Source organism: Abrus precatorius, unplaced genomic scaffold, assembly GCF_003935025.1.
Source record: "Abrus precatorius isolate BTA unplaced genomic scaffold, Abrus_2018 Scaffold8, whole genome shotgun sequence".
Classification (NCBI taxonomy): Eukaryota; Viridiplantae; Streptophyta; class Magnoliopsida; order Fabales; family Fabaceae; genus Abrus; species Abrus precatorius.
This window is the reverse complement of record NW_020874428.1, coordinates 18,251,473-18,323,561: the sequence shown is the minus strand read 5'-3', so window position 1 is coordinate 18,323,561 and position 72,089 is coordinate 18,251,473. Positions and strand designations below refer to the sequence as shown.

At 30.8% G+C, this 72,089-nt stretch overlaps 6 protein-coding genes across 11 annotated transcripts; 5 read left to right on the top strand and 1 right to left on the bottom strand.

The window, feature by feature from the left end:
- The first annotated feature begins 1,756 nt into the window (after window positions 1–1,756).
- Window positions 1,757–3,247, top strand: LOC113847390 (probable polyamine transporter At3g13620). The gene has a single exon (XM_027476475.1). It carries the CDS (start codon window positions 1,774–1,776, stop codon window positions 3,193–3,195), a length of 1,422 nt encoding a protein of 473 aa, XP_027332276.1. The 5' UTR covers window positions 1,757–1,773; the 3' UTR covers window positions 3,196–3,247.
- Window positions 3,248–14,940: 11,693 nt separating this feature from the next.
- Window positions 14,941–15,480, top strand: LOC113848396. The gene has a single exon (XM_027477882.1). The coding sequence runs from the start codon at window positions 14,941–14,943 to the stop codon at window positions 15,478–15,480; it is 540 nt and encodes a 179-aa protein (XP_027333683.1).
- Window positions 15,481–36,892: 21,412 nt separating this feature from the next.
- LOC113846624 (O-fucosyltransferase 7-like) lies at window positions 36,893–46,386 on the top strand. Of its 4 annotated transcripts, none has more exons than XM_027475099.1 (13): window positions 36,893–37,028; window positions 37,132–37,333; window positions 37,778–37,852; window positions 38,268–38,370; window positions 38,451–38,518; window positions 38,671–38,759; window positions 38,857–39,037; window positions 39,147–39,275; window positions 39,393–39,526; window positions 39,616–39,829; window positions 44,257–44,441; window positions 44,568–44,663; window positions 45,676–46,386. In XM_027475099.1, exons 2-13 carry the CDS (start codon window positions 37,184–37,186, stop codon window positions 45,827–45,829), a joined length of 1,578 nt encoding a protein of 525 aa, XP_027330900.1. In that variant the 5' UTR covers window positions 36,893–37,028; window positions 37,132–37,183; the 3' UTR covers window positions 45,830–46,386. The 4 variants fall into 4 exon arrangements, with proteins under 4 accessions (XP_027330900.1, XP_027330901.1, XP_027330902.1 ...); XM_027475100.1 differs by having other exon boundaries at window positions 36,909–37,028; window positions 37,144–37,333; window positions 45,676–46,175; XM_027475101.1 differs by lacking the exon at window positions 45,676–46,386 and adding an exon at window positions 45,146–45,288 and having other exon boundaries at window positions 36,915–37,333.
- Window positions 46,387–47,169: 783 nt separating this feature from the next.
- Window positions 47,170–53,763, top strand: LOC113846832 (thylakoid lumenal 29 kDa protein, chloroplastic). 3 transcript variants are annotated; one of them, XM_027475510.1, is made up of 12 exons: window positions 47,170–47,361; window positions 47,582–47,686; window positions 48,126–48,173; window positions 50,479–50,563; window positions 50,662–50,696; window positions 50,844–50,909; window positions 51,001–51,041; window positions 51,448–51,578; window positions 51,757–51,863; window positions 52,282–52,419; window positions 53,204–53,338; window positions 53,460–53,737. In XM_027475510.1, the coding sequence occupies exons 1-12, from the start codon at window positions 47,272–47,274 to the stop codon at window positions 53,568–53,570; spliced, it is 1,092 nt and encodes a 363-aa protein (XP_027331311.1). In that variant the 5' UTR covers window positions 47,170–47,271; the 3' UTR covers window positions 53,571–53,737. The 3 variants fall into 3 exon arrangements, with proteins under 3 accessions (XP_027331311.1, XP_027331312.1, XP_027331313.1); XM_027475511.1 differs by lacking the exon at window positions 48,126–48,173 and having other exon boundaries at window positions 53,460–53,763; XM_027475512.1 differs by lacking the exons at window positions 47,170–47,361; window positions 48,126–48,173 and having other exon boundaries at window positions 50,463–50,563; window positions 53,460–53,727.
- Window positions 53,764–54,518: 755 nt separating this feature from the next.
- Window positions 54,519–57,809, bottom strand: LOC113848430 (cytochrome c oxidase subunit 6b-1-like). The gene is made up of 5 exons (XM_027477937.1): window positions 57,639–57,809; window positions 56,404–56,676; window positions 56,217–56,299; window positions 56,046–56,127; window positions 54,519–54,784 (listed from the first exon to the last, which is right to left on the bottom strand). Exons 1-5 carry the CDS (start codon window positions 57,672–57,674, stop codon window positions 54,731–54,733), a joined length of 528 nt encoding a protein of 175 aa, XP_027333738.1. The 5' UTR covers window positions 57,675–57,809; the 3' UTR covers window positions 54,519–54,730.
- Window positions 57,810–68,285: 10,476 nt separating this feature from the next.
- LOC113874368 (VQ motif-containing protein 9-like) lies at window positions 68,286–68,864 on the top strand. Its single transcript, XM_027512590.1, has one exon. The coding sequence runs from the start codon at window positions 68,289–68,291 to the stop codon at window positions 68,862–68,864; it is 576 nt and encodes a 191-aa protein (XP_027368391.1). The 5' UTR covers window positions 68,286–68,288.
- Window positions 68,865–72,089: the final 3,225 nt, after the last annotated feature.

Genomic DNA, 72,089 nt, shown 5'->3' with positions numbered 1-72,089 from the left:
TTGTTAATTTATTAAACTTTTTTACCAAATTAGAATAATTAAATTTTTTGAAAGCTCTAACCAAAAATCATACATAAATAAAAAAGGAAAAAACATTGATCATACTGTAAGATAAAAAAAAACGTTAATCATGTTAGACTAAACAAAGTTTTGTACCTTATATGGGCACAATTTATGATGCTGCTTTTTTTCTTCCTTTAAGGAAGGGAGTGGGGATTGAAACAAAATTGAGCAAATAAATGCCAACCATCTCCAATCTTTCATGTTCATGCCGATAGACCAATTGCTAAAGAAAGCATTTAATAATTTAAAACATGACAAGTTGGGGGGAAAAGTCACGATATCTTAATTTATTTTAATTTGTAATTCTTTCAGTTGACAGTCAAATTTTAATGATTCCCTTTGTTTTTACAACTTTCATCATCGTTCTTTGCACGGTTTAATCGCCCTGTGGAGATGTGAACATTTTAAAGAAAAGCTTAAAAATAATAATATTTATAACAAAAACTATTAAGGAATATAATTCAAAAATATTATATTAAAATTTAGAATTATATTTGTATTCACGAGAGAGAGTCGTAATTGTACTTTCTTTGGTTAACCAAACTTCCGTATTGATTATTACCACAAGCATGACAGGATATAACAAGTAAGCTAAAGTTTTTCATATTGTTTTATAACCCTTAATCTATTTTAATTAAGCTTCTTGTATAGTGTAAACATTGCTAAAAAGATCTCAAAAATAAACCAGAAAGAAAAAAAAATGAGAAAAAGGTTAATATTTGTATTATTTATAATAAATATTTTCTTATATTAAATAGGAATAAATTAAATAAATTAATTTTTATATAAAAATAGACTGTTATACATAATAACAAAATATAAAAAGTTAAAAAAAAAATTCTATATTCTCACGTTAAAAAGTAAATTGCACTCTTTACATAGATAGAATATATTATATAAAAGAAAGTAAATTTAAAAAGTGCTTTATTCTCAAAAATTAGGTTTAACGAATATATAATAGAGATAGATTTAATATTCTATGCGGCTTTTTTAAGCACATCTATTTAAAATACTCAAACATCGTTCGTTTTGATTTCTTTTGTTCTTGACCATCCAAAAAAGTTTATTTTATATATATATATATATATATATATATATATTTTAATCACTGGAATAGAAGTTGGTAAATGACAAATTGATTCAAAAGAATGACATTTGATTCGAAAACTGTATTTAAATTTAAAAGTTTATATATCAACATTACGCACCTGATACTGCGATTCATGTATCAAAATAAATTAATATATATATGCTCTTGATCTCTATGTCGAACTAAGCCCTTCCGCGATCAATTTTGTCCTTAACTATTGTTTTGAACGTTTATTTAACCCCTATTTTTATCCTTTTTAAATTAATTTTTTCTTTTGAATTTTTTTTTAAGATAAAAAGAAAATTAAGCAGAAAGAAACTTTTAATCAGTAATATATAATTTTTTTAATGTTATTCATAGCTAATTTTTATAATTAAAAATGAATATAAAAATATTTGAAATCAATCAAAATTTAAAAACTAAATATATTATTACACCTAAAGCTTATTAAATGCGTTTAATTTTTTCCGTACTCGCATTTAAAATTCAAGAGCTTATTGATAATTGAGTTAGGGTCCGCACGCCAAGCACGTGTTAAGCGTTGATAAAAGAGAATCGTTTTAAAAGAATGCACACTTGTTATTCGAGCCATCTTCTTCTCGCTTTTGCAGTAACCTGCCATGGGTGAAGAAGAAGACCATTCTGTAGCTACCAGAACCGCCACAACCACAACCACAAACACAAAATCAAACTCAAAGAAACTTACCCTAATCCCATTAATATTTCTCATCTATTTCGAAGTTGCGGGTGGTCCTTATGGCGAAGAACCAGCGGTTCAAGCTGCGGGTCCCCTTTTAGCCCTTCTTGGATTCCTCATATTCCCTTTCATATGGAGTATCCCTGAAGCTCTCATAACCGCCGAGTTAACTACCGCTTTTCCCGGTAACGGTGGTTTCGTCATATGGGCCGAACGGGCTTTCGGTCCAATCTGGGGCTCTCTTATGGGCACGTGGAAATTCCTCAGCGGTGTCATCAACATTGCTTCTTTTCCCGTTCTCTGCATCGACTATGTCAAGAAAATCTTCCCCGTTTTTGATTCTGGTTGGCCTCGTTACGTGGCAATTCTTGGGTCAACGCTTGCTCTCTCTTTTCTGAATTACACTGGTCTTACAATTGTTGGGTATGTTGCTGTTTTGCTTGCAATTGTTTCTCTTTCTCCTTTTGTGTTAATGTCTCTTATTGCCATTCCAAAGATTAAACCGCGTAGATGGGTTAGTTTGGGCCAGAAGGGTGTCAAGAAAGATTGGAACTTGTTCTTCAATACCCTTTTTTGGAACTTGAATTTTTGGGACAATGTTAGTACTTTAGCAGGGGAAGTTGATAGACCCCAGAAGACTTTTCCTTTGGCTCTTCTTGTTGCTGTGATCTTCACTTGTGTTTCTTACTTGATTCCACTCTTTGCTGTTACTGGGTCTGTTTCTGTGGACCAGAGTGAGTGGGAAACTGGGTTCCATGCACAAGCTGCAGAGATTATTGCTGGGAAATGGTTGAAAATTTGGATTGAAGTTGGGGCAGTGTTGTCTGCAATTGGATTATTTGAAGCACAATTAAGTAGCAGTGCTTACCAGATTCTGGGCATGGCTGAGATAGGGATTTTGCCTAAATTTTTTGGGGTTCGGTCCAAATGGTTCAATACACCTTGGTTAGGTATTTTGGTGTCTACTTTGATAACAATTGGAGTTTCTTACATGAACTTCACAGATATCATTTCCTCTGCGAATTTTTTGTACAGTTTGGGCATGCTGTTGGAATTTGCTTCATTTCTTTGGTTGAGATGGAAGTCACCCACTAGAAACAGGCCTTATCGGATTCCTTTGAAGCTCCCATTGCTTGTGATAATGTGTTTGATACCATCTGGGTTTCTGATTTTGATAATGGTTATAGCTACAAAAACTGTTTATCTGGTTAGTGGTGTGATGACCGTAGCTGGGATAGGCCTTTTCTTCTTCATAAAATTCTGCAAGACAAAGAAATGGGTTGAGTTCGGCATTGTTAATGAGGAAGCAGCAAAAGATGACGACTTTGAAAGGGATATGTTATGACTTTCAGTAATATCTGTAGTATACACTATAGTAGTTTCGGAGTTATCTGTTATGGGAAAAACAATCCTATTATACTGTCAAATAACACTATTTTTAATGCATTCATGTTGTATCTAGTTGATCAAAATAATACGTTTTATCTTAATTATTTATTTATTTATTTATTTATTGTTCGTGTATTCGTTATAAAAATTGACATATTTTAATTATGGAAAAGTTTCCCAAAATAGCGTGTTCTTGCATGCATAGAAATCAATTCCATTGGAGCCATTAGTCAGAAATTGTACAAGGATGTAAATTACAGCTAAGCAGCTAGTCTTTTGTTTAATGTCATTCTCAAATAGTGTGTCTACATATAAATCTGTCATGGTCTCAATGTATAATGTATCTAAAGGAAATCTTCAATTGTACCAACTAAAATGGGTCCATTGATAATCTAAACAATATTAAACATTGGTTTAATAATTAAAATAATATGTGATACACATTGAACTTGGGGATCTACTATCCAGGTAAACAGGGTCAAAGTTTTAAAATTTGTAGCTTGATTCTTGATAGAAAGTTATGACGAATTAGTTCTTGAGAGAATATAATAATACAACAGTAAGAAATTTATATTTTAGAAATGTAATTTTGTTGTAATAACAAATGGTAGTTAGATATATCATTAAGTAAATAAACGAACTATTGCAAAGAATTTTAGCATTTATATTTGAATTTTCTTTTCGTTTATTCCCTTGTGATTACAGTTAAAGCTATTACCTGCGTTGTTTCTAATAATAAAAATATTTATTGTGTTTGATCATTATTGTTACTTATTTATAAAACAAATGTGTGTGTGTGTGTGTGTGTGTGTGGTCATTGGTCCGAGAAAACTGAAAATATGTGAAGAAGAAATTAAAACGTATTTTATCCGAAAAGCAGTGAAGCCCAAAATCAGTTATCTAAATACATTGGGCCAAGCTCGTATACAATAGTGTAAAAGATCGATCCAATAGGAAAAGGCTTTCTCTCCCATCTGCGAAAGCTGAGGGAGGCCGAAACAAAAATATCATCGTAAAAAAAAAGTAAAACGTTAATCATATTGTCATACCCAAAAATATAAAGCATTAATTATATCGAGCCAAACAATCTTTTGTATTTCATGCATATAACTCATGGTTTTTTTGGTGTAAGATATCTAATAAAACCGTTCTAGAATTGAAATCTCATTTAAAGAAAAAATATCATATATTTAGAGTTGTATATCACATGAAAATACCATTGTAGTTAATAGTAACTTTCATTGCTTGAAAAAGTTGTTATAACAATTGCACATTAGTCTCTTTAGTTCTATTTGCAAAAATAGTAATACTGAATACACACGACTAATTGTGATGATTGACATCCAAAATATTTTACTAAAAAAAATTGTCTTATTTTTCTCATATATAACAGTAAATACTACGACATTATTAAATAATTAATAATTCAACTAACCACCTACAACAGAAATAAAATTAGCGCACCAACAAGGGATAAATTGTTTGATTATTTTTATGACTATACGTCACATTTGTTCCTACTCTTGTAGATAGTTCATATTAAACTTAATTTATACATATTTATTATGAAATTTTGCATTAGATACCAGGTCTGATAAATGTTTTGAAAAAATATTGAAATAACAAGTTAAATTCATTCTATCGTAATATAAAAAATATAAAAAAGAACGTTGACAAATTTTAGTGGATTTATTTACATTAACTTCTAAGAAGATCAATAAATAATTTATTCTAAGAAGATCAATAAATAATTTATTTATTAATTTTAATACTTTTAAATCAATGTGTGAAATAAAAGGGATGAAGTAAACACACCTTCAACTAAATAAGTCTTATTTAATCTCTCTCCATAAATTTTCACAAATATGTAAATAATCTAACTAAAAAAAAAATACAAAAATGAAAATAAAGAGTTTTTTTAGTTCATCATGATCCATTTAAGGCGAAAAAGAAATATAAAGCAGATTATATGACTCTCTTTTAAATGATGGAAGAAATATAATATTAGCATGGTTAATTTTTTTATCTTATTATAATGTCGTGATAGTGAAAAATTTTAAAAATAATAAATAACCACTTAAAATTTTGAAAGAGGGTTTGAATTTAAAATTCAATGATTTTTAGAATTTAAAAATTAAAAATAAACAAGATAGAAGAACTAAATGCAAAAAAATTAAGAAAAATTTAATGACAACTTATTCAATACTAACACACATTGTATTGAGTACATGTCACTAAAATTAATTTTAGAAACTTTTAATGGTTTATAGAATCAAATTATTTTCTTCCTTTCTTTTATTAAAACAATTATGGTAAAATAAATTGTGAATAAAATTATTTTCTCATAGCATATTCTTTAATAATATAAATATCAATATATCAAAATTCAATTTCTCTATCATAAATATAATAACGTGCACTTGTTTAAGTCAAATGAGTTGAGCTAAACAAACTTTGAATCAAGATAAATAGGATAAATTTGTAATTCAGTCACAATATTTATTTTTATTAATCAAAAAGTAAGACAATAATTACAATTTTAAAAGAACAACTTTTATGGTTTATAAACTAGAGGAGGAGACTCAATTGTTAAAGAGTAAGATGTTAATGATGAAAATAATCATTAGCGTAAGATCCTTGTTTAACTATCCAATCAACACAACTATTTTCTTCACATAACATATGAGAGAAAGATAATGTTCAATATCTGTCAATCAATTATTTAATAACATGAACTACATGAGTCAAATGATAAAACCAATTAACTCTTTCTTAGATCAAAGTAATAGCATAAAGAACATCTATTTTGGTCCTTGAGATAGTAAAAGTCAAACATTTTATTTCTTAAAATTTTAAAAATGTCACATTAGTTTTTAACTTCCATCTCTATCAAGCGTTTTAGTTCCTAAGCTCAAACATTATCAATACACAATAATAAAATGTTGACATATCATGTTAAGTGATAAATGTAAAAGTTGAGTTAACCAAGAAAAATGTTTAGTTTGTTCAAATCAATTAATATGGCCAAAACACTATTATTTGTAACTTTCTCCTTTTCTTTGAGTAAAAGAATTCTAACATAGTAGACAAATCATTCATTGCTAAGCCAACCACATCAATATCTTACAAGTTATCATCTTCAATGTTCAACCAAGTATCTAGATCTTGATGTCTATTAAGTTCACTAGCTACAGCTAGTTCTAAGGAGTCTAATTCATGCTAGTTTGTAAAGGTAATGGGTGCCTCATGACTATAATAATAATGATTTGTTCATTAGAATAAAGGTGATGATAACATTGTAACTGTAATAATCATGCTTCTTGGGGACACTTGCACATGTTGGATGTAGATTTTGTGCTATTAAGACTAGTAGAAACCCATCCCCTATTTATCTAAATAAACATAAATTTTCTTGTATAAAGTTTGCTTATGTATTGTGATGGTTCGAGCCAAATAATTATTGTGTGGTAAGGAGTGTTATAGATATATTATTCATATTCCTCAACCTTAATTAATTTCAAGGATGAATGATATTTGACTCCTTGGTACAAAACATGATCTTTATATGTGCTTGTATATGAACTTGAAGATGAGGGCATAATTATTTGAATAATGAAATGATGTTGTTCTTGACTAACTCAACTTTCACTTGTTATAACTTTTTAAAATTGCAGAAACTAAAATGTTCAATACTTACTATCTTAGGAAGCAAAATAAGGGTTTAATATATAAATAATTCACTACTAACCATCTATCATATCATAGAAAAACAATCTTATCACTAATACAAATGTGAAATCCATCTTTCAAGGAAGAAACAACTTTTAACATTGATCTCCACATGTAAGAAGACCCATTAAAAATTATTGTATTCAATAACTTATTGCTATGAAAATATTTATTGTGAAGTAGATGAACTCAAAGCTTGTTAGTATTGTGAATTAGCTCCCAAACATGTTTCTTTATAAGAGAAGTATTTTTTTCTTAAGCTCTATAGACACTCAATTCGTCATTTCTTTAAGACTTTGATATGATATCCCACTTAACTAAACTCTAAGAGGAATTTAATTTAAAATTTTCTTACCAAATAAATTTTCGAATGAAAGCATCAATTTTGTCACTTATAGCTCCCTGTAGCCACAAATTTTGTATAGTGCAAATGTGTATAAAAGATAATACTTAATTAGCAAGAGTGACATGACTAGCCTTGTTTAAGATATGCTTTTTTAGCATAGAGTTAATTTTATCAATAATGAATTGGAAATCCCTTTTAATATCCTAGCTAGCCAATAAGAAAAATCTTAGGTATTTTTTCAAGGTCATATTAACTCAATAATAGAAGCAAACATCAAATACTTTTGTCAAAGGATGTTCTTAAAAGAAAGAAACCTTGATTTTTCAGCATTAATTTTTAAACCAAAAGCTTGACAAAAAAATATGGAGGACTTCTTGAACCAATCTGACCTAAAAGCAAGAAGTTTTGTAAAAAAATAAACAATCGCTAATAAACAATAAATGTGAAATTGTTAGTCCATTCGTAGAACTGTTAATAGGTTGATACAAAAATTTCTTAAACTTTCTCTTGAATCAATAAGGCTAGTTTCTCCATACATAACACAAATATATAAGGTGATAGAAGGTCACCTTGTCTTAAGCAACATGTAGGAGAAAAATTATCAAGCTTCTCCCTATTCTATTTTAACGATAAATTGAAAAATACACAACTTAAATTACACTTAATAATATATATCAGAAAGTCAAATTTAGAGAGTTAACCATAAAAAAAATCCTGATTAACACAATTATAAACTTTTTCTAAATCAATTCTAAACAAAAGATAACTTAATTTACCTTTCTTCTTGTATATATGATGAATATTTTTTTGGACTATAAGAGCATTATCAAAGTTTAGGAATAAAACTACTTTGAATAATTTCAATAAAAGTGTTTAGTGAGGTCTTATTCTTCACACCAAGACTTTAGATATCACTTTACGAAGGAGATTGCATAGGTTCATTAGGTTAAAGTCCTTAAGTTTTGTAGGAGAGTCAACTTTAAGTATAGAACAATAAGAGTCTCTACTAGAGAGTGATTAATAATTATTATAGCGAAAGAATTAGCTATTACTTGCTAAATATCATGACTGACAATGTGCTAATATTTTAAAAAATTGCACACTAAAACCCATTCGGAGTAAGAGCCTTATATGAATTTATAGCAAAAAAGAATTTTGACTTCCTAAATGGTCAAATAAAAATCATTACTGATATATGAATTTTTTTTATAGGAAGACTAGAACGAGAAAATTGAAAGATATACAAAACAAATTATTAAAAAAATATAGGGTCTCCTTCTAAATTGTTTCACTATGTAAACACTAAATTTTATTTAAAAAACAGTTCACTCACCTTATTATACTTTTGACAAATAATGATTTAGATATAAAAAATTGATATTTTTGTTACTAAATTTGAACCAATTTTCTCTTGATTTTTGGCATTACATCTCTATTTCTAGAAGTTATTTAGTACATATCACTTTAAATATATTTCTTTTTCAAATAGGTGTTTGTGATGAGTTGGATCTTGCTGGCATTCTTATTTTTTTATTGTTTAAATCAAATATAAAATAATAAAATATTCATATTTTAAATTTAAGAGGGTCCACACAATTTTGTTTAAAACTATTATTTGAGAATGAAACGCGAAAGCTTTCAATAGCTTTGACCTTTTAATACATATATTAAAGAGTGGTATCATCAAAACCTATTTCAAAGAAGAGAAATGGTGTAAGAGTAGGTAATAAAGAAAGATATGGAAAGAGAGAGATAGTCACAATCGAATCCAAATAGAGAACATGCAGAAGAGTCAAAAAGGGAAGGATCATTACCATTACTCTCATCAATGTATACTGCAATTCACACCAGGTATAATTTTATGTTCCTTTTATTCATCTTAATAATTTTTTGTATTTTAATTTTTCTTTAACATTAGCATCGACATTTCATGTTATTGATAAGAATGGTGAACTAGATTTTTTAATAAATATGATTTGTTTTATTAGTTTTCACTCACACTAATAGATTTTCATAAATTAACTTTTAAATATTTTTGCATAATAAATTTTTGGGATCATATTTTTGTTTTTGATTCTTTTTCTTCTATTTTATTTTCAATTTACTTTTTCAAAAGTTATCATTGAAAGTGATTCCACTGTGAGAGTAGGTTTCAATCAATAAGAAAACTTTTATATATTTTCAAAAGAATTGATATATTGTAAGTAGATGTTAATTAATTGTATAGGTATGACTTATATATGTTGTTAGATAACAAAATTAGTTTGTTGATTCCTTGGCCAAAGTTAGGGCATTATGCGATAATGATTTATGGTGCACTTATTATATGGATCTTATATGTGTGTGTGCATTTGTTATATGGATCTTATATGTGTTTGTGTAGGGTTTAACCCATTATTTCATTTTCTAATTGGTAAAATGTGTAAGTAAATTTGTATTGATATTTTCTTTAAATTAAGTGATTGATCAATAACATCTCTTAAATATTTATTTATTTTTTATTCATATAAACATTGAACAATTGATATGGGAAATAGAAAGTCAATGGAACTGGTGATAATCAAAAGGAGTTGCCAGAACTTACAAGTGAACTACTCGAGTTAATTGCTAAACAACTAGATGTTGTAAGCTTTTGTACATTTGGCACTATTTACAATAGCTAGTGAAAAATTTATATTAAATCTAAAGAAAATTTCTTAGAATCCCAAGCACCAATGGTGGTGCTCATGTCATCACATGCCAAACGTGCATATTATTTATATGACATGGCCAATGGTAATACAAAAAAAGTTATGGTATCTAACCTTGTTGGCAAATACTTTGTTGGATGCTCTCCAGGATATATAATTCTTGAAGATATGAAGTGCAATCTTATAAATCCTATAAATGGACATGAATTGAATTTTCAAGCACCACTTTTTACCCTTAAAGGTAAATCTCTCCATGATCTTATCATCCTTTTTTCAGTTTTGTCCTCTCAAAGTTATTTTATCCTTGCCATCTCTAATAATAAGCATAAAATTCATATCTTTCACTTTAGAAGTAAGAAATGGTTTATTGGGATAGTTTGTGGGCAACCATGGGTGGACATAACTATTTTTAAGCACCAAGTATATTTTGTTATAACGAAAGGTCAACTTGGAGAATTAAGGATAAAAAGACTACAGTCAAAGGTTAATTGGTTGGAGGTAAAAAATACCCCTAATGTAAATTCCCAAAATTTGAAGTTGGTAGTTTCAAATAATCAACTTTTCATGGTTGATTTTGTTCTTGAGAAGCATTTAAGTATTTTCAAAATGGATTTTGATTTAATGAAGTAGATTACATTAGATAAGTTAAATGATCAAGCTCTATTCTTTGGAGGAAAATAGGGTTCTGCAATAAGAAAATCAAGCAAGTGGGGAGGTTAAAGCAATTGTGTGTATTGTTTGGAAGCTCTATCTACCATATGTTGCATATATTCAATGGAGGCAGAATTAATTGACAAGTTTTCACTCGTGGAAAATCTTGCTACTTCTAAGTTGTACTCACATGGTTGGTATTATCCACACCAATATATGAAAGTAGATTATCTTTTGAATGATTAAAAAAAAAATGAGACGAAGTGTGCATGATCTAGTTCAAAAGAATTGCACAATGTATTATTTAGTTTTATTTTCTAGTTCTTTTTAATGAGACTTTGTTTGTATTTGTTTAGAACTTTAATTTAATCATGCTATGGTAATAATATGATTATTTAATTTTTTTTTCATTCATAATATGATAAAACTTGCCAGAAAGAATTATAAAAATATGCTTTATTTTATAGTTTTTTTTTATTAAGAAAAGGTATATTTCTTTTCTTTTTCCTTGAATCTTTTATTTAAAATAAAAAGATTAGATTAAAAATTTATTTCTTACTCTTAAGTTATTTTCATTTTTATGAAAATATTTTTAAATTAATTTTTACCATTTGTTAAAATTAAAGTTTTTTTATATAGAAACTAAAAAAGTGTAAAATTCTTTTGTTTAAAGATTAAAATGAAAAGCATTAAATATAATGATATAATATCAGCAAATGACAAGTATAACTATGCATGAATTTTATCTCATATACTTAAATGTGAAAGATATAATATCACGATATACAATAAATTATTTTGGAACTTTTATCGTTATCTTTGCAATACATGCAATATAAATTCATTGTTAAAAATAACCCATAAAGCTTATACTAGTTTAATATTATTGTCTTATTAATTAGTTATATATTCAAAGTTTACGCATTTTTAACTCAATTTAAATGACACTTTAACAACATTTCTACATCATGGTGCTACTTAACCTAATTGAAGGTTAATTATGCTTAATTTTGATGTTTCTATTAAATTTTGCATTACTGGCCTTATTAAACCTAAATTGCTAAATATAAGTTTTTTGAATGTGATGTTTAGAAACCTTTACTTATTATGCAAGTCATATTTTGGACTATATTTACGTTGTTAGAGTGATTTTTTGTGAATTTGGAAAGTCAAGACATGGTCCTTAATGTACATAGAAGTCTTAAGAGCTATTTGAAAATTAAATCAAAGAAATTTGAGCTAAAACTCAACTTACGTAATCTATCTTGATAATCTAAATAAATATAAGTAAATTAAGCATAAGTTAGGCTAGAGATGTAATTTTAAAATGAAACAAGTGGCAATATTTTGAAGGCTTGAATAGATACAACTTTCATTTACATTTAGAATAGTTGCTTTAGCTTCTAGAAATCCCCAAAAATATAAAAAGAATAGATTCACACTAATAAGATTTTAGTTTTTGCCAATTCAACTCTAATGTGTGAAAAATATAGTGGAGTATTATTATCAAAAGAGAAAACAGAGATATAGGAGTGAGATTTAAAAGTTAAGCTCCAAAAACTTACTTAAATCTGAGTAGAAAAGATATTTCAAGCTCAGATCTGGAAGAGGTTCGGTATTGGAAGAGTTTTCTCTAGGAAGGGGAAGTGAAAGAATAAAGAGAATGAGATGGAAGGTTGTTTAGTTCTAAATGAAAGGTTTTAGAATGAAAATTTCTTAAATATTCCTCAAACTTGCAACTTTCTCGCCATAGAGAACAACTCTTGCCATAGCAAAAAAGCAGAAAATGGTTTTTCTCTATTTTTTGTCATTCTAGCTATAGTGAAAATTTCTCTCTCGCTACAATGAAAATCTCTCATTATAGCTAACAAGAATCTATTGCTTCAGCGAGAAGGTTGTTGAATTATCCTTATTGAAATTTTCACTACAACGAGGATTTCTCGCTACAGTTAGGGAGAATCTCTTATTACAGCGAAAGGATTATTGAGTCATCCTTATTCACTTCTTGCTACAACGAGAATATTTTAGAAAACTTGATTATGGATGATCTGTCTCACTATAATGAGAGATATCTCGTTAATGTGAGACATCCTATAGTTTACACTAATCGAACTCTCCTTATTTTAATCAACATGCAAACTCACTTAACATAAAATGCAATAACAACAATAATAATAATAACAAAATAAGGATGTTACATTTGTAAAGGCAAAAAGAAAGACCAATGCACCTACAAAATACTTAAAATTTATTTCAAACATGAAGACAGAAGAAATAAAATCCACTGATGCTGACTTTAATTGCATACCTTTTCTTCTATTCACTTGCAAAAGTTTGTAATTGTAGGAAGAAATAAAATTCAATACACTATCAAAACTGCAGAGCACATAAAATTGATTTCAAATTTTTAAAAAACTATTTAGTGGTAGATTTTATTTATGTTTTTGGGTATTTATTGAGTTTTCTTTCCTCTAAAATTTTTTTGGAATGAATTCCAATACAATATATCAAAATAACATGCTAGTATAAAAAATGATAAATAATAAATAATTTTGTGAAAATGTAATTATTAATTTTTTATAATTTAAAATCTAAAATAAAATAAAGTTTTTTAAAATAGAAAAAGATAAATAAAAGTACTAAAAAAAATTATATGACGGTGACACTTCACTAAATTTTTTACAAAATGAACTTTTAACATGCATGTATTATAGATATAGTGAAAATTTACTCTCTTGTTGCTAGTGATGAAAGTCAATAGATTGAGCCTATGGGCTCAAATTGCCGTTACTTTCTTGACATATAGTTAAGTGCATTTCCATGAAATTTGCGTATGCTGGCATAGAAAGAAGACCTCTCTGTAACTCTAAAATAAAAAAATAAAAACTATATTGCCCTTCCAGCTTAACTTGGTACGTCTATAAAGAGTGTAGAATAATTAAAAAATGAAAAAGTACTAAAGAAACATCAACGATTGCCCAGCCAACCATAAACATGAAGGCATAAACTGGCTTTGCGGCAATAGCAAAAGACAAAGCAGAATGGGGAATGCGTTTTTGGCATGGCACTCGCATACGGAAAATCAGTAGTCTTTAATGCCATTGTCCCAGATTCGTATACAACATACAGTTGTCTCCACCAATACTTTTGACTTTTTCCTTTCATTTCATATTTTGCATTTGCTCTTCAAAGCTCACACTTGCACCGCTGCAAAAATAGTTTACTATAATAGATTCTTCCCTCCATTGATCTAACCCTTTTTTCTTTATCTGTTAGTATGTTTTGATTCGTATCTAAATATCCATAAATTTACGTTTACTTTAACGATATTATAAATTATAATCCTTTTCAACCTCCAAAACTATAGAGTTCTTTTCTGGTTCTTTTGCACGTGTCCCTTCGCTAAATTTAAATTCCACTCACATGTATGAAAAAAGTGTATTGTAGAACCATTTACAAAGGGGTATTTAAAAATGATAACACGAAAATGTATATTCACAAGGTTATATTATTATACTCTACCGATGTCTTGTTATGGAAGTTAATTAACTACAGACGACCCAAACAAGTAGCTTTCCTAAATCTTTCCATACGTATACAAAACGGCACCGCTTCACATCTTGGTTGATTCCATTGTCATCGCCTCGCCTGTACTTTATAAAATTTCTGTTTTTCCACGCCGCCACGCAGAAAGCTTTGGCCTTTTCCACAACACTGTCGATGGAAATTACTTAACGGTACCCAACAAAATTATGACGAAATGCGATTAAAAAAGTATAAGATCAAAGCTAGTTTTCTTAAGCTCTCGTCTAATCTTAAGAAAATAATTGAATTGAAATATTATGTTAAAAATTGTATCAATATTTTATAATAAAATCTCATTAATTTACGTAACATGAAAATGTTTATCACAAAAAATAATTTATAGAAAACTATGATATTTAACTTAATATTGAACCAATTAAACTCGTCGACTTTAGTTTGGAAAGATTTCTTCGTACTAAATGGTTTAGATTGCGACCCTCACAAGCATGACAACCACCGACTCCATCAGTGGGCCCTTCTTGCCTCCATCACACCCGTCCACTTAACCCTCAACAATTCTCACTTTGTAAAATTAAAAGCATCAAAAAGACCATTTTGAGAAGAACACAAGGAAGCACCCAAGAACTATCAAGGAAATTAGTGGAAACACACCCACACGACACACCCTAACCTCATTTTCTCTCTTTGCCTCCTCTATATATACATCTGAACCAACTTAGCCTGCATTCCACGATGCAAAATGGAAAACCTACGAAGACATTTCACAAAGGAAAAGGACAATGTTATTGGCCGGGTCAAGCAAAATGGTCGTTGCAAGAAGCACCCCAAACACCGCCAATCACCAGGCGTGTGTTCTCTTTGCTTGAGGGAAAAGCTTACTCAATTATCTTCTTCTAATAACCCACGTAGAAGAACCTCTTCTATTATCATTGCTAATTCTTCTTCTTCATCATCTTCTTTGTCTTCATCCTATTACTCTTCATCATCTTCCGGTTCTTCTTGTGCTTCCCCAATACATTGTTTTTGTTTCACAAATGAGGGAAAGAGCAGCTCTTCTGTGTCGATCTTTCTATTGAGTGATAACCATGGAATCGTAAAGAGTAGATCATTGGCAATTGTTCCAAGGAGAGATTGTGAACGGGGTGTGCATCATCATGGTCATGATAAGAGTGCCAACAAAAGTGGATTTTGGTTCAAGTTGCTTCATCCTAAAAGCAAGAGAATGGAGGATGATCACAAGGACTCTAATCCGGTTCGTTCCATGTCAATAAAAATATGAGAAACAGTGGTTTAGTTCTTTTTTTTATTAAAAAAAAAAGTGATACAATTCTTTGGGGCTTGACTGCTAGTTCTTATTTCCGTTTTACGTTCAAAAAATGGAAAGAAAAATATAGATCTTGTATACATGCATGTTTATTTTGTATATAAATTTATGCACAGTTTTAATTTTGAAAACTTGAAACGAAGCGTTAAAAAGAACATTATTATTATTATTATTCAGTTTCATTATTTAAATTAATAAATTAATATCATATACAAAATTGTAGATTGTTATTTTATTGTTTTATATTATTCTATACATTCTAAAAATACACCTTTAAAATAAAAAATATTACCTAAAAGTTATCTCAGTACTAAAAACAACATTGTCCTTAAATTTTTGCTTTCAGATTTGATTCATCTTCTTTTATTTTTTAAAAGTCTTGCAAATATTTGTAATTTACTCTGGCTGTTCTACTCTACTCGTAAATAGGAGGAAATGACACTAATTTAAGACTAAAAAGAAGTATAAAATGGGCTCTTGGCTGTTCAAATTTTATTCTTTAATTCATTTTTAATTTACTCACAAAAAACTTAAATAATACTACTTATTTTATTTATAAAAAATCAATTTTAATTCATCAAAATTAATAAAAAATAATTATATGAGTAACTTAGTACCACAAATCTTATAATAAATAAAGATACAAAATTAATCTAGCAATTAATGAATTTAAAAATGAGTTTTTGTTTCTTATATTTTAAAATTTAAAAATATTAGTAGTTTATCGTAAAGTAACATTTTAATTCATTTTTCTTGCTCATCAGTAGCTGGGTAGGCACAGGCGACAATTACTGGCATGATGACTTGGCTGTATGGATGGGCTATAAGAATGTTTTCATAAATAAATTTCGAATCAAATCTGCAACACCAAATAAAATTTTCTGAGTCTCAAAGTTCATGGTGACTTTACAGTAGAGTTGGTGGCTTTATTTATTATTTATTCAAGTAAATTCTTGAAATTAATTTTTAAAATTATATGAATTTAGTATTTCATTTTGAAATTTTATAATTTTTCAGTTAATTCTTAAGTTTGCAAAAATAACATTGACTTTAGTCTTTTTGTAATATAAAATGAGAGTATAAAAGGGAAAAAAGATTAAAATAAATAGTTTTTACAAAATAAAATATTAAATATTTTTAAGATTTTATAAATTAAAATATTCAATATATATAATCTTGAAAATTAATTTAAAGATTTACCTTTTATTTATTTAGCCATGAATATGTTATAGCACTTTGAATATTTTTAAGGGGATCATATAATGTATGTTTAGTTTTTTCGCTGAAATAAAGAGTAACAAATGTTTGAACCAATACAATTTTTCTTCTAAGTTTCTTTCCTGATAATGTATGTAACCAATTAAAAATAGATAACTCAGAGCAAAATAATAATAAACAGATAAGTATATAAACGCAGAGGCTGTAGCTTCTACATAGTACGGGACAGCTTGTATTTACGACCAGATGGTTCATATTTGTTTCTCCTCGCAAATAGCAATTTGCTTCCATGCGTTGTAAAGGTCAAGGTGTTGAGTTGGCACCACAAAAATTGAAAATTAATGCCTTCCCCGTAGGACGCACGCCAATTAACTTGGAAATACAAATTATGAATAAAATATTGAAATGATTCATCTGTTTAAAAAATTAAAATAGAAGAAAATGAAAACGAAAAAACTAAAGTAAAGTTAAAATGAAATAAACTATTTAAGTGAATACACACACATATATTATATGTATAAATTTTTATTGAAATTTTTTTCTAAAAATTAACAACCATTGGATAAAAATTTATATCATAAATAGATTTTATTTGTAAAATTTAGACGAATTTAAAATTATTAAATCCATATAAGTTAAAACTAATATAATGTATACTTTTAAAAAAGTATAAAAAGGACTATATTATTACAGTTATTAAACTTTTATAAATTTTGACACAAATAATTTAAACAGTATTATTATAATTCAATTAAATTTACAAAAATCACATCGTCATATTTTTTTTAAAAAAAATTAATTATAAAATGAAAGAGTAGAGTTATTTGTCTATAAATTTTTATGAATTAATATCATATGTATTTTAAATTTAATAAATAATTTTTTATTTTTTATTTTACAAACAAACTCTTCTTAAAGATGTCTTATTTTCCTTTTCTTTTTCTTTATCTCCCTTTCTCACTTTCCTCTTCCAATCATGGCACTCTGTGAGAAGAAAGTAGAAAGAAGGCTCGGATCAACAACTCCGCAAGCAGAGTAGATTATAAATTATTGGAAATTAAAATTAAAATCATATTTATATTAATTATTTTATTATAATTTCTTATAGATAATTATTTTAAAATTATTCATAATAAAATAAAATATTTTATTTTTATTCTCTAGTTTATTTTCAGATAATAATGTTTAAATTATTATTCTAAATTAATGAAATTATAAATAAAAATTATGTATACTTATATATTTCAAGATATAAAAAAATTGGTAAAGAATAAATTTTAAATTTAAATTAAAGATAAAAAATTAATTTAATTAAATATTAGAATTTTAGTAGACTTTACACTAAACTAACTTTATATAGTATTGCTTTTGCATTGTTATTATGTTAATACATCGACTAATTGGTTAAAATGTTATCTAATAAATTTTTTTATTATAAAAATTTTATCTTTTCATCTGGACTTGTTTAATATAATAAAATATGTATTTCTTGTAAATTTTATAAAAAAAATACTCATAAAATATGTTTTTTATTTTAACATTATTTTAATTTAATAATACATAGGTTGTAAAATTTACTTATATGACAACAAATTATACATTAGCAAAAAAAAAAAATCTATCTTTATATATTAAAATTAAACCTTTATTCTCATATGGAGAGATTTTTAAAAGGTATATTAATTATTCTTTTTCTCATTTCATCACGTGACTTCTTTCATATTTATTCTTAACTTTTTTTTTATTTTTTATTTTAAATTTAATTAAAATTTTAAAATTTAATACACTATCAAATTATAGATATTTTAACTTCAAGAAAAAGATAAATTGTGAAGAACTTTAATGTATACAGTCATGGATTATAGATAAATTATTATTATTTTTTATTTTTTTTAGTAGTCACATAACGTAAAAATGTTATTAAAGCCTTATTTAAATAAAGAAAAAATATATATGCTTTAATATGTAATTAATTAATAAGATAATATTATTAAACTACTTGGTATATATTTTATGGGTCATCGCAAATAATGAAATTATTTTGCATGTATAATTAGGAAGATAAAATGTCTGTTACATATTGTAAGATCATATCTTTCACATTTAGAAAAATTTTTAGGTAAAGAAGAAAATAAAAAATAAAAAAATAAACTGTAAAACATGTAAATTGTCTAGAACTAGAAGTCAAGAAACTATATTTGAAGGATCATCTAGAGAATGAAAGGGATCATGAAACAAGAGTGTTAAATGAGTTAGTTTGCCAATTACACCAAATTAACCTCACAAACAACAAGACATGTAAATACATGATAGAAACTTTGTATAAGATGATGAATATCCTATATAATAGAACACATTTCAAGATAGATCAATCTTAAGTTCTTCAAAACAAGGCTCACTACTTTTAAACAATCATATCACAAAATAGGAATACTCATTACCATCAAAAGAAGTAAATATTGCTAATCATTTACCATTGTAATCTCGTATAACACCACCACATTCCATATGATTCATCCTACAACTACTGTCATGTTAACTTTATAGTACTTAAAAGATGGTAGATCTCATGGTATCTCTTTTCATTTCTTCTTATCAAAGTGCATATTATTCCTCCAATGCCAAAGTTACCAAAGAATAGATATATAGGAAATACAATTCCTATGTTGAATTAAGGTAGCAATCTAAGTTGTAGTAGGTCATGATAATTATAATTGGTAAAGGACACCCTAAGCAAAATCAAACTTATTTAAAATAAGGACAATCTCTAATACAATGATTAATGTCTTCAAGCTCATGATAACACTTAGGATAAGAACTTGAGGAAGTAAACTTATAGTGATGAGGGAAAGCATTAGTGGACAAAGATTCATGACAAAAGAAGTCAAATGAAAAATCTAATTTTCTCCATTACTGACAACTTTCAAACACAATCAAGATATGAATTCAGTAACGGGTTGGATCACAAATTGTTAAGTCAAATATAAGTTGCTTTTGTAGAATAAGTCTCTTTTATACGTCCTTAATATCACTGATCTTCAATATTTCTATTTGTTGGCCCAAGAAGTTGGTATGTGTGGACTTTAATGCATTGCAAAATGTTGTGAATTTTTATACTCTTAAAAAGTTTTTAGCCGACAGGTAAGTGCACTAGTTAATTGTAATAAAAAGGAACGTTTTATACCCTCATAGTATCGTTTCCACAAAGACTATAATCACAATCACCTATTACTAATATTTCCTGAGTGTTAAGCAAAAAATTGATGAAAGTATTTAGATTGAAAATGAATTAAAAGAACTTAAAATGAAAATAAAAAAGTAAAGAAATTACGTAGTAGATTTATATAGAATTAAGTTTGGGGCTTCAACTTCCCTTGTGATTCCCTAGATATATTCTTATTCAACTTCAATAAATTATGCTAATCTTATTTACCAATCATCTCATCAATTATGGCCACAACCCAATGATCATACAATAATAATATTCTTTTCATCAAAATGTTATCCTAATGATAAAAGACAATAACAATCAAATAATAACATTAAGATTTATTAGATTTGCTAAACTTTTTCAACCAATTAGAAGTGTAGGTAATAGATTAATCCTTTTGCCGCTTAAGCTCAAGTTATCTCTTAATTTCATTAGCCTATTAATAATACAATTATTTATTAATTGATTAATTATAATTAATCTTTAAGTGGCAATTCCATAATTGTAGTAACAACACACACACAATTTTAATAAACGACTAATATAAAATATCATGAAATCAAATTAAAGTTGAAACAGAGTTACATTACAAGTATCCACCTTAGCTCCATGGCAATAAGTGTTTCGTTACTCATAATTATACCTTTGAAAGCAAAAGAAATTAAAGAAAGATCATCCATAGTTTTGAGATGAAGGATGTCACCACTTGGAGATGTCATGGAGATGACTATTTAAATGCGGAAACAGAGACGACGTGAATGTCAATGTTATTGGAGTTATGGGGTGGATCTGTCGAATATGTGTGTGTGTAGCATGTTAGATGAATTGTTAAAAGTGGCAAAGCGTATTTTAATTCAATAGCCACATTTCTTCTTTAATCCCTATAATTTCTTTATATATGGCCTTAAGTGTAACACCCTTTTTTTATTTATTTATTAATTGATGAATTGGTTGATATTAGAGAATGTTACGATGTATTTGGAAATGATTTATGGATGTTTTGGTAGAAGTCTAATGCAGGGAGTCTCGCTCAAGCGAGACTAAGTGCCCAAAACCATAAGATTTCAGGGCATTCTCGCTCAAGCTAAATGAGTCTCACTCAAGCAAGAATAGGATAAACTCAGCCCAACTGTTACCTCGTCCAGGTGAAAGTGATCTCACTCAAGTGAGAAGAGATCTTGCTCAGGCGAGATGAGTCGCTCAAGCGAAGACGCATAAGAAAAACATCCAACTCTTTAGACGTCTAAGCGAGAAGAACTCTCGCTCAAGCGAGAATAATAGAAAAAGCTTAGGAAACCACTATCTGGTATTCTTACCCAGGTGAGCATAGTCTTGGTCAAGCGAGAACTTGCTCGCTCAAGTGAGAGCACGTGAGAATTCAAAGATATTTAAAGAAGCTCAGCTAAAAAACTTGCATTACAATCTAAGAAACACTTCCTAACTCTTTTTCTTTGAACTCTCTCTTTCTTTCTCTAGAGAAAAACCTTAGAAACTCTAGAATTACTTCAAATCCAAACTTAAACCTTGACTCTATGAAATCGTTGATGAGTATCTCAGAGCTTGGCTCTTTATTCTCACCTCTATTTTTTCTCTATTTTCTTCCTTCTTAAAGAATATTCTTCTCTATGATATGTAGGATGACCTCAGCCTTTTGAATAGCCTTTTCCACTATTTTTCTTCACTAAACTTGTCCATTGAGGTAAGAAGAATTTTGTCTCATTGCTAAAACCATGACATATTTGTACTCATTAAAATGTTGTGGTGTGATGTATGATTGTGAATATATACTGAATTGAAATATGTTTTCCTATGTTTTGATAACCTGAATGATATATATTTTGAGAATATTTGTATGTATATTATGGATTGAGTTTGGTGATGACTAACTTCTAGCAATGATTGTTTTATATAGTTAATGGACTTGAATAAAATAGAACAAGGAAAGGATGAATAAAATATTAATACGAAAATGTCAAGTTAGATTATGATGAGAAATGTGAAAAAAGAAGTGGAATGAGAAAGAAAAATGGAATGAGAAAGGAAAATGATAAGGACAAGTGTGGTTAGTTTAGAGATACACTGGGAGTATAGAAGATGGAGGCGATTTGAAAAATCTTAGGAAAATGAGAGTGATAGATGCTCTTCTTTAATTGCGTATAACAACTGAGAGTAAGAGCACCAGAGGGCTCACACTTATTTCTTGACCTAAACTCCTAACCATGCTTTTGCTAAAAGGAGTTGGGTCGGCACACATTATATCCGTGTAGCTGTGACTATCTAACAATTATCTATGCTAAGAAAGACCTCAAGAGATCGTAGGGTCAGTGAAAGTTTAAAATAAGAATTTTAAGAATTAGTAGAAAGGAAATGTGATAAATTGAATAATTGATAATTATTGTATGCATTGAACATGAATTGTATGGTCTGATTGATTAATGTATTATGCTTGTTTGTATTGCTTGACATTGTTGTGAATTCATGTTTGATAATGAGAAGAGAGACTCATCCTTATGAAATATTTTAGGGAATAAAGATGACGAAACCCCAGAGACTTGTTAGTTTGTCAGAGCTACTTATTAGCAGTAGATTAGATCATGTAGTTAGGGAGTGGTAGCGATTGTGCCATTGTAGTTTTATTATATATAGTAATGATGGCTCTGATATTATATTTACCTTTGAAATGACCATAGGATACGATGTACCTTTTGATTACCCTAACAATGGTAGGATCCACCATATTGTATGTTTGTTTATATTTAGAGGTTTAACCAGATTGCCATATATGTGAAATTACGTGTATACTTTTTTGGGTCATGACCAATATAGAAGGCCAAGTTATTTTACTGCAAAGTGAATCATGGGTATTGAATTGGTAGCTGATACAAGCGATCTTACTGAAAATGAAGACTTATCCCCAAAGGAAATAATAGAGATAGAGGGATGGTTTAGGGATGAGGACTAGTATCATCTTTAGTCTTTTGGTGGATAAACTACTCATTAGGACTTGTCATATTTTGTATTTTATAAATGATGTAGATGAGTCTGAATGTATTTTGAAATTATGCCTTATAAATATTTAAATTTTTGTATATTAATAAGATCAATGTACATAATGTTATTTCAACTTTTTACTTAAATTTATTTATATTTCATTGCTATATTACAGAAAAATTTTAAAATTTTGAGTGGTTTAAATGAAAGTTCTTCATTTCTGCATTTTTAAAATTTTGAGTATTGTACCAGATAAGACACTACTCGATCTTACTGATAAAAAAAAGAAATCGAGTACCTGATAAGTCTGTAATTAGGCCTTCTTTTACAACCCATATATTCATATTTGACCTTTATTTTATTTGGATTTTACACTAATTTATATATTAATTGTGCAGTTTGGTATAAAGAGGCCGCAAGTGGATTTTGGGTGCATTCTGGGCCTAAATTGCTGGAAGATTAGAGTTTCGCAGCAGTCAGCATGCCCAGACCTATTCAATAAGCACGAGGGGTGCTTCGAGCCCATGCACGGTCGTGCTCATCTGCGGGAAGCTCAATTATAAAGAGTTTTTAGGGTTTTCAAACCCTATTAAAGGAAAGACCTGAGGCACCATTGGGGAACGTTTTGACATCTTGGCTTTGACTCTAGAATACATCTAATCTCGTTTCTCTTGCACGGGACCCTTGGCACATGTTTGACGACACTTAGAGCTTCAAGCGATTGTACTTGAAGACTGGGAACACATCTCACACTCTAGTTTGCTATTTCTTTTGATTATGGCTTTGTTTATGATTGTTTTAGTTCTTTTCTTTAGCATGAGTAACTAAGTTCATAACTAGGGCTATGGGAACTATTGTTCATGAATTTATGAAATTTTGATGTTTGAATCTAAATTTGATTTCCGTTTTGTGGTTAGATTTTATCCTATTGCGCTTCTTTCTTAATCCTAATTAATTATATCAGGCGACCGTACCTCGGTTAATTAATAGATCTATAGGGTAAAACGAGATAAAGGATTAGGTTGACCAAACCAATCTTTCTCTTCTAATCGTTATTAAATTAACAAGTTCATAGACTCGTAAAACTTTCTTAAATTAATATCTTGCATGACCATTGGGGATGTTAATTTAGAGAAAAGAATATTAATATTGCATGACCATTGGGTATTAACAGTATTCGTATGAATGATTGGTAATCACAAGGAAATCGAATTTAGAGTTAAATAGAGAAATAACATAAAAGATTGAATGAGAAAACGCATATGCCCTAGGTTCATCTCCGATAAGTTTAACCACGACGTGCATTGTATTCCTTACTCTTAGTTTTATAATTGATTTTATAAATTCTTGTTTTTAATTAATCTCGTATCTTTGAAGCTTAAACAATTGAATTAGGAAATTTTTAGTAATTGGAAATCAATTCTTGTGGAACGATATTTCGGGAACTTAATTTAAGAACCCTTTATTACTTCTCGATGGGTACACTTGCCGATACCACCGGAATAGAGGACATACCACATAAGAGTGCACAGCCCTAAAAAATTGTATCGAGGATTTGATTAAAAAAGGGCATCTGCAAGGGTTTTTACAAACAAACCCCCTCGATCATGCTGAAAGGGGTAGAGACCGTTACCCTAAACCCTCAAGAAGATACCATGACAAAAACTTTGAACGACAATGTAGCCGGTCAAGAGAGCCCCCTGTCAAACGTTATGATTAGCGTGAAAAATATCCTAAGCAAGTTATTAACACCATAGCTGGTGGGTTTGCAGGTGGAGGACCCACTAACTCAGCCAGAAGGAGGCACTTAAGACAAGTCTGCTTCGTCAATAACATATCATTGGGTAGTAGAATTAGAATCCCCCCATTACATTCACTAACGAAGACTTTTAAGGAGTGGATCTGGTTTTGAACGATCCTATGGTCATAAGTGTAGATATCCTTAATTGCATAGTCCGAAAAACTTTAATTGACCAAGGGAGCTCGGTCAACATCCTGTACTGGAATACCTTCAAGCAACTTGGAATACCAGAGGAGGAATTGAAAGAGTACCATGAGCCATTTGTCGGTTTTTTCGGAGAACGAGTAGAGACGTGTGGCTGTATCGACCTATATACATCCTTTGGTCTTGAACACGAAGGAAAACACATTAAGGTCACTTATCTGGTAATTCATGCAAATACTTCGCACAATATACTACTTGGCCGACCATTCCTCAATAAGTTGAAAGTCATAGTGTCCACTCCTCACTTGGCTATGAAATTTTCATCTGAGAAAGGCCGAATCATTACTGTTCATACCGATCAGAAGACAGCTAGAGAATGCTACATCGCAAGCCTGCATCTAAAGCCATTCTAAGGATACAGACGAGATGTTAACATTGTATCCTCCAATCAGGAGTGGAGTTGGATATCATACTGGATCCAAGAATTGATGAGGGATTTCAGGTTGAACCCAGTGAAAATAAGCAATTTTTTCAACTAGGAAAACAACTCGAACGGGTCACTTACCTGGGAACCAGTTTGTCCAGGGAGGAGCAACAAAACCTTCAAAATGTGTTAAAACGAAATGCCGACCTATTTTCCTGGTCGGTCTCTAACATGCCCGGCATCGATCCTGAATTTCTTTGTCATCATTTGTCGATTTATAGGGGGGCCAAGCCGATGGCACAGAAAAAGAGAAAGATAGGAGGAGATAGAGCACAAGAAGTAAAAGAGGAGACAAGTAAGCTTTTGAAAGTCGGTTTCATTTGAGAAGTTCAATACCTTACCTGGTTGGCTAATGTGGTCATGGTAAGAAAGGCCAATGGAGTGGAGAATATGCACCGACTTTACAGATTTAAACAAAGCGTGTCCCAAGGACGCCTACCCCCTTCCAAACATTGACACCTAAGGACGTATACTTTGGATATAACCAGATTCATATGTATCCCCCAGATGACGAGAAGACGACATTTATCACAAATTCAGCCAATTTTTGTTACAAAGTAATGCCCTTCTGTCTTAAAAACACAGGGGTGACATATCAGATATTTATGAATAAAATCTTCAAAAAATAGATTGGGAAGTGCATGGAAGTCTACATGGACGATATGGTGGTCAAGTCCGTCTCCATTGATAAGCATATCGCTCATTTAAAAAAGGTGTTCAGCGAGGCAAGACGCCATGGAATGAGATTCAACCCAAAGATATGTACCTTTGGAGTAGCCAGGGAAAAATTATTGGGGTTCATGCTTTCTGAAATGGGGATTCAAGCAAACCCAGACAAATGTCATGCCATTATTGAAATGACTAGTCCTCAAAATATAAAGGAAGTCCAGAGATTAGCTGGCCGGATTGCTGCCCTTGCCAGGTTCTTACCCACAATGGCGGAAAGATCTCAGCCTTTCATTAATCTACTCAGAAAATTACATAAATTCAAGTGGACAGATGAATGTGAGACCGCTTTTCTTCAATATAAAAATATGTTGACAGCTCCTCCTGTTTTGGCAAAGCCAAAATCGGGACATGATATGATTGTCTACTTGGCTATATCAAAAACTGCTATAAGCTCGGTACTACTACATGAAACACTGAACCGACACCGGTATATTTCATTAGCCGAATGTTTCAAAGTACTAAAACTCGATACCAGTTAATAGAGAAGTCGATATTGGCACTAGTTCACATAGCTTGCCGGTTAAGACATTATTTCCAAAGCCATCGGTTCATAGTACGTACTGATTGCCCAACTGCCAAAATTTTGAGAAAACCAGAGCTAGCAGGTTGGTTAATGACTTGGGCGATCGGATATCCGTTTTGAAAGCCGAGGACCCCTTAAAGCTCAAGTGCTCGCAAAGTTTGTCAATGAATTCACTACACAGAAAAGGACTACCACTAATATGTGAAATTTACATGTGGACGGATCATCAAACCAACAAGGTTGCGGGGCAGGGATTATATTGGAAGGACCAAACTCAATAATGATTAAACAATCTATTCAGTTTGGGGTTAAAGCATCCAACAATCAGGCTAAATATGAGGCGTTGCTGGCCGGCCTCAGACTGGCAAAAGAAATCGGAGTCAGACACATCACTTGTTGGAGTGACCCAAAGGTGGTAGCTGAACAAGTTAGCAGCACTTATCAAGTGAAAGACTCAGTCATGTTACAATATTATAAATAATTCAATAATATTAAGGGTGAATTCGATGAGGTATGTGTTCAGTATACACCAAGGACAATGAACGAGCAGACTGATTAACTCGCTAAGCTAGCTAGCCAGAGGAAACTTAGACAATTGCAAAGTATAATTCATCAAGAGATTCATAAACCCAGTATTTCCAAGCAAGAATGCATAGAGATTGAAAACATGTCTCAAAATTAGATGACCCCAATTATCCAATATCTCACTAGTAGTCACCTGCCTAACGACTCGACCCTTGCTAAGAAGATAAGAATGCAGACAGCCAAATACACCCTTCTCGGCAAGGAATTGTATAAAAGAGGAATTTCAATACCTATGTTGAAATGTCTAAACAAGGACCAAGCCAGTTATATGATGAGGGAAGTCCATTAGGGAATTTGTGGTACTCACTCGGGTGGACGAACAATGGCAGCCAAAATCGTGAGAACCAGATATTTTTGGCTGACACTATGCAAGGATTGTGACATTTTTGTTAAAAAACGCATTCCCTGTCAACAACATAGTCTACATATACATCAACATGCCGACAACCTTCACCCTATTTCTTCGTCTTCGCCCTTTGCCATCTGGGGAATGGACCTTCTCAGATCTTTTCCCTTGGCAAAAGGACAATGCAAATTTTTTATAGTTGTTGTGGACTATTTTACTAAGTAGATTGAAGCAGAACCGCTAGCCACCATCACATCCAACAATGTCCAGAAGTTTACTTGAAAAATTATAATCACACGTTTCAGCATCTCTCACGCCTTGATCACAGACAATGGGCTACAATTCACAAATAGGTGTTTTAACGAATTCCTGGAAGAATTGCAAATTAAACACAGAGTTACATCTGTCAAGTACCCTCAGTCTAACGGACAAGTCGAGGCCGCAAACAAGGTCATCCTACATGAACTAAAAAGAAGGTGGGTTTGGTAAAAGGAGAATAGGTAGAAAAATTACTCGAGATCTTATGGGTTTATCAGTGTACCCCCCCAAACAGCCACAAAATAAACACCTTTCTGGTTAACATATAGTATTGACACCATGGTGCCGGTCGAAATTGGGGAACCGTCATTTCAAAGGCAACACTTTAAGGAACAGGCTAATAGCAAATCTCTAGCTGTCAATCTGGATTTATTAGACAAAGTACGCGATCAAGCAGCAATCATGGTCGAGGCCAGTAGAAGAATAATTGCCAGAAAATTCAACTCAAAAATAAATCAAAGGCAATTTCATGTTGAAGATTTAGTATAGAGGGCAATAGGGGAAACACGCTAAGATCGACGAGAAGGAAAACTTGCTGCTAATTGGGAAGGACCCTTACGGATAACAGCACGGCTAGACAACGGATCGTACAAGCTTAAAACACTCGAAGGGAAGGCGATACCGAGGACTTGGAATATCACACATTTAAAGCATTATTTCAGTTAGGCAAATGCAATATGTAATTGGTGCACTCTTTTCCTCACTCAGGTTTTGTCCTCTTAAAAGAAGGTGAAAAAAGGTTTTCCTGGGAAGGTTTTTAACGAGGCACACATCATCAATAAAAATACCTCTTCTATAACTATTCGGTTATTTTGGATTATCGCTTTTACCCTCTCGAGTACCCTCACTCGGTCAATGATGAATCAATTATTAAATACCCTGCCGAGTTCCTCCCTACTCGGCCCAAGATGAATCAATGATTAAATACTCTCCCGAGTACCCTCACTCGGTCAAGGATGAATCAATTATTAAATACCCTCCCGAGTACCCCTCCCTCCCCCCACTCAGCCCAAGATGAATCAATTATTAAATATCCTCCCAAGTACCCTCACTCGGTCAAGAATGAATCAATTAAATACCTCTCAAGTACCCTTACTTGGCCAAGGATGAACGAATTATATTAAACCCTTCTGAGTACCCTCATTCGGTTAAGGATGAATCAATTAAAAACCCTCCCAAGTACCCTTACATGGCCAAGGATGAACGAATTATTTTATACCCTTCCGAGTACCTCTACTCGGTCAAGGATAAATCAATTATATTATACCCTCTCGGGTACCCTTGCTTGGTAAAGAATGAAATAGTTACACTCTTCGGTTACACTTATTCAATTGAAAGTAATCATCAACATCGCTTCAATTATGTTATAAATAGCGGTAGAAAAATATAAGCAAATATACAAAAAACACGAATTAAAGAAACCAAATTTATATTAATACCAAAAGGGTATACAAAATTTAGGCACTATTGGCCTATAAGTTACAAAAAGTAAAAAGAAAAAACTAATCTCCCCCTTCGGGACCTTGCTGGAAAAGGGGCACCCTCTTCAATGGCACCTTGAGTTTGGCTCGGTGCCTCAGCGTCAGGCTCCACTTCATCATCGACCTCTTTATATGGTAGAAATTTCTCACCAAAGAAGTCCCTGGATGAGTCGAAATTGAAGTGGGAAGGGACTTGGCAAAATTTAAAAGCTTGGCAGATGATATGCCTAAAACTGGCCTCATGCTCCAATACGAGTTTTACATTGCACTTGTCGGTTAAAGCTTTCAACTTGGTTTCAGCTTGGTTTCAGACTTTTGCTTCTTTTGCTTCAACTCCAAACTTTTGGTTTCCAGCTCTAAGTTCTTTGCCCTTAATGCCTCATCGGTTGCGCGCATCCGATTCTCCATTATATGGAAGTGCTCCTTCATTTGAGCAACTTCTCCCTCCAGCAACTTGTTGGTCTCAGACAAGCTTGACCGAACCTCTTCACTTTGTGCTAAGGCCTGTTCAGAGGTGGAGAGTCAGCTTTTGCACCCTTTCCAGTTCTTGCAAAGGTTCCAAAGCAAAGTTGAGCGTCATCACCATGGCTCGGGCCTGAAACTCGCAGTACCATTGCCAACGAGTCCTATGATTCTAGTTATTTACAAGTGTCCATCCTGACTTTGATAACGAATCAGGACAAATCACTCAGTTGACCCAAAATCCCTCAGCAAAGAAGGATTCAAATACAGCGGCACGAAGTACCACGGTTTGAACCGAGGAGCCTCCTAGACGACTTTACCCAGCATCCCGAGCATGTTTTTGCTTCTTTTCCTTCTTAGATTCCTTCTCCTTGCCCTTGTCCTTCCTTTTTTTGGGTTGGCCTTCGGCAAAGGAGAGATCCCGAGGAGGGGAGCAGGCTTCGGTTATAGATGGAATTCAATCTATGACAGGGTGTTGGTGATCATCAGTAGAAGTGCCCCCAAGAGCTCTTAGCTTAAGACCTTTTCAGTAGCCCAAACCGGATCCTCTCTGTGCCATTATGCCTACAATGAAAACAAAAAGTTAAATCAATATAAAGCAATGTTCAAAGTACAAACAAAAATACAAAATATACCATTCATATCTAACCAAGGTTGGGGAGATTTCAACAATAGAATAAAAGACTAGACAGGGAGCTCCCTAGGAAGAGTCTTTATATACTCCAGAGCCGACAACTCTTTAGCCGATAACATCTTCTCAAAAAATTGTCGTACCGACGAGGTACCTGGGTCCTGTGGAAAGAGAAAAGAGATTTGTCTTCACTATAAAAAAAAATATTTCCTACCAATAGGGTTCACGATTACCTTAAAGTAACCAGTCTTGAAACCCTTGAAAGATGAAGCATAGGGTTTGAACAAAGGCAATTCAGCTTACTTTATTAAGGATACCTATCTCACCTTGTCAAATGGACAAGTACAGAAAAAATGGAGAAATAAACCTACACTAGGTTCTATATAATGGAATTTATACAAAATCCTAAAAGCTTACATCGCCGCCTATCCATTCAGATGAAGTTGTGTTTGTGTGATGTTTAAAACTCTTAACACCCCCATTTGGAAGTCGTCAAAGGAAATTTTTATTCCTAATTCTTTAAACATATATTCATATACAAAGAAAGTGTTGACCATTTGAACACTATCCCCTAAATTGTCGACACCATCACTTTTAAAATACTTTTCTGAGTCGCATACCTATTCGATCTAAAGATATCAATAAAGTAATCTGACTACCCATTGTGACATCCATATACTTTCAAAATCGAGTACCCATTCGGTTAAAATGATATTAAGCCCTTTCGTCCTACCTCCTCGGACTTGGGGGACTAGTGTACCAAATAAGACATTACTTAATCTTACTGATAGAAAAAGCAAATCGAGTACCCCTTCGACCCGAGAAAAACGAGTACCCTTTAGGACAGATCAATTATGAATTAAAGAATAATTAAGTTTATTTAGATAAATAATAAAAAATATTATCAGTCTAATTAAAAGGCTGAAAATAAGGCTGACTCACAAAGCTCATTAGCCCATAATAATGCTTATAAAAGGAAGGTAGGAGGTACAGGTAAGAAGTTGACTTCTGAATATTAAATAGCATTTATTGCCTAAACCGATACCTAACTTCATTATCGGAGTGCCTTTTACAAGTACACCCTTTACATTAGATAGAGTCAGTAGTAAAAGGAAAGACGTCATCTCGAACTAGAGGAGACAAGAAGACCAGTGATTCCCTAGCAGGAATAAGTACTAGTGAACTTATTTTAATTTCCTCTTTCAATACAAAATTGTATAAATAAAATAAAGATGTTACACTAAGCACAAATGTTCTCCCATTAATCACACTTGGAACAAAGCATTCAAAAAAACAATTGTTAATTCCCAAAAACCTATTATGAAAGAATATTTAAAAAAACCACCTTAGTGATTCAAATAAGAATATTTAAGGATAAGAAGGTGTGTAGCACCCTTATTTTGTTAGTTACTATTATTGCAATTTATGTCAATTGTTTGTGCATGTTGTTTGAAATTAGGAGAGTTTGCTTAATGTAAATTGCAGGATATCTCACTATAGCAAGAAAGAACATCTAGAATCAGGCTGTTTTGAGCTTTCTCGCTGTAACGAGAAATCCTCGCTATAGCAAGAAGTGGATAAGGATGACTCATCAGTATTCTTGCTATAGCGAAGAGTTCTTGCTGTAACTAGAATGACAGACAGCAAAGCAAAAATGACAAACACATCTACTCTAAGTAAGTTTCCGGAGCTTAACTCTTGAATCTTATTCTTATTTATCTATTCTCTCTTTCATAATAGTACTCTACTCTATAATGTTAGGAAGAACTTTAGTCTTTAGGTAGTATTTCTGGTCCAAACATGGAGCTTCTCTCTAGAGCTCACGAAGAACTTGGCCTCAGGGATCTATTTTCATGTAAGGGGAGTTGACCTTAAACCTTAAGATTTAATTGTATATTTAGCTTGAGAAACTTGAAATATCTATTTTAAAAGGTAAATCTAAAGTGTTTTCCTGAAAGAATAATATAAAAGGAAATGAACAGTTTTAGGGTGTGAAATTGTATTAATAATAATAATTTTGCTAGGAAAAGATTAAACCTCAGGTTAGAAAGTTTTTTTTTAAGACTGGAAAAGTGTAATCTCTGGCAAAATACTTATGAAATGCGCAACTAGTTTGAGTCCAGAGGTGTCTAACCTTCGACATATTGTATTGGTTTTATGATGATGTGCTTTCTTGCTTTATCATTATATGTTTGATTGAGAAGTTGAGTGTTGGGTGAAATTGATATAAATGAATTGGCTTCTTTAAATGATAAAAGATATTATGTTACATATATGTGAATTAGATGAAGTAGGAATGCATGTACTTTGGATATGATTTAATGAAATGAATAAGGTAAAAGAGATGAAAGAAACTTGATGGATAGTAAAAGTTATTAATGAGATCTATGTGAATATTTAAGAATTGCTGAAAAAGTGTAAAGTAAAAGAAATTGAGAGAAAATGTGTTATTTGTGGAGATTGATGAAAAGTGTGATGTGTAAAAATGCTAAGAAAGTATAAGAAAAGAGAAAAAGGAAGTAACTGATATGTGTGTCACAAGGACACTGATTGATGCAATTATAGTGTATATGTTGTAATACATTAATGGGTGAGATTATATAACACATATGTTATAATGCATTGATTAGTGTAATTGTAACATGTGTATTGGAACAATATGATTGTGATGTGCCACGTCTGAGTTACTGCATAGATAATTCAAGGATACACTAGGAATATAAAATCCAGAGGTGATTTGGGATATATGGGAGAAATAAGGGTGATGAATGCTAATAACTTAAGCGTACACGATTGACAGTGACAACATTTATAGGCCTCATGCTCTCCTGACTATACCTTTGTTATGAATTCTTAATAAAGCACACGTCATATCCGTGTACGGCAGCGAATGACAACTATATATGCTGGCATAAGTCCATCATAACTAGAAAGAGTATGTTGGCAACGTTCATGAGCACCTAGAGTGCTCTTGTTTAATGAATATTTCAAAATCAAATGATTGAAGTGGCATGGGTTGAGAAATTGAATGATTGAGTGGATAAAGGGAGAAATTGATTATGCTGACTAAAGAAAAAATAGATTTTTATTTGATTGAGTGATGAATGATGTATGTGAATGCTCCCTGCTAATTAAAATTATTTTATAAATAATTTTTTTAAAAGTTGATGTTTAATGTACTAGAAAATATTTTCTGTGTTACTGAGAATATATTATTAAAATGAAAAATTAATGGGCGAGGGAAGCTCACCCTTACAAACATTTTCAGATAAAGGAAGATTTTAATAAAGACAAATCTGATCTAGAATCATACTTGCAAAAAATTGTGGGAAAAGACTTACTCTGTCAAAATTTATTTATTTAGAGAAATGTAATAGTATTAATTAAGTTTTTATTTAGAATTTATATTTGTTGATAAACCCTATTATAAGCGTTGATTAAGGTGTATGTCAAATATTTAGTAGTTAATCAATTTAGATTTTAATTTATACTCAGTCTTAGATGAAAACCTAATGTATCATAAAATAGTATTGTTTATATTATAAATTCAAGTTAAGTAAAATAAATACATTTTATTTCATTATGAATGAGACTTTTACCTTGACCAAATTTTAAAATTTATTGACCTTTATTAGTTTATATTCACATATTTGTGAAAATTTTCTGAAGCTATTCAAAACATTTACAAATTTTATCAAGTTTATTTCAAGATATTATATAATATTAAGAAAAATTATTATAATTTTAGTAAGGATGTTACAAGGTGATGTTGAATACACAATTCACAAGGGAAAAAAATTATTTCGTCATCAAACAAATACACCCACAAGGCCCATATGGCATATCCACATTCTTCTATCAAAAGTTTTAGGATATTGTTGGCAATAAAGTATCTTCTATAGTGTTGAACATACATAACAATGGGAGAAGTATAAGTTTCATTAATAAAACATTTATATGCTTTATTCCTAAGGTGAAAAGGCCAAAAGACACTAATGAGTATAAACAACAAAGGGATGACCCTATATCACCTTACTTATTTATTTTGTCCATTTTCTAAAAGTATCCTAAGGACTTTTTGAGCATTAGGTGTCACTCGTTTCATAATGAGTAGTAATTTCCTTCTTTGTTTTACTTAATAGGAGTCTTTGTGAAGAATTTATCTCATTTTGTGGCCTTTAATAAGGTGACTCTTTATCATCTTATTTATCATGCATGTTAAAGTTTTTCTTTTTTTTATACAACAAAATTACCAAAAATGTTCTAAAGATCACTCATTTGTTTTATAGTAGATAATATCATTTTCTTTAAAACATCTTGTTATGATAATGCTTTAAGCAACTTATGCATAAGTGTGAGACATTCTTGTAATGAGCACACTCAGTGCTCAAATATTTTAAGCAACTTGTGAACTAGCACAAATGTGTTTGTAATGAACACAAATGTGCTAATCACTAAACAAAATATATATCATAATTTATGTTAGCACATGTATGCTTAGGTTAGCATGGGGCATGCTTAAATTTCTTGCCTTCTTTGTCTTAAACTTTGAAAAGACATAACTTTTTATACAAAATTTTGATTTACACAAATTATATAACTATTTAATACATTTTTTAAAGATCTATTCAACTAAACATCCTAAGGGGTTTGGACCAAATTTTTTTTCTCAAAATTTCAATGTTTTGCTTATCTTTTCTATTTTCTTATATTTCTTAGTGTTTTTGTGTTATAATTTTTGTAAAAAATAAGTGTATTTTGTCTGATTCTTTTCTATTGCTTGATTGCATAATAATAGGATATTAAAGGTGATGTTTTGATTCTAATTAAGATTTCATTGATGTATTTTTTTATTATTGAAAAATTAACTGATGTCAAAAGATTGTAAATTATCTGGTCTATAATAGTGTGAATGTTGCATTATCCTTAGAGATATATTTTTAATTCTAAATAAATTTAGTTTAAAAGATTTCAAAAAATCATGTGAAATAAACATATAATTTATATAAATTAGAGTTTCGTTGGTATTATTTTTAAAAATTTAAATAAAAAAGAGTAAAAAACTTGAACACGTCTAATGTTATAAATCACACTACTTTAAAGTGACTTATATTTATAGATAAATGACCATGTTGCTATAAATCAACTACCCTTAAGCAATTTATAATATGTTTCAAGATAAATACATTCCTCATACTAACTTGAACATTTTGTCAGAAAAAGTGAACATATTTTAAAATTATATATATAAAAAAAAACATATTCAAAGTTTTGTATTTTTTATTTTATTATATAAAAAATTCCTAATTAATATATGCCAACAATTTACTAAATTATTATTTTAAAAAATACAAATAAATAATAAATACAACTTACACTAATATATACTTAAACACGTAAATTTGAATTTACACAGAAAAAGTCAAATTAAATGCAATTCTATGATATTTAATATTTATCTAAATATACATGAACTTGACTTTAATATAAAAAAAAAGAGTGTTTTTCTTAATATTTTTTTATATGGACAATATAAATTATTTTCATATTAATTTTTTTAAAATTTTGTTGTTCACTTAATTTTAAAAAAAATACAATTCATTATAAAATTAATTTTTTGAAAAACTGAAAATGATGTGATAAATAAATAAAATCTTAAGTCAAGTCTCAACATTGTATGTCTTAGCATTCCACTTTCTAAAATTTTAAAATCTTTCATTTGTTCTTATTTTAAAAATTTATTTTAATCTTTTTTATCTATTTTTTATTGTGATTTTACACTAAAAAAAAAAGATAAAATTTGAGAAGGGATTTACTTGCTCTAATAAAATTTTTGGCTACTTAATAACTTTTTCGGATATTAAATTTAATTGATTAAAGTTTTAATTTATATAATATTATTTTCATAATTATGTATTTCAATTTTTTTAAAAAAATTAAACATTTATATACACGTAATTCTATACTCTATATTTTATTTATATTTTAAAAATTTATTATTTATTAAAATACAATTGTTTGATAAAGTATTAAATATATTTAAAAATTTATAAACTTAATATACCTATTGAAAATTTTTAAATTAAATGTTAAATTAATAAAATGGAATATATATAAAAATTATAATCGGAGTAAATCAACTAAAGTTTTCTTAAAGAATATGATAAAATTTAGTTTTAAAATATTTTAAATATTGAAATAATAATCAATAATAAATGAGAAACTTAAGTACAATATTTTAAATATTATTCTTTAATTAAAGTGAAGTTTCGTTACATTAATTAGTTCTTAGTGTCCGTCTTTATTACAGAAGTGAAATAAAATTACAATTTTAATTACAAAATAGTACCAAAATCACGTTAAACTGCTCCGTCACAAGCCAAGTACTGTGTCTTGTATTAGACACAACTTACCTTAAAAAACTGACCACGACAAAGGGGCATACTCGCACTCTGCACTACATTAAGAAAAGCCAAAACCAAAAGCAGCTATCCGCTTTCCTTTTCATGATCTTCAAGTTCAATTCATCTACACTCTGTCACTCACACTTCCGACAAGTGTTCATTCGCAGAGATTAACGTTAGTGTAGTGCTGCACCTAGCAACACAATTTCATGTTTTCTTCTTTTCTCTTCCTAATTGAGTCTGTTGGAGTTTTTATTTATTTATTTATTTAAATAAAGGCGTGAAATTAGTGATCCACAAGCTGAGAGAGGGAGAGAGGGAGGGAGTGGAATGCAGAGACGCAAGTGGATTCCGTTGGTATTGCTGAGAAAGTGGCTCACTGCAGCAATATGCTTAATAACGTTCGTGGCTCTCTTCTCTGTTCATGTTCACATTGTCCCTTCCTCTAAGGATCGCCGGTTCAACGACAAGTTCCCCAAGGTTCTCTCTCTCTCTCTCTCTCTCTCTCTTTGTTGGTTTCTCTTTTCCTGTTATTTATTTCCCTTGTTGAATTTAAAAATATTTTTTTTTTTATTTTTGTTTAGGGTTCTTTGATTTATTCTGGGGAGTTCCTTGATCCTCTCCGTCAGTTATTATTATTATTATGCACAACGAACTGCTATCAATTTTGTGGTATTGTTTAACCTTATTTTAGGGTTTTTCATTTGTCATTCTTATTTTCAGTATTTTGTTGACTTGTGGAAGACTTCTATTAATGGTTACCAATTTATAAACAACACTTTGGGTTATGCTTTTCTTTGGTATATTTTTTTGTGTATTGGGAATTTTTTTGGGAAATTTTGTTTTTGATATTATCTATTGATATCGCAGTGACTAAAAATTCCCTTTTTCATTTTTGGTGATTTGTATTTCAAATTTTGACAGCCTCAGGATCTGCAAAGCTGGACGCGAGAGCTTGCTCCGCCTCATTTATCCAAAGCTCCTCTTCCAACTCCCAAGGTTTTGTGCTTTACGTGAACATTTTCAAGTAACTGATATTCGGTGATATGATCTGTTTGGACTCTTAGAAAATAACTTTATACTTATCAAAGAGCTTATTAAGTTATTATTATTAGAAAATCAGCCTAACTGCAAACGTGTACCTTTCTTTTTTCATTAATTTATTTCCACTCTGATCCCTATCAACCAGGTGGGGATTTTTTTCTGTACTGTTATTGTTTTGTTTCTGTTGGTCCTGCTCATTTCTAATGTTCGTCAATTTCATCCAATGTGTAATTACATGACTTTGAACTTGTTTGATTTAATGAAAGCACATGGCCAGAGATGTTGGGGTGTCATATATATAGGTAGATATATTGAAATTATGCAAAGCAGTTATGTGCCTTTCATGTTTTCACTCCTTTCAAATTGACAGTTGAATGGATCCAGAAAAGGGTATTCAGATTACGAGAAGTTGTGGAAGCCTCCATCAAATCGTGGGTTTCTGACCTGTACAAAGGCTACACCTAATTACACCAGTAAGGGACTTGCACTTTCCTATTAAGTTGCAATTATGGATTATTTATTTTGGTACTTAAAGTAATACATGTTTATTCAGGTCCTGCTGAGTCACGAGGATATCTTTTAGTTCATACAAATGGCGGGCTCAACCAAATGCGCTCTGGGGTCTGACCTCCCTCCTCCCCCTCCTCTCCCTCTATTTTTCTTGTACACTCTAAATTACTCTCAACCAAATTTGTTCTGGGACACCAGTAAGGAACTAACACTATCCAATTCCATTGTTGTAAATAGCTGAAAATTTGTTCCCTTTGCTGCAGATATGTGACATGGTAGCTGTAGCTCGTATCATAAATGCTACTCTTGTCATTCCAGAACTTGATAAAAGATCATTTTGGCAAGATACTAGGTATTTTTCAATTTTTATTTTTACTATTATTTGTCTTTTATACCTTCTCTCTCTGTATTGGATTTCACTTAATTGGATTTTATAATTTTCTTTTCAGCAATTTTTCTGATATTTTTGATGAGGAACATTTTATGAATTCTCTAGCTAATGATGTAAAAATCATTAAGAAGCTTCCGAACAAGGTGGTTAATGCAACCAGAGTGGTCAAGCAATTCATAAGCTGGTCAGGCATGGATTACTATGAGAATGAGATTGCTAGCTTGTGGGAAGATTACCAAGTATGATTGTTGTAAAATCTATTGTTATATACAGTTCTATGTTTCTTTTTTTATTTGCTGTATTTTTTGATATGTTGTGCAATCATCTAATTATTTATAACATCTTAAGGTAATTCAAGCTTCAAAATCTGATTCACGATTAGCGAACAACAATCTACCTCCGGACATTCAAAAGCTTCGCTGCCGAGCTTGTTATGAAGCTCTTCGCTTCTCTCCTCACATTGAACAAATGGGAAAAGTATATATAAAGAGATCTTAACTCTTATTGGTTTGTTTGTTTTTAACTCCTATTCAAGTCAGGACTCCAGGATTGTTTTTAATTTTTCATTCTTTAATATTTTCTGGTTCTTTGTAGTTGTTGGTGGAGAGGATGAGGTCATTTGGTCCTTATATTGCGTTGCATTTACGCTATGAGAAGGATATGCTTGCATTTAGTGGGTGCACACATGATTTATCTCCTGATGAAGCTGAAGAGCTGAGGATGATCAGGTATGGAACTGTGACACTTCAAAATGATTAATTAAATATCAGTTTTCTCAGACATGATGTTTGGAAATTATTGTGTGCAAAACATGTAGAGAGAACACTTCCTATTGGAAAATAAAGGACATTGATCCCATAGAACAGAGGTCCAAAGGGCTTTGCCCCTTAACTCCAAAGGAAGTTGGGATTTTTCTTACTGCTCTTGGATACCCGTCAAAGACTCCAATATACATAGCTGCTGGAGACATATATGGGGGTGAGTCCCATATGGCTGAACTTTGTTCCCGTTATCCATTGTTGATGAGCAAGGTAAGATACTGCAATACTGTGATTCCATATGTTGTTCAAATTTGATATAGCCTTTTTTCAATTTCTTTTAGTAAAAGAAGTTTGGTATAGCATTAGTATTTTCTCTATCTTCTCAAGATCAACTTGAAACATAAGTTGATAATATGTTGAGTAATAAATTGAGGTTTTGCAGGGAAGGTTGTACAATGTCATGTTCTCCTAATCCTTTGGACCTTTGTTTAGTTGAAAAGAAAGCAGTGTCAAAAGGTTAAGATGTTTTGACATGAAAATCCTAAAATAAGGAGATTACCCCTTCCCATATATTGTTTAAATGCATAGTAGTCAATCCCGGATAGCGACTCGGAGCGGCCGACCTCAAAAACGCTATAGTGGCATAGCGGATAGCGGGATGGCCGCTATTTTAGGTATTATAAATATACTCATAAATTAAATTACACACATATATATATGCTTAGATGTCAATAACAAGTAACAACAAAATATAAAAATAAATTTAACTAACTAAATTTAAGTCTCTAATGCTTAGATGTTTAAAAATACTAAGTGTTTAATTCAAATACAAATATTTTAATAATTATCATCATATTCATCTCTAAGATTTGTCATGTCTTCTTCATTTTCACTTTCATCACTACTTTTGTAAAGAACCTCCTCCTCCTCCTCCTCATCCTCTTCTTCAGAGTCTCCGTCATCACATTCTTCTTCTTGTACAATTTCTTTCCCTTTTCCGTTAGATTTAGATGAAGAAGCAATTGTAGTTGTCTTGGATTTTGATTTAGCTTGTCGCCTAGTGTAGGTTATAGGCTCACTAGCCCCAATTGCATTAGCAACAGCTCCCCAAGTCAAGTTATCATCATCAAACACTAATTCATCTACAGCATCTTCATCATCTCCAGCTATTCCTTCTAGCAACCAATTATTACTATCATCAACATCCTTTAAGATAATAGGATCCACCACGTCAGAACACTCAAAACGTTCATTAAGAGCTTGGTTATATTTAATAAAAACCAAGTCTTGTAACCTCTAATGCTCAAGTCTGCTTCTCTTTTTAGAATGAATCTATTTTACCATAAAAAAAAAATATTAGATTTTCACTTTTCATATAAGAACTTTAAATTGAGGATTCAGATATTTACTTACGTACTCAAAAGTACTCCAATTTCGTTCACATCCAGATGAATTACAAGTCAAACTCAACACTCTAATAGCAATGTTTTGTAAATGTGGTGTACGTACTCCATAATTCTTCCACCATTCAGCTGCAAGTTATGCATCAACTTATTAACCTTTTGTGTTATATCTACATAATTACATTACAATAAAAAAATTAAACAAATCTCTTACCAGGAGCCATTGTAGCCCTTTGTCTTTTTGCTCCACTTAAACCAAAGAGACCTTCAGCTCTTCTATATGTTGACAATTGAACTGTAGCATTGTCTACATCATCTTCACTTGTACATAGCCTCTCAATACATTTATATAAGCCTTCCACAACTTCAGGATCATTCTCAATTTGTTTATTGCTATAAAAAAATTGAGGATTCAGATAATAACCTGCAACATGTAATGGATGATGAAGTTGACACTCCCATCTTCTATCAATTATAGCAAAAACTCCTTATATTTGTCTACATTTCCTTTGAATGCATTTTGAATGCTTTCTTTAGCTCTATCAATTGCCTCATATATATAACCCATTGCAGGCTTTCTTTCATTATCAACAAGTCTCAAAACTTGCACAAGTGGCCCCATTGCCTTAAGACAGAAAACCACATCATTCAAAAAAGAAGGCATAAGTACAGTGTCTGTTGTCCTTTTTCCTTTAGCTTCTTTGGCTGTTTTGGACTTTAACCACTCATCGGAAGTGAACATTTTTCTAAGGTTGTTTTTTTGATTATGCAACCTTTGTAATGTGAGGAATGTTGTGGCAAACCTTGTCACTCCATATCTAACCAATTCAGCTTTATTGGTGAACTTCCTCATAATATTCAAAGTCAATGAATTGATTATAAATAAAACCCACAAGAGTAACTCCCCTTTGGATTGTTCTATTGACTTAGGTATTTTTCCAATGTCTTCTAATATCAAGTCAATACAGTGTGCAGCGCATGGAGTCCAAAACAAATGTAGTCTTTTAGCTTGCAACAACTTACCTAAAATTACATTACATAGTCTAAAATTAGAAACTAATAAAATAATTAGTAACTGAAATTAATATAGGGAGTTAAGAATAATTCTTACCGGCTAATACATAATTACTTCCATTATCAGTAACTACTTGCACAACATTTTTCTCTCCAATCTCTTCAACAAAGCTATCCAAGAGTTCAAACAACTTTTCTCCAGTTTTCATATAAGCAGATGCATCAATGCTCTTTACAAACATAGAACCAGTTGGACAATTTACTAAGAAATTGATCAATGTTCTATTTTTTTTATCCGTCCACGCATCTGACATAATTGAACATCCACATTTTTCTCTTTCTTCTTCACGACTTTTCAACATTTCCTTTGTATACTCTAACTCTTTTTTAAGAAGAGGAACTTTACACTCATGATAACTAGGAGGCTTTAGATGTGGACCATAGTTTCCAATAGCTTCAACCATTAATTTGAAACTTTTTGAACGCACAACGTTGAAAGCAATTCCATTCCTACAAAGGAATCGCTCTATGTATTGAACTGTTCTTGCTCTTGCCTCTTTGACACAAGCATCATTTATACTTGTTTGTCTTTTTGATTTTGCTAATTTGACGCTTGTTTTTGGACTCTTTAACCACAATAAATCCAATGGGCCCTTGACATTTTTTCCTTTTTCGTCGCATTACAACTACTAACATAAACTGATGCAACACTTGAGGTTGCAGGTCGTTTTCCATTACGAATATTTTGAATTTCTTGCACCTCTTCTTCATCATCATCATCTTCATCATGCTGAAGTAAATATACCTCTTTTTCAATTCTCTTCTTTTCATGAGCTGCTATTAGTGTTTCTTTTATTTCTTTGGGAATCCTTGGACACTTATCAACATCTCCCTTCACTCCCATTTGGTGCCTCTTTGCTCGGGTAATACCGCCTGTAGTCGTTTTTCCACAAAAGTCACAAGTAACAGACTTTTTATTATTTATGTCTTTCAAACTATTCCATTGCTAACCTATATCCAAATTATTTCTTGAAGGCTTCACTAATGCACAGGATGAAATTGAAACAAAGCCGGTTCCTTGTGACAGATTGGGAGGAGTAGCCATTACTTCTTTAAGCTTTGAAATTTCGAACAGAAAATAATAGAAGAATCAAAACAGAGAAGAGAAAAAAAAAACAGAGAAAAATATAGGAAAAAAAATGTTCAGTACCGGAAAGTTCGCCGGAAGTCTGCCGGAGTTGGAGAAGATGACCGGAAAGTTGTGCTGACCTTGAAGAAGATGAGAAGAGATGAAGAAAATGACTCAAAATAGTTTGGGTCACCTTAGAAGCTTGCCGGAGACGAAGAAGATGACTGGAAAATCAAGTGGAAGTCTCGCCGGAAAAACGGAACACAGCGAACAGAGGATCACCAGAAAACAAAGAACAGAGGAGAGAGAACCGACGGGAGAAGAGAGGAGAGCAGATGGATGGAGGCTAGGGTTGAAGATGATTCAGAAATATAAGGAGGGGTCGAAATTCCAAAATTGGCCCCCCTTAAAGGGCCCTAACGGTAAAAGATGAGGGGCAAAAAGGGGAAACGCGCGAGAATGAGAGAGCGGCCGCTCCAGCCGCTATTTTTGGTGTTTTCCGCCGCTATTCGCGGCACGACAGCCGCTACTGTGAAACCCGACAGCGTCGCCGTCGCGGGAAAGGGCTGCTCCGCCGCGATTGCGGCCGCTATTTCCGCTATTGACTACTATGTTTAAATGCATGGGGAGTTGGGGACTAGGGAGCTTTGCATCATAAGTGGGATACAGCATGGTTAGTGACATTTTGTGTTTGGTACTTTGGTTAAGCTCATGTTTCAGTTAAATTACATAGGTACTGTCATGATTTCAGTCAGAGATTTCTATTTTCTAGGGGGAGAAAGTTCTATGAATGTTAGGCATTGAGTGACCTTGTGGCTAGAAGACTCAATTTTCTGGTGTTGATGAGCAAACAATTTCTAGAGTAGTCTACACTCTACAGCCCATAATACAATGCTAAAAACACCAGGGGTTGAGCTGGATTATAAAGGACAAATTATCATAGCTTTTCTGTTATTGCAGAAACTACTGAAAAATGATTGCTCCATTATTGATGATTAAAAGACTTTCTTTTGCTCTTCTAAAGAGGACGATAATGTGTATTTTTGTGTTTAACTAGCCTGTTTAAAGGTTGACTCCTGCTTTTCTGGGTAATGGCAGCCTGCTGAGAAGCATTGGTATCGTGTGATTAACCTAGCTGTGGCTATTTTCAGGAAAAGTTGGCCTCCATAGAAGAGCTTGAACCCTTTTTTAATCATGCATCCCAAATGGCTGCTCTTGACTATATTGTATCTATTGAAAGTGATGTATTTATACCTTCTTATTCCGGAAACATGGCAAAGGCTGTTGAGGGTCATCGCCGTTTTCTTAGACGTGGAAGAACAATATCTCCAGACAAGTAAGGCTGTCATTTTCTTTAAGTGGAAGATCAACTTCTATTTGTTTATCTTTAAAAGTTGTCTGATAAACGGTTTTCTAATCATCCATTACAAAGCTGTTCTCTTTGTCCTCTCATTTTAATTAGGAAAGCCCTTGTTCGTCTGTTTGATAAACTGGATCAGGGAATAATGACTGAAGGGAAGAAACTATCAAATAGGATTATTGATCTCCACAGAAGACGGTACGTGATTGGAAAAGCCTTATTGTATGTTTTAAGTAATTTTATGGATGTTAAGTTTTATGGTTCTCTCTCTTTTTATAATTATTGTTCTACATCTCTCTTTACATGATTGTATCTTATCATAATCATATTTCTACTTCTACATGCCATGATTATTATAGCTATTACTGGCACACGTCCTCTCAATAGACCAGTAAAACAGGTAATTTGACGTTCTTTGTATGAACTATACCCAACTAGCCTCACTGCCTAAGCTATATTTATTTTTGAAAACTAGATCTCAACCTTGATAGATAGAGTATTATTGAAGCACCACAGAAAACAGGTGTGCAAGAATGATATGAAGGATTATAAGTTTGAAATAGGATGTTATCAAGTTTTTTGTCCCTCTGAGGAATTATCATGTTTGTGAAGTAGCTTTGGTATTATCTTCCTGATTTAACCTATTGAAGAATCTGATAGAAACTTGGCATCTTTATTAGAAAAAAATGGGGAAAGAACTCTATAATTCACAGAACAGAATACAGACTGCCGAACTTCAAGGATCTGCACCTCCCAATGCCAAAAGACCCTAATTTCCTCTCACAAGTCATATGATATTCCTCTCTAATCACCCCTCTTAATTCTAGGCAACATGCCTTATTCAATTTCAAACTAACTCACCTAACTAACTCACTCACTAATGTATCCAACTAATGGGTAAACTTATTTTAACTATCAAGGGGGGTTATCTAACAGAATCTATTTCTAGTTTAATTATTTTTATGGTTTTGTTGACTATAATCCTTAGTGCTGAGTTTAAGTAACAAATAATAGTAATTTTTATCAGAAAAGAAAGCATTTATTATATTTTTATATATCCAACGTAATTAGTACTTTCTTTTCTAATAAAATCTTAGTATTATTAGTTGTTTAAACTCAAGTCAAAGTTAATAAAATTGTTATCTTTATATTACACTGATCACAGGGTGAACGTTTATTTCATTATTCATTTTTTAAATGTGTTGCACAGACTTGGCTCCCCCAGGAAGAGAAAAGGGCCAATTTCTGGGACAAAGCACATGGAAAGGTTTCGATCAGAAGAAGCCTTTTATGCTAATCCCTTACCTAATTGTTTATGCCGGACAGAACCGCCACCTCTGAACATATCTTACATTGTTAAATAGATCAAATGCTGCACAACTTTCTCCTTGCAAAATATCCTTTGGTAAAAGGGTGGCACATATATGTAGCCATTTACCAAAGTTTGAGCATAAAATCTGATGCGCAACTGGAAGGTGTGGGTACACTGGTGGCAGAGTGTATATACCGGTATCACTGTTACACGTACCCTTTAATTTGGGAACAAAAAATAAAGAAAATGAAAAAGGAAGGAAAAGAAAACCCATAGTTGGGTTTTGATATAAGAAGTTATATAGAATGGGATGAGTAGTTCTTGGGTCTCGGGTAGGAATGGAGATTTGAGATGACTGGATTCATTCTTTTGTGACCATTATTTATTGATAAAAAGAGAAGCAGAGCTTTCAGAGATAGCCAGGCATCTCAATCACCCGTTATTGTATTTCTTGAAATTCTACATTGTAACACATTTTGTTATTGAAGATAACGAAATGCAAAATCTTTTATTTTTACTTCTTGCTTTATTTATTTCAAGGGGAGGGAAGTGAAAGTGTGGTTGAACTTTGTACTTTGGAGACATGTAGATTGAAACTTTAATTTTAGGACTTAATTTTTTGGAACACTACTGCATCAGGAATCATGATGATGCATCATGATCCGGCCTGAAGGAAATCTTGAAAATAAATGGTTTCAAACTTCCAATTTTTTTTTTAATTTTTATAAATTGTTTCAGTATTGTAACTTAACATAGTGAACAAAAAGTCATTATAATTTGAATATTTTTAACCGTTTATTCTGAAAAGGAAAAGATTTAAATAACTATATTCAGCGACAAGTAATATAAAATTCAACACAAGCTTTTATGATAAAAGCTGAGGAATCTCGTAGATTAAAAACATAGATATGACTAAAAAAATGATTTATTTCAACAGCTTATTAATATTTGCTCATCATTTTTATTATGCTATTTTATGTTTTTTAGATAATAAGAAAATATTTCAACAAACTAATTATGTTTATTTTTATGAAAATACAATATTAAAAAAGAAGTCCATATGATGTACAAATAAATGAAATAAAATAAAAATATAACGAGTGTTTAATTTAAAGTCAAGAATAATTAATTTTAAACTATTAGATATAATTTAAAAATATATTAAAATCAATTTAAAACATATATTTATATTTTAATTTATGTTTTTATTTAAAATTCCAAAATTAATTTTCAAACCGTAAAATAAATAAGGACGAAGTTTGGTGAACAGTAACATAGTTGGGTGGGTTGTAACTTCCAACGGGTCCAAGATTTGTGCGGATTGGGTCAGAAATAAGACAATCCAATGGTTACAGATTTCTCAGGATAATGCATATCATCCGTGATATTGTAGTGTGTACACATAACTTGAACCTTCCATTTGCTGCTTTTGCATCTCACTAACTCACTCTCTCTCTCTCCAGAGACACCGAAAAAGATAGTTGAGTTGCAGCAATGGGTGTCTCCTTCCTCTCAACTTGCCCTTCTCTGCTTTCACTTGTTCCTCATGATCCTCCACTCACCACCAGACACCAACCTCGTTCAGTAAGTTTGCATTTTGCTCTACATGTCTTCAATTTATAATGTAGTTCCAATTCTTGGTTTCCTAAGTTCACTGTTGCTGTTGTGTTGCATTTTTCATGAATAATGAGAAATGGGTTGGAATTTTGCATTCATATGACAGAAAAAAAAATCATTTTAACTGCAACTGTAGCTTACATATCATAAATTAGTTATAACCGTTGTTTTTTCAATGTGTTCTCAGGTGCCCATTTGTTGTAATAAAATCAAAATCGATGTTAGTGATGAAGACCGGTTCCACTGGAGACGTAGAGACATTCTTAAATGCTTTGGGGCAACCGTTGGTTTGGTAAGAACCATTCTACTACAAACTTTTGGAAAATCCAAAGTGTTATTTTTTCTTTACTCTGTGTTTATATACTTTCGAAAGATCTACCATGAGTTTGCTAAATGGCGCAAATGGTAAACTATTAAATACATGTTCTTACAATTCACTAGAGCATTTGTTCTTACACAACAATGGTAGATTCATTTGAAAGTGTGTCATGCTTGCAAAGTTAATTCTGGTCTTGAATCCTTTTTTTTTCTGCATTTTGTTCTGTGTTTCATTTCTTTCTGTATTTTAAGGTCTACCAATTTTTCTTTGGTTGATGGCGTTGAGCTTTCATGATCGAAGCAACGTTACCTAAAATAACTCTGGGTTAGGCAAACGGTCCTATTTAATTTGTCTCTAACACCTATATTTTTTAATAGGTTAATGATATATAAAAAATATTTTGCCTGTACAGAAAATCATACTCGTGGTGTTGGTGAAAGAAGAGAAGGGGTTGAATCAGGTCACATACAATTACAACTTTTGAAAAAACTAACTGAAAGTACAATACTGGTAACTTTAAGATAGCTTAGCTTATGTAGTGATTCAGTCACTTAACAATGAAGTAACTAATAAACTTAAGATATTAGTTGGGTAGCTCGTGTATAGGTATAAGATGTTTTAACAGAGAACAAAATGTCACTGATAGGCTGATAAAGGTAAGAGGGATGGATGACAAGTACCTTGCAATGAGATGCCTGATGTTGGAAAACAAAAACGAAAACTTTAACATACAACAAACAAGAACAACCAGCCAAACCAAAAATTAGGAAGAAAAAATGGAAGAAAGTGCATGCAGGGATTTTTATACGGGTTTGACCTCTAACATGGAGTCTACATCTAGTCTACATCCAATGTATGTTTTCCCACTATCTAATCACTTAGTAGTCTTTGAATCATCTTGTACTACCAAACTATTTACGCCACAACTCTTCATATTGAACCTCACGGTTACTCTCAAACCAATCTCCCTATCAAACATTGATGGAGAATAGAAGGAAATCAAATCCAAAAGTAGTCCTCTTGGCAAGTTACTCTCTTGATAAACCTAGAATATCCCTCTATTGCAAGAGCTCTTCTGAGTCAAATTTCAAATACTTTTTGAATAAAGGAAATATCAATATTATTACATAAACAAAGATGTTCAAGGTTTATGATGGAGGTCTATAAATAAGCCAACAAAATCAAATAAAATTTGAAAAGATAATCTAAACTAACCAAATCTAAAAGATAAAGTAAAATCAATTAAGATAAATCCATAAATATAAAATAATCCCAAATAAAACCTCCTAAATAATACCACAATCTCTCAATAATAGCTAACTTGACCATAACCCACTCTACAGCAAACATGCTAGACTAAAGACCCACACTTGACTTTGCAAGAGTTTAAGAAAGATTGAACACTCATTTAGTGTAAATGCACTCAAACTCAACTAAATTTAATAAATGAGAATAAGAAGATGGAGTCTTCTAAGAAGCTCTAATATGCAGAAAATTCTTGTTTTTATCTTCATCCAGAAGCTGCCCATTTATAGAAAATGCATATACATTCCAGCCTTCTTTTTGAGGCTGTACACAGACAAAATTCAAAATGAAGGTCTGTCCTTTATTGATATATTTTTCTAAAGATTGATCCTGCTCACTGATCTAGCTGCCTCCCTTTCTTTTTTGGTACAATATTTAAATTATTTAATGAAATTTTAAGATCTAAAATAGTGTAAGATAAGCAGAGGAGGGACTCTTTGGTTCTTATATACAAGAATAAAAGTGATATTTTAAATTGGGTAAGTTATAAAAGGATAAAATTTGTTGAGTCATACTATAAAATTATGAGAAAAGAAAATGTGATGTAACATAAACTAAGAAGAGTTAGGATTGTTGAGAATTAATTTGATTTTTTGCCAACTTCCCTAGGTCAACATTTGAAACTATATATCTTTGAAGGAAAATGATAGAAAAGTATCAAAGCAAAGAGACGTAAAGATTTTTATTGACTTAAAGAAAAACATATGATCATGTGTTAAGAGAAGTGTTGTGAAAGATTTTAGAAAAAAAAAAGATGTTCATGTGACTTATATCTGAGTTATATAAAACACGTATAACGGAATAACAAGAAATGTGAGAGCTCTTAGAGGCATAACTAAAAAATTTCCTATAAGGATATATTTACATCAAGGCTCAGCCTTAGAGTACTTATTAACATACTCTTTTATGTGCTTACAACAGACATCCAAAAAATTATCTTTAAATGCATGTTTTTTTGCAAATGACTTAGCTTTGATTGAGGAATCAAGGGAAAAGTTAACTCTGAACCTAAGTTTTGGAGACAGACTTTGGAATCAAAAGAATTTTAGTCTTTTGGAAGTAAGACACATTATATGCACTAAAATTTTAGCAAGAAAAGATATGGAAGTTAAAATTGGAGATGATGCCATATAACAAATTCACAGGCTTCTGAGTTTAAGTATCTGAGATCAACTTTAAAAATGATGGAAAATTAATAAAAATGTTACACACAAAATACAATGTGAGTGGTTAAGGTGGAAAAAAGGTATTGGGAAGTTATTTGTACCCAAAATGTTGTACAACGCTACAAGTTTATTCCCTCTTTTTGTCTCCATATAGCATTGTCCTTTCCAATATATAATGCAACAGTAGTTTTTCATAGATGTAGACCCATACTAGAATATATAAAATATAATATATGTAGCTAGTGGATAAGATTGATGCGATGATGAGTTTCGGTCAGTTGAATCTGTTTGTAGGAATTGATAGGAAGCTCTGGATCGCTCATTGGAATGGCTAATGCTGCTGACTTGATACAACGCAGACAGCGTTCTGAATTTCAATGTAAGATCCTTTAGGTCTACATGTTCCTGGGACTATTAGTTATGTCAAACTCAAATGATCTCTCTTCTCAGCTGAGTTTTAATTTTCTGTGCTTACAGCTCAAGTCAAGGGAACACTTTCAACAGCCATAAAGGTATATATTATGTTGCATTTAACAGTAAAAGTTATCTGTTTGCAGAGTATACATTTTTCAAACTCCTTAGGTGCATTTGTTTAGTCATTCAGAAAATAGAACTCCCAGTATGGATATAATCTAATTTGATATATGACTGTTTTTCAGGGAAATCCTGATCTTATTCCATCCATATTGACATTGGCTCTAAATGATGCTTTGACTTATGATAAGGTGAGAAAAACACACAAGTGCTTATGCACATGCAATAGTTGTCTTCCATCATTTAAAATGAATACTGATCGACATTTTCTCAAGTTTGTAGGCAACAAAATCAGGTGGCCCAAATGGCTCTATAAGGTTCAGGTACTATATCCTTTGGGTTTGACGTTCATGGGTTTGTGCCCTAAACCGATAAACCTAATATTTTACATCCAATGATGTTAACTAATAACCAGAGGTGGGTTATTTAATTCTCTTTATGAAACATGTCAGCTAAATACACCAAGATGGTTGTTATTTCTGCATCCAAAATTCCTACTTTTTAAGGCTTCTCTCTCTCTCTCTCTCTCATATTAGAAGGTGATAATTTTCTTTTATAATTCAGAAGCTGTGGTGTCTTATTTATTAGTATATCATAAATTTCTGGTTTTGTTAGCAAGCTCTTGAATAATGAAACTTTTTTATTTTCCTCCACTTGTAAGCACCAGAAATTTACAGTTAACTAATCATAATTTTTTTTCTCGTTATTAATTTTCAATTCTGCCTGAAGCTCAGAAATAAGTAGACCAGAAAATAAGGGGCTTTCTGCTGCCTTAAATTTATTAGAGGAAGCAAAAAAGGAGATAGACTCGTATGCCAAAGGTGGACCCATTTCCTATGCAGATCTGATACAGTATGCAGGTTATACTTAGCATCTCCAAGTTGAAACCTATTTAGTTATTCATAATACATGTTTCACATGTATATTCTTTATGTCGGTTAATTAAGACCATTTATTTAAAATTCATTTGTGATTATGGTGGGTAGAAGTTGCAGAAATATGTTCAAATTCCCCTGAATTTGTTGATTTTATTTGTAGGGCAAAGTGCTGCCAAGGCTACATTTTTAGCTGCTGCCATTCGCAAATGTGGTGGAAAGGAGGAGAAAGGGAATATACTATATAATGCATACGGATCAAATGGGCAGGTTTGCTTCAGAACTTGTATTTTTACTCATACTTTGCTTAATAATATCTGTATGGTGACAATCGTCAAATGGAGCTTTTAATTTTATTGCCAATTGAGCACTCTGAAGCATGAAAATGCTTCAATGTATGTAAATTGTATCCCATCTGCTGGCTTTGGCTGCCTTCATTTTATGCAGGGTTGTGGAACTGTTGGTCAATGTTGATTTGACAAATCATATGCTTTTCTAATTTTCTCTTCTATTCTGTTTTGGGTTATTAGTGGGTTCCGATTTACTAGCATCATTTGTGTATCTTTAGGTGAAATGTGGGATAAAGATGTGTTGATTTATTAACAATTATACATAGTAATCTTCTCTTTACTACTTAAGTCTCCACTAACTTGAGCATGTAATGCATGCATTTATTATTGTGGAATAGTGGGGTTTGTTCGAGAAGCAATTTGGTAGGGCTGATGCTCAAGACCCAGATCCAGAGGGGAGACTTCCAATATGGGAGAAGGCAAGTGTACAGGAAATGAAAGATAAATTTTCTGCTGTAGGCTTTGGTCCTCGCCAGGTACTTCACATATTTCATCACTGTTTCTGATAACAGAAATATAGAAAGGCATATACTAGCACATATACGATAGAAATTGTGATCTTGATTTATGTGCTGCAAATTCAAATTAGCCTGACATAAGCATGTTTCCCTCTTCAGTGTGTGGCTTTAATAAAATGATTTAAGCAATTCCATCTCTAAAAACTAAATAAATGGTGAAATCATCAAAGCAAGTTATGACAGGTTTCACTCTAGCGAGTTCTTAGTTAGACAAACCATTATTTGTCCAGATTTTAGAAATCTGTCAAACTACATTGGTGTACGATGAATTGATGAATATGATATAAAAAGTAGCATCATATTTGCCTTCCATGTTTCAACTCAACCATGTGGATAAGAGAAGATAAACCTTGTTCCATTACTAATTGATTTTACCATTCAATGGTCATACAAATGTCTAAATCCTAACAATATTTTTAGTTTCCTTCAACCAACCTTATCACCTTTAGCTTGCCCTATCTAGTCTTGTGTCACGGATGTCCAAATTATCCCTTTAAGGTGGAACTTCTTGCTTAAGCTTTGTTCTTTCCCACCTTTCATTTATTTATTGAACTCTTCATATATCAATGGTGTTTTTACATTTTTCATATATTTTTTCATGCAATGCTGCAGCAGTCTCTTGGAATGTGAAAGTGGAGACCAGGGGGTAAAAAATAAGATTGAAAAGAAAAAACATGCATCCTTTAATGCTCTCCATAAGGAAGTTGATAATACTAAGTCATTACTTTGTGTGTTTGGCCAGCTTGCTGTTTTGTCTGCATTCATAGGTCCTGATCAGATTGCAACAGAGACCTTATTGGCCACTGATCCTGATGTTGCTCCATGGGTTCAGAAATACCAACGAAGCCGAGAGACAGTCTCTCAGACAGATTATGAGGTAAGTTTATCTATGTTTAGCTTCATACATGAGCAGCAAAAAGGTTTCTGGGGGCTTTTGTTTGGTTCGAAAATTCACACTTCTTATTTTCTAATTTCTTTGGTTTCTTTACTTTTTTCAGGTTGATCTGATTACCACTTTCACAAAATTGAGTACCTTGGGCCAACAAATCAACTACGAGGCATATACATATGCTCGCCCAAAGATTGACCTTACCAAACTCAAATTGTAAACATATAGTAATACCAACCATGTTATCTTACTCCTCAGGACAGACCTTGAATTTCAAGTTTTGACTTTTTGTTCTTTAACTGGAAGCTTTGAGCTTCTATGTCATTATCCATGCAAATGTAGTAAGAGAACACTGTTTTGCTCCAGTTAAGTTGAAGCATAGGCATTTCAATGGAACAAAGTTTCCCTTATTTGCTAACTGTTTTTGATGAGTAGCTTCATTACAATTTCATTCACCCAAAATTTCATGTCATAAATTTTCTTCATTTGTATCACTTAATCGTTGCTGCTTTCGTTATAATTTTACCAGAGCACTTCTATCAGTGCGGTCTAATGCTGGAAAAATAGTTCTCCAAATGAGGGATACTAACAATAGTCCATCTTGCATGCCAGCAACAGACTATCATCCACGGTGCTATTGAAGCTGTTGCATTAATGTGATTCATTGTACGGGGAGCCACAAAATTTTAGCTAAACGGATTGCTTATTTTTAACTCGCAACTTAAGAATACTCTTAAAATAAATGAAAGACTTGTTAGTTCCGTTAGAACTTATGACCAATACTCCAACTTCTTATGATGATGTTAGGAACATAATTTTCCTTAAATTTTACTAAGGATAGTTCATTAGTTGTTTGCTTTACATAATGATTCTAATTGTCCATTTTACATTATAAAACAATTATTTTATCAATTAATATAAAATGAACTGGTTTGATCTTGTGAATTACTCGTGATCCCAAACTTTTATGGCCACCGAAGTCATTACCATCTCTATTACTAGATCCAAACGAGTGTGTTGAACTGAATAGATAATCGTCTTTTTTTAAAAAATAAAATCTTTAAACCAATAAGTAAAATAATAATTTAAAATAAGTTAAACACGCACTGTTTTCATCTTTTATTTTTTGTAGAGTTTAGGGGGTGGGGGTATAGAAAACTAATAGGACTAAGAACTCCTCATAGAGCAAAGAATCCAGTTAAAAGTAACGTATATCTCTGGACATTTACCCAGAAGCGTTTCCTGAAAATTGTACAACTCAAGCTTGTTCAAATAGACAGCCAAAATTTCTTATTAAACCAATGCGTACATTCCCCAAAGGTATAAGAGTTTATCTCTAGCAATTTTATAAATTGAGCAGCAATTTCAGATATGTGCCACCTACAGCGGGCCAGGGAATGTTCCATTCTCCCTCTGCTCATTCCATCTGTCAATCTGTTGCATAGACAAAATAATGAAAACAGACTGATAGCACAGAAGCTCAATTTCAAGATTGGTAGCAGCAGAAAAAGAAACCCTAAAAACAGATTTGTTTTTGTAAAATGTATTATCTCTGTATTCAAGTATCTATTTCAAATAATAGGAGATACAGTAAATACTAAACATTACACATAATGTTGAATTCCAAATACAAAACTTAAGGTTGGTCCTCAAACATATAGGATGATGAAATTCAATTTAAGCAATGTACACACTAGCCCTGACCACAACTAACTACTTCAGTGAATTATATCAGATATTAATCTTCTCCAAATACGCGTTTAAACCTTTATCAATCACAGCCAAGCTTTTTATCCTTAGGCAAGGTCAGCTACACGGATAAAATGATACCATAATGTTTTAATATGAATATCTACTCTCCTTTATGGGGCTTCTACCACCTAAGGATTTTATCATTTTTTCTACAATAGCTGCTACCTCAACTCAGTCACTCATCCATTGCTACATTCTCATCTATGCCATATTGAGTTTATTCTCTTCTTAACACTTAACAAGTCATTAATTATTGTATGCAACAAAAAATGGTTCCAATCATTTCAGTAAAGATCTTCATATTGAACTGCTTAATCAGGTATGCATGGGTTATCTGATAAGGAATATTAAACACCTCAAAGATCTTATAAACCAAATCCAAGTGGTTAAGAAGACACAGGTGTTGAAAGATGAAGGAATAATAAAAAGTTAAAGATGATAAAGAGATGAATGAGCTAAAAGAAATTAATATAACATTTAGATGTTATAAATATGAGGGTCCAAAGCATCATGCATCTATCAATATACAGGAACATTCACGACAATTTAAGAACTCCCTCCATATCCAAAAAGAAAAGAAGAACTTCCTCTCCATAAAGCAGCTTTAGACATTTATTAACAACAGTTGTTATTTTATCGTCATTTTTCATATATATCATTTTCTACATTTCAATACTTTTCTGACTTGGCATGAAGTCAAGAAGTGGATAGAAGAAAAGAAAAGCTAAAAACTGTAGCATACAAGATGCAATTTTCTTTCAAGAATTAATATTACTAGTAAAACATGCAACTCCATTTCCAATTCAAAAAAAAAATCCAATAAGACCATAAACGGATGTAAATTCGAATTAGCAAGAAGAAATTTTAGTAAATAAATCTTATTGGAGACATATCCTAGAGCTTAGCAGATAATCAGTAACGTTTAACATTGAATAATACATACCCATTCACCAGGGCAAAGTGAACGATAATATTTAGCAAACTTGTCACATTCTGGTGCACCTTCTCCCTTTGCAGCTACACATCTGCACAAGAGTTTCAAAGCTTAAAATAAAGGAATAGTGGGTATGAACAACAAGCTCAGTAGAATAAAAGCCAACAGAATATGACTCACCGATGATATTCAATGTATCGGGTAAAGCAATGCCTAGTTTGATTTGTAGTTGGAAAACGGAAATCTGCTGGAGCAGTCTCAAGCTGTAAAACAATAGCACAAATATGAAAATATTGACAGAAGGAGCATCAACTTTGCTTACTCAAGTACCAAATCTAGAAGGGTGATTCAGCTATATAAATGTCACCTTAATTTCAGGGGTCACTTCAGCTGCATCTTGATTCCCAGAGTTTTCTTCTTCAACATTTCCACTACTTTGCACTTCATTGCTTTCTTCAGCAGGAGGGGTGACTTCACTGCTTTCCTGAACAACTGCAGGGGCAACAGGAGTTGTTTCTTCCACAGTTTTCTCAATGACAGTTTCCCCAGAAGCAGCCTCCTTTGGGTTTTCAACTTCTTTGACTTCAACAGATTTTTCAACTACATCTGTTTTCTCTTGCTTGTCGTTCACAAAATATTGCTGCAAGTCAAGAAGATCAATCATCAAAGTGTTTAAAGAATGGAAATTTGGGATGTCAAACAGTCTATGAGGAAATTGAGGAAAGGTCATCACTTCCTAACTAGAAAAACAGAAGCTAGCAACACATCATAACTCAGCAATTCTACCTATCAGGGCTTCCAATACCCATGACAAGGAGTTCACAGAAATGATATATTATTCACAATAAATAACATTGGCAACTTCATTACTTAGTCATATACTAAAGGACTAAATTTATAAGATTGAGTAGAGCTTGCAAATTTTCCAATGTCACACTGTCTCCTTTTGTCATTATCATAGTTAAGTCATAAACAAACAATATAGTGAAGTACAGTGGAATGAAAGATAACTAGCTAGTTTGGGTGACTGAAAATCCTGATTGCAGCAGCCAGAATTCATTCCGACAGTATCTACTTGTGTTTGGCTTTTTCTTCTTTCCCCAAAATCATTCTGCACTGGGTAGAATTGATTTTGGAAGAATCGGAAATCTTTAGCTTTTCTGTTGACAGGAACTGATTTTTAAAGTTCAAAATTGAATTTTACATTATCATTCAAATAAAATAAATTATTCTATTATCATTTCTGAAATATTCTCACACACAAATCAAATTTTATAATCTCAATTCTTCAACAATGATTCTACCAAAACCTAAACCAAAACACCCAAATAACACCGCACCCATCCCTAGAACAAGGCTATTTGACCAATATAGAGACTTAACTTTGCGCCAATGATATAGATCTGGGTCACAATTTTGGTAGACATATCAGACTGAAAAAATGTTATGGATTACATAAACTTAATTTTTAATTTTTCATGACACACTAGAAGGCACTTTAAAAACGGAAACAAATAAAGACGTAGCTCAAACTAGTTCCAGATTGTGGATTAAGTGAACAAAGCTTGAATCGGTGGAAACAGAAATGGAAAGGAAAAGAACCTCTGCCAGTGATGGAGATTTGTCGGCTTCCGTCATTGATGGTCACGAGACGGCTACAACAAGCACAAGAGAAGAGGGGATTCGAGTGTTGTTGTGTGGGTCAAAACTCAGAAAGGTAAGGTAACGCCGTAACGGTTTGAGTTCATGTCCTGTGAATTTGTGATGTTAAATATTATTTGGGTTTCTGTAAGGGTTTCAGTTATTTACTTTTTAATAGGAGTTGGGACCTGCAAAATACGAACTTATGATTTTCGTATATTATAAATAAAAATATATTATTTAAAAAGTAAAGTATCAACTTTTCTTAATAGTTTTTATAATTAAAAATAAAATAAATTATTCTTGTTTGTTGTAATGATTTTTTTATTTCTATTTTTTTATTGTTATATTAAATTTTAAAGATTAAAATTATAATTTGATTTTATATTATTTTATATTTTTATAAATACTTGTTTTTAATTTATAAATATTATCTAATTTTTTATATTTTATTAATAGTTTTAATTTCATGTAAATTATTAAAAACTTCATTAACAAATTTAAAAATAAAAAAATTTAAAAGATCTCATTAATACTAAAAGAATATAGCATGCAGTAAAGCAGCTTTCACTTCCTCTAGAGAAATAATATTATTAATTCCATCAGTATCAAATTCCAGGATTAGTATTTCTTAAAATAGGAAACAATGTTCTATAAAAAAATAACTAGTATTTTTATTACCTAATTTTAATCGACTAGATTTTTATTAATAAAATTATAAACTTCTTTCTTATCAATATTATTTTTATATTCTAACCAAAGATTTTTCAAGAGATTAGAAAGATAGGTGTTATTCACATTTCATAATGCCTGAATAATATCATTAATTCTATTAAAAATATATCTTTTTCAATTAAAAATATTCCTAAAAGTATGTTTATTCTAGTCAAATATATTCTTCCTAAATTTATTGATATTTCATTCCATGAACTATTTCTTATTCAAGAATTTTTAATTTAAATAGTAAAATTACAACATAAGAATTTACTTTTATTCATAAGATAACATGATTTAATTTAAGAATAATAATATTAATAAGAAAACTATTAAAAATTTTATTTTTCTATATGTTATTAACAACTGTTCTATTCAATCTTTTGTTAAGAGAATCTCGTTGTTACGTGAAAGAGCTACCTTTAAATTTTAGATTAAAAAAATCACACTTATTTAGATAAGAAGCAAATCTATTAAGGTTATTATGATTAATAAGACTCCCTTTCCCCACCTACTTTCTCTTTTGCAAACAAAATAGAATTAAACTTTCCATCAAAGGATATTTAAGTTTTGACTTATTGATACTAATTCCTTCCATCACTGGTTTTAAAATAATCTTGAGAGCTAGCAAAAATAATATATAATAACCATATTTCATTTCTCCTTAACGATCTTATCAGTCTTTCTTTATTAACTCAAGTTTCTAAAATAGCAATAAAATTCAATTTATTTAAAATTATTATATCATTTACCAATATGAAAAAACTATTACTTCTCATCCCTCTACAATTGTAAAATATAAAATTCATTAATTTGTATTTGTTAAATCAATCTACTCAGATGTTGTGCAAAGTAAATTTTTAACATCATTTTGGTCTATAGTCATTTGATTACTATTTAAACTATTACTCTCTTTATCATCTGTTGATTAGTGTCTAGATGTTTATTAGTTGGGGTTGTTCTTCAAAAAGGAGATAGTTCTAATTCTACCTAATTCCTAAACCTAGAATATCTACCATGGAACCTCTGTAACAAATCATATTGAAATATACTTATAAGCAACATAAATATCTCTCTCAAATATTTTATTTTCATCAGAAATAGACATAGCAAAGGAGTAAAGATATTCATAATAGACTTAGATTAAAAAGTATCTTTAAGAGATATAGAATTAGCATATACCTAAATAGTTTACTTTTTCTCAAATTTTGTTATACTATAGATTTTTTATTTTGTGGCTAGATTTTATTAATTGGCTTAACAAGATGATCTTAATTAGTCTTAGATGAGATAGACTTGTGATCAAATTAATTAATAGCTTTTTTTATAAGAGATTTTTTTTTGTCATTCTCTTCCTTAACTTTGGAGTTATGTAAGACATTAAATCTAGACTTAGAGTCCTTCCCATTACTATTGGCGTCATTGTTAGTCATATTTTGTATCTTAGGTTGACCAATTTTTTTTTAGGTCAAAAAAATCCAAAAATCAAAACCAAATTGATCCTTTGTAGCACTAGAATGTGACTTATCCACATTCTTTTTTAGTGGTCAAATATAAACTCTTTAAAGATTTATGCATCCTTAATTTTATTTTTTTCAATCTAGCTTCTTATTTTGTTTTGTCTAGTTTAAGAATTTCAGAATTCTCGATCTTATGATTATACATTCTACAAGAAAAACATATTAAATACAATCCTTCATATTCAATGTTAAAATTTTGACTCAATATTCTAAAAAAAGGAATGAATTTTCTCTTAAAGTCAAGTTCAACGCAAACTCTAATAAACCTACACTTGAATTGAATAGTAGTATTAAATTCAATTTTAAGCATGGTCCCTAATACTTATCCAATTTGCCATAAAAAAATTTCATTATATAGTTCAATGGGTAGATCTATAATTCTAATCCAAACAACAATTTTCCTAAATGATTGGTTCTTAGGCATAAAAAGAGGTCTTCATATTTGAACAAAAAAATAATGATCTAATATTAATAAATTCCCTTCATACATGTAATCATCTATGTTCAAAATTTGAATAAAAAATTATTATTAAGATCTAAAACTTTCACCTCTCCATTCCCATCCCCTCCCTCTACTCCCCCCCCCCTTTGTTCCATACATTTTATACCAACATTCTCCTCAAAAGTTTAACTATCAGTGTAGATTTTCATGAAAAGAACCAAGATTCATAATCTTCTAAGAAAATTTCAAGTTCACGATACAAAGAAACATGATTATCTATATCATTAAAAATATTTAGGTTGTCCATCACAAAAGAAATTGTTTTATCATGTTTAAGAAGAAGATTTAATCCTTTCGACGCTAAGAGCCTATTTTTGTATGAATAAGCTCCTATATTGTGAAGATCAAAAAGCACTTGATTTTAAGAGCTTGATTTTAAAGGTGACACCTATTACTCAACACTATATTTGGATTATATTTATCATGTTATTAGCAAGATGAACATTTTTTTATTATTTAATTTCTAATGTATCTATCGTCTACCTTTAAATTAGTCAACTACTATAACACTTAACAATTTTTGCATGCTCTAATAAAAAAGCACTTTCAATTACAATTCAATAGCTCTAAAGTTCATGAATAGGCTAATGGAAGAAACATTTAATTTGTGAGAAGTTCTCTAAAAATGCAACAATAGAAAAATTGTAACGCCCTGAATTTCGGTAATATTTTTTATTGATAATTATATAAATCTAAATGTATATTCATGTGTGTATTTTTAGATATATGTTGTGAATATGTATGTATATATATATATGTGTATGTATAACTGAATAGACTGAAAATGGGCTAAGTGCCTAAATACAGGGCGAGATACTGGGCTGTTCTCGCTGCAGCGAGAGGGCCCTGGGAGGAAAGACCAGAACTGTCGCCTTCTCGCTGTAGCGAGAGACGTCTCGATGTAGCGAGAGAGCAACAATTTAGGGTGTATTTCTGAGTGCAGTCTCGCTGTAGTGAGATTCTACAGAAATCAGAGTGCAGTTTTCTCTAATTTTTTTCGCTATAACGAGAGGGCATGTCGTTGCAGCGAGAATATCTTGCTGTAGCGAGAGTGTTGCGACCAGAAAAGGATTTAAAGGGAGTTAGGGTTCAGGGAGAGTTATTTCTCCCTCTCCCTTCGAAATTCATTTGATCCTCTCGTTTCCAAAGTCCTATTCCACTAATTAATTGTCTCCAAAGTCGTTCGGAAGCGAGATTGGAGCTCGAATTTGTGTGAGGAATGCTTGGAGGTGAGTTTTAAACGAACAGAGTTTTCATTTTCCTTCCCTTTCTCTGTTCTTGCTGATTTTTGGGGTTCTCATGAAATTCTTCCATGTGTTTAGGCCGAAAGTTGTGTGGAGAGCATTTTCGTAGTTAAGTTCGGACGTGGGTCTTCAATCCAAGGTAATGAGGGACTCTACCCTACTCCTTTATGTGTGATTTGCTGATATTTTGTGTGATATTGTGATGTGGCTAAGTAAAGGGTAGGAAATTGCTGAGATATGTGATGTGGGCACTTGTGCCGTTTATACATGTGTATATATCTGAATGAACATTGTGAAAATGTGGGCCTGAGGGCCGTGTAATATGAATGAGAATAGGCTAGGAGCTGTGTGTGCTGTGAAAATGAAATGTGGGTCTAGTGCCGTGTACTGTTAAATGTGGGCTATGTGCTGTATATTGAAATGTGTGTAACTGGGGCGTAGTAGCGCCACTGTAATGTGCTATGAATGGTTTAGCGATACACTTGTAATGTGAAAAATAAGGACGATAGAAATACCTTGGGAAAGACGGAGTGGTAGTCACACCGACTGTAGAACGGGTACACCACGGGTCACACACTCTCTTCCTGACTAGACCTCCGACCGCTATCTTTGCTGAGCAACCCGTGATTGTCCACATGGTATTCGTGAGGCGGGGGTAACCGGCGACCATTCATGGTGTAAATTTGTGATCACAGTACTATAGTGAATGTGGCTGGTATGCGTGTGCATGGATTTGTGTTTTGTACTTGTGGATGTGAAATGCTGCTTGTGATTGTGTTTGTTTAATGTATTGGAATGTTCTGGAGTGAGACTCTACGTTTATTGTGTGTTCTGAGTAGTGTAGAGTACTCACCCTTACATTTATTTTTCAGGTAACCAAGACGATCAGCACCGGACTCAGTGAAGAGGTGGATGGAACTGCTATAGGACTTATGATATTATTTTGGAAAACTATTGTATTTGAATAAATCTTATAGCAACTGTTTGATATAATTTGTAATCTCTTCCTTTATTTAAAATGGTTAATGAAACTTGAATTAAAAATGAAAATTTTATTATCTCAAAAATTTGTGAAATTTCTTATTTATGGAAATTAAATTTAAGATGTTACAAAAATAATTCTTTATAACAAAAAGCAAACAAATCTCTTACTTTAGGTTTAACATTCTTAATTTTCTTCTTGCATTTTTACTTGTACATGGAAAATCAACTAATTTTTGCTTTCTTTTTACTCTAGATATGAGTTTTAAAGGAAAGGAAAATGTTATACCCCAACTTATTACTTCTTTACATCATTCAGTATCTTTGAATCAACCTATACTTCTTAATCAAATATTTTACACAAATATATTTCTTTTAACATTTCATATTATTAGTAGGCTATTTCCACATGGTAGAAGTAGAATGTCATATACTCATTTGTCAATGGTACATTTCACTAGTTTTTTTATTTATTTGGTTTCACTTTTTTTTTTAAGAACATTAAAGTAGTATTGTTTAACTTGATCTCCCAACATGAAACCCTTGAGGAATCTTTTCCATTTTTCGGTTATGTATGGAGAGATAGAAATAAAATAACTACAATTTTGAATATTCACTTAATCTTATTAGGTATATGTTCTTTTTTTTTTAGTATTCAAGGCTCTTTATTTTGGAGGTATATATGATACTCGGGCTCCAAGGGAGATGTATATTACCAACTTGACCCTTTGTCCAAGTATTATATTTGGTTATTTATTAAAATCACCTTTTGGAGGAGAAGAATGAATTTTTAGTGTGGATGATTTGGAAGATATAATTGGGGAGCATGTATGGTTGGGTTCTATTTGTATATTTGGTGGAATCTGGCATATCTTAACTAAACTCTTTGCAGTGTCCACGGGCCAGTTTGATTCGAATTTGGGAGAAAAAATAATATGAACCAATAAATGGAATAGTTTGATTTGGTTCAGATTTGTGCAAAAAAATTTAAAAATTCAAACTAAACATGAACATGTTGATTCAATTTGGATCATTAAATTATTCGATTAAATAACTTAAAACAAAAAACATATAAGAAAACATAAAAAAATGTCATTTTTTCTATTCGAATAATTCTTGACATATAATTTTAACATAATTACACAACATTCTAACACAAATACACAAATTCAAAACAAAAAAAACATGTGAGGGTATATTTTTTTCTTAAAAAAAAAAACTCAATACAAGTTAACAGATTAATCGGATATGTCATTAAGTCTACAAGTTAGAACTATGCTGACCTGTTATAGAAATAAAACTATATTGGATTTGATCAGTTTGGATTGGATCAGACATGTTAAGTGTTGGTTTGGATTGTTTTAAAATTTGGATCGATTTAGATCATTGGGTTCATTAATTTATCCGATCCGATGGACACCTTTACTTTGCATGGATTCAACATGCACTAGTATGGTATGGAGAAGCTTATTTGTCTTATAATTTAGGTGTTTTATCTATTTTTGATTATATTGCTTGTTGGTCTGAATCTTCAAATTCTAGTAGTCCTACTATTTTATCAAATTCACTAAACAATGCAGACAAAAATGTACAAACAACAATTCTTGTAACAATTGAACTAATTTCTTCAAGGTACTTCAAGTTTATATTTATCAAATCATACTAAAATTGTTCTACAAAATTAAACATGTGAATTAATTTTATTTCATAAATCAACTTTATATGCTGGAATTTATTCTATTTTATCAAAATCTTCTGAACCATTTCTAAACAATGAAGGATTACATTACTTAAATATACAAAAATTCAACAGCAAGCTCTATGACATTATTTTGAACAAATATATCTTTTTATGCATGTTAACCAATTTAAATTTAACTTTTCAATTTATAATTACCCTTTTTTATTTTATATTGGACAAAATTAGGACAATCACTTCCGTTGCTAATTCAAGTTGTTCTAAAGTTATTAATCCATCCCTTCCTATTCAAAAAACTAAAGTTAGTTGTTTAGAAATCATCAGTTATTGTTCCTGTTACTAGAAATGCATATCACTTCATCAATGATCTTAATTTTCAACAGAAGAGTTCCCGTTTAGAATCATTAGATAAAAATATCACTCAACATTCATAATGTAAATATTCGTATAACAATAATGTACTTTCGATACTTAGTTGTGTTATTAGAGACAAATGTTGAATAGAGAAGTTAAATTATAATGGCAGAAGTAAATATCAAGACACATAAATAAAGGAAAACAAAACTATATATTCATATTATACGGTCTTATAATTTTCTTGTGTACTTCTTCTGTATCATATGGAATTAGAACTTCTAGATTTAGGAGACCCAATTCATACCTGTTCTTCATGCAAAGAAATTATGTTGTGTGAAGATCATACAGAAAACTTAAGGCATACGCTTAAATCCAAATTTCTCAGAATGTTGTATGAGAGAAAATGTAGAACTTTCTGTTTTAAAAGTACCTCCAAAACTTTTATGGAATTTGATGCACTTCTTAAGATTGTTTAGAACTAGGCTTAGAGATGCAAGAGTTTATAATCTACCTCTTCTAGATGAAGTTGCAAGACTTATAGTACGAGAGGTTTGTTAACATAAGAATAGGAAGGGATATATATTGTTGTAAAGAAAAATTCTTGTAAGTTAAAGAGGATTCATGAAACAAATATAGCATATACTCCTTCATAGTTAGAGAAAATGGGTATCAAGACATACCAGTTAGGCAATCTAAACACACGAGAGGAACAGAGAGTTTGAGAATAATTCTAATAAAATTTATAAATTTCAAATCCCATGAAAGTATGATTGAATTCAGACACAAGCAATCATCAATCAGATAAAGCATTTTGAATGGTTTGAAAGCAGCAATTATTAGAGGATTACACTAAAAATAAATAGAATAAACTCATAAAGATAGATTTATCGTAATTCATTAAACTGACATAAAATATATGAGAAAATAATATAAAAAATCTCTTTCATTGGTTTGTCTATGAATAATAAATATTAAATAAAATTTGAATATTTTAAATTCAACAATAGAAGAACATTTTTTTATATATAGTTTTTTTTTAATTCAAAAAATATATTTTTTTTTACAAAATTGTGAAAATATAATTTTTTAAAAAAATTATCATTGGCGACTTTTAGCAAAAAAAAACTGCTGACGTACGTTTTAAATATTTAATTATTTTTAAAAAAATTAACATTGATAATTTTTTATTTTTTTATTTTTTAATATTATTTTTAAAAATCGTCATTGCTACTTTTAAAACTTTATCATTTTTTTATTTTTTATATTTCTAAATTTTTGTATTATATCAAAAATTGCTATTGACAATTTTTAAATTCTATATTCTTATAATTTTGCAAAAAAAATTATATTTTTTAATTTAAAAAAAATTATATATAAAAAAAGTAGCCCAACAATGGATGATGTTTTAAAATCACGAATATTTTAAATAAAAATTTCTGTTTTCTTATTTTTGTCTGCGTCTCTCACTGTTTCTTGTTATTTTGGTCAACGGTCTCCAACCTATTCACTCTATCATAAATCATTGAGTTTAATGGGCCTATTCATTAGAGTTACATTAATATTATACTTTTTATAATATTTTATTTTATTTCTAATAGTATCTGTGCTTTTTTGTTTTTGCACTTTGTCCTCTTCTCGATCTCGCTTGTAATTATAAAAACAATTGTTTAAACAAAAAATTTCTAAAATTTCGCAAGTCTAGGGCAACCAATGCAAGTTTCAAAACGTTAACAAAACCTGAACTGTAGCATGTTTGACTAGCCAGAGGGTGACGATGATTGATATTGACACTCGCCCCGTGAATCACTCGCTTAAAAGTTATTTAAAAAGAAAAAGACTTTCTTTAGGGAATTTTTTTTATATATGATTTTTTTAAAATTTTAAAAATATAATTGTTTTTGTAAAATTATGAAAATATAATTTTTTAAAAAGTCATTATTGATAATTTTTGACCAAAATCTATCACGGGTGACTTTTGATATATTTTTTAAATATTTAATTATTTTTTTAAAATAACTTTTAATTTTTTATATTTTTTTAAAAATCGTTATTAGTGACTTTTAAAAATTTATTATTTTTTTATATCTAAATATTTATACTGCACCAAAAATTTTTAATAACAATTTTTGAATTTCATATTTTTGTAATTTTACAAAAAATTTCATACTTTTTGTATTTTGAAAAATAAAAACCATATAAAAAAAGTAGCCCTTTTTTTAGCACTTTTTAATATATTTTTATTCACTTATTAAAATTTATAAAATTATAAAATAATATTAAATTAAGAATAAAAAATATAAGATTTACATTCTCTTACGTGTTAGAGTACAAATTGCACTTCATTAATCTACTATTAAAAAGTTGCTTTTTATAATATTAGTTTTTTTTTTACTAATAATCAAATTCGCGCTAAAAGGCATCGATTTATTTAAATCAGTATAAGTAAATTACTTAAGAACATAAAGTATCTCAATATCCTTTTCCTTTTCAAGCTTATAAGTTTCAAACTAGAATTTTATTTTAAAAGTAAAAAATCCTTGTTAATTTTTTATTTCTTGTTTTTACTTTTAATAACACAAATTCTATTTTATTTTCATAATTAAATTTATATAAAATAATAATAAAAAGATTTTTTTATATTTTCACTATTTTTATATAATCTTTTAAAATATTAAAAAGAATAAAAATAAAGTAATATTTGATAATTATTTTTTTCAAATCAAATAATGCTAACTTTAGAGTTTATAAAATAGATTACTCAACCCATTTAAGTTAATTGCAGTGAGTAGCAAATTTTAGTGAACTAAGCTAAAAAATTTAATTTAATTTAGGCGCATAGAATAATAATCAAAATAGACAAAACTCAATTTTGTGTAAGCTTTTGCAAACTTAATTAGCATTAGACTTCATCTAATAACAAAAATAATTTTATCAATAAATATTATATTTAAACTGCTGTAGATGTAAGACTTCAAAGCACAGAATAATAAACAATTTTTCCTTATTATTATACGCCTTTTAAACATTAGATTCTAGAAACAAGTTATACTTTATGAATAGTTTAAAATATCAATTTTAATTTTAAAATTCTCAAATAATACTAACACTTATTTAATATTGTTTTTCTTTTCTTTATCTTTTCCTTCTTATCATATTAGATCATGTACCATTTGCCAGTTTTGTATTCTTATTCTTCTCTCAAAGTGCAGAGACTCTACCAAACAGTTTCCATAAAACACCTTTCCATATAATAAGAAAATTGATTTCTTGATTCTAAGTTTTTGGATGGAGAACATAACGTTTGGTCAAAGGCCTGAATGATTAACCGGCCATCTTAATCTTGTGAGGGTGACGTGCCATCTAAATTAAGCATCTATTAAAAATGCCAAACAGCCAACATCTTCTTTTTCCATTTTTCTCCACCCTTTAATTTCATCACTCCCTCGTTACTCATAACAGTGACTACTAACAAACCCTTTGATGAATAACTTAACTCCACCTTTTAAGCCCAGAAATCTCATTTTCTTCCCAATTCCCCTCTATCCCTTTATATACTCTTTTCTTTCTCTTCCGTAAGACAAAGCCTAAAAAGTAATGGATCACAAAAACTATGAATCCTCTGTTGACCCTTCTTTTTCCAACAAAGATCACTACCTCAAACAACTCAACAAACTCTCCCATAACATTTCCAAACCCAACATTAAAAAAGCCACCTTTGACGCTTCTCAAAACCACACCATCAGCAAACACGCGCAACCTGAGTCTCAGCCACAGGCACACGTGTACAACATCAGCAAGAACGATTTCAGGGACATGGTCCAAAAGCTTACCGGTTCACCCAGTCACCACCAGCAACCCAAGCCGGTTTCAACCTCTCGCCTTCACCGCTTGCGCCCTCCGCCGCTGCCGCAGATTATTGGCCACCGTCCTCCGCCGTACGCTTCCGTCCCACCTCCGTCTCCTCTGCCGCCGTTTCCGAGCGTGCACGCGGAGTCCCCTGTCTCCGCGTACATGAGCTTTCTGCAGAATTCGATGGGTTCTTCTTCAGAGTCAGAATTTGTGATGGCTTCTTCGCCGGTTCATTTTGGATGCTTCAATTCGTTGGGATTCCCACTGGTTCCCGTTTCACCGACTGTGCCTGTAACAAGCCCTGGTTGGAGAGATCTTTAAAAGACAAAACTTAGTCGTAGTTTAATTAAAATTGGAATTTTATTTTGACAAAAAAATCTAAATATAATGTTATTAGGTTTGATTAGTAAAAAGTATGTAAAAAATTGTGCTTTAGTTTTGTTAATCTCTAAACTTGTAATGTTTAGTGTGTTGTCGTGTGTCTTGTTATTTAGATGGATTTTTAGGTCGTGGGAATTTCAATTGCCGGTGGGTGGACTGAAACTGCTTCTAACCCTGCCTACTTTTCCTTATGCTGCTAATGGTCATCATGTTGTCATGTTACAACGGAACTGGAACCATTATTATGTCGTTATATATAGAAATATTTTTAGAAAACAAGTTATATTAAAGGTCATCTCTTAAAATTGTTTTAAAAATATTTTTGAAATTAAAATGCTATTTTTATGTCCAAGTTTTTATCAATAATGATTATCTCACGGACAGGATTGAGAATTTGAGATAGGTGCGAGCAAATAGTGATGAAATAAAAGAGAGACCTAAAGTTAACCAACAAAGTCTTGGTATAATTAATAATAGAGTTGTACTTTTTAAGTATATTGGTATAAAAAAAAAATATTGAAAGAAGAAAATGATTAAAAAAAGAAGAAAAAAAATTGTACTACCCTATCCATGCATTCATTTGGAGGAGAAAAATTACTTTTTGCAATATGGAGAAGGTAGAATATGAATTGAGTAATAAAAATTTGTAAATGTGAAAAAATAAATATTTCATTAATATGAGTCATGACTTTTATATTCTTTTTATGCTTTTTTTTAGTGTTCAGAAAAAAGACGTTTATCTTGAAAATATTAATGAATAAAAGACAAATGATTAGAATGTGGGTGTAAAATGTAATTTAATAAAGAAATATGAAATGATATTTATTCTAATATAAATTCCCAATAATTCAATGTATGAATTTTATAAGATAAAACATGATAAAATTAGGTAAAAGATAAAAAATATGCAAATTACAACATATAATATAATAATATAAAATAAAATATCTATAAAAATAAATTAAAAAAATCCTATTTTTATTAAATTTATTATGCCATAAAAGTAATTTTAGTTTTAAAAATTAAAACACAATAAAGAAAATGCAGCCACTTCCCCTCCTCATCTCACGCCTAATGAGGACGAATTTTACTTAGATATGGGTCTCATATTAACAAATAAGTTAAGTCACTCGAAAACTATTTAAGTTTAATTGTTAAATATTTCATCAAACTTGTTTATTTAGTTAAATAAATAATTTTTATCACATAAAAAAATAAGTTTAATAATAGTAACAATAAATAAATAAGTTTAATTTAAATTTGCTTTATTAAATTTATAAAATTAACATCAATAGTTTATGAACCATTTTTATAATAAAGGATTTTACTACTATTTCCAATCTTAAACATCTTTATGCAGATAGATTTAGTTTTATTACTATTTTACTTTACTTTTTAGTATAAATATATATTAAATATAATAAATATTTTTTTTATTCAAAATTTGTAAAAATAAATAAGTGAGTCAAGTCTAAGTTTTGATTTTTTTTTTTAATTAAAGTAAGCTCGCACTTCAAGTTTAATTCATATAAATAAATGAGATAAATTTAAATATATATTTTTTACATGTCAAACTTGAATTTTATGTATTTAACTCAACTCGTTTACACTTTAACTTATTATATTCTCTGCATCTTCATCCATCCAATAAATAATATAAATGTAATAATTCTTCTTTATTTTCTTCCTTTTCATTTACACTCATCTAAAACACAAATTTTTTTAGTTTAATGATATCTATTAAAGACAAATAAAAAATAGTGTTTAATAAAAGGATAAAACTTATAGAAAACTAAAAGATTTGTATTTCATATAACTTTTCGAAAAAATTAATAAGTATTGTATAAACATTTTTTTGTCTTTATTGTTTATAATAAATTGTTGCTGGTTAATGTAACAATTGTTGATCAAGTGGGAAATTAAATATACTGTTTATGACACAAGCTATTGGTTAATGCTTCTAAACTTTGTTCTTGCCGCGAATTTTGTAGTTTGATATGTTAAATAGAACCAGAAGGATGTATAGAATGCTTTAGTTATTTTTTCTCTTTTTTTAAATTAATTAATTAATTAATCAACAAAAGGTGAGACATAAGAAAACGTTCTTTCCTAAGTCAGGTGGCATTTAATGGGTGTCTCTCTTCGTGTCAACCAAAATTTTAAATGCATGTTTGTTGGGTCACAAGTTGCTTATCACTTGAATCAACAAAATTATGTGGTTCTTCAAGCAACATAGTCTTGCTGTAAAAATATTTGGGTAAAGACTATCAAAGTTATTGATCTTAACATTGCAGAAAATATGTGAGAATTGCTATAATACCATGATTATATTGTATTTAGGGTGAGTTATTTAGAATAAATAAAAAGCTAATTTCTCAATAATGTTTAAGATTTAATTAAAATTTATGATCTTCATAAACCAAATTCTTGACAGGTTCATAACTAGAAAAAGATAATGAAGTAATGTCTTAAATGTACAAAATCTAATGATGTATTGATGTAGCATTGATGGAATGAGAGGTTTAACTCAGTAGTTTTGAATTTAGTACGATAATAAGCTTAAAACTTTTAGGTTCAAAAGTTATAAAAGAAAACTTGAACCTGTGTTCTTTGATCTGTCTCATTCAAGGATTTAGCTATACCGTCATCTTCTTGTATGCTCTCAAATATTTTTTTCTTCTAATATGGAAAATTTTAAAGAGAATAAGAAACTAATTCAAGCTATGATTTAGGAAGAAATGGTTTGAGATTTTGTTCTCCATTATTTAAGGAGGGAAATTGGATAGTTAATTTTAGAGTACTGATAATTTGATATTGAATAATCAAAGAAATATTATTATAGTAAGAGAATTGCAAAATAACATAGCTTTATGCAATTTTCGCTTTGCACTGTATAAATTATGTTTAGCTCAAAGGAGGGAAAGTTTAGAGAAAAATTTTAATATGGAAGTGGGCTGACAAAAGGGAAGGGACCTCTTGTTTGATTGGCAAAAGGAAGAGAAAAGAGAATGTAATTTACCATTAAACCCATTCACATCTTCCCACTAGTTGAAGTGAGTTCAGCCAATGGAAAATGTAAGTTTATTTTATTTTTTTATTTTTGGTTCGATCATCCCTTTAAGTATTTTTAATTAATGAGTAAAGGCAAGGTTGAGATTAATGCAA

What these genes read in the sequence shown, in the direction of transcription:
- LOC113847390 (XM_027476475.1), top strand. Translation starts at nt 1,774, where the DNA reads ATGGGTGAAGAAGAAGACCATTCTGTAGCTACCAGAACCGCCACAACC.
- LOC113846624 (XM_027475099.1), top strand. Translation starts at nt 37,184, where the DNA reads ATGCAGAGACGCAAGTGGATTCCGTTGGTATTGCTGAGAAAGTGGCTC. An exon ending in GGCTACACCTAATTACACCA is followed by an intron (nt 38,371 to 38,450) that starts GTAAGGGACTTG and finishes ATGTTTATTCAG; the next exon opens with GTCCTGCTGAGTCACGAGGA. An exon ending in TCAACCAAATGCGCTCTGGG is followed by an intron (nt 38,519 to 38,670) that starts GTCTGACCTCCC and finishes CCTTTGCTGCAG; the next exon opens with ATATGTGACATGGTAGCTGT.
- LOC113848430 (XM_027477937.1), bottom strand. Translation starts at nt 57,674, where the DNA reads ATGACGGAAGCCGACAAATCTCCATCACTGGCAGAG. An exon ending in AATCTCCATCACTGGCAGAG is followed by an intron (nt 56,677 to 57,638) that starts GTTCTTTTCCTT and finishes CTTGACTTGCAG; the next exon opens with CAATATTTTGTGAACGACAA. An exon ending in AAGTGACCCCTGAAATTAAG is followed by an intron (nt 56,300 to 56,403) that starts GTGACATTTATA and finishes ATTGTTTTACAG; the next exon opens with CTTGAGACTGCTCCAGCAGA.
- LOC113848396 (XM_027477882.1), top strand. Translation starts at nt 14,941, where the DNA reads ATGGAAAACCTACGAAGACATTTCACAAAGGAAAAGGACAATGTTATT.
- LOC113846832 (XM_027475510.1), top strand. Translation starts at nt 47,272, where the DNA reads ATGGGTGTCTCCTTCCTCTCAACTTGCCCTTCTCTGCTTTCACTTGTT. An exon ending in AGATCTGATACAGTATGCAG is followed by an intron (nt 51,579 to 51,756) that starts GTTATACTTAGC and finishes TTTTATTTGTAG; the next exon opens with GGCAAAGTGCTGCCAAGGCT. An exon ending in CATACGGATCAAATGGGCAG is followed by an intron (nt 51,864 to 52,281) that starts GTTTGCTTCAGA and finishes ATTGTGGAATAG; the next exon opens with TGGGGTTTGTTCGAGAAGCA.
- LOC113874368 (XM_027512590.1), top strand. Translation starts at nt 68,289, where the DNA reads ATGGATCACAAAAACTATGAATCCTCTGTTGACCCTTCTTTTTCCAAC.